Raw genomic sequence first — 72,089 nt, forward strand, 5'->3', positions numbered from 1 at the left:
ATATTCTGGTTCCACGGGTAATACATGCGATGGATCGTGAACGTATCGCTTCAACATGGATACATGGAATACATGGAATACATTATGAACATTTCCGAGCAAAGATAAAAGAGCAAGCATGTAGGCTACTGAGCCAACCCGAGTTAAAATCTCAAACGGGCCAATGAATCTCGGGCTCAACTTACCCTTTCTATAGAACCTATGCAACCCTTTTGTAGGAGAAATCTTGAGAAATATCTTTTCTTCTGCTTGAAACTCAATGTCTTTCCTGCGGGTGTCTGCATAACTCTTTTGACGCGACTGAGCTGCCTTAATCCTTTCTCGAATAACATCGACCTTGTGGTTTAGGCGTCCGCCTACCTCATTCCAATATAAAAGAGTTCTACACTTCCTACCATATAATGCCTTATAGGGAGCCATCCCAATTGTAGCTTGATAACTGTTGCTATAAGCAAACTCCATAAGGGGTATATATTCTTCCCAACTACCACACATTTTCATTGCACATACCCTGAGCATGCCTTCTAATATCTATATGATTCGCTCTGACTAACCATCAGTCTGTGGGTGGAAAGCAGTACTCAAGTTCAATTGTGATCCCAAAGCATACAGGAAACTTTTCCAAAATGTGGAAGTGAACCTCGGGTCCCTATCTGACACAATGCTCACTGGCACTCCATGCAAGCGCACTATGTTATCCATTTAAAGTTGTGCTAACTTGGCCATAGAGAATTTGGTCTTGATGGGAATGAAATGAGCAGTCTTAGTAAGCCGATCAACTATCACCCATATCGCATCCATCCCCTTAGGTGTGCATGGTAGTCCGGTGACAAAGTCCATCGTAATCCTATCCAACTTCTAGTATGGTACTAGGAGTGGTTGAAGAGTACCATAAGGTCGATGCCTCTTAGCTTTTACTTTTTGGCATATAAGACAAGTCGCCACATATGGAGCTATTGTGATTCTCATGCTTGGCCACCAGTGGTTTTGTTTAAGGTCCTTATACATCTTTGTACTTCCTGGGTGGAGTGAGTACTCGGAGCTATGTGCTTCCTGCACTATCTTATCTTGTATCTCCAAATCATCGGGCACACACAACCTACCTCAAAACAATAATACCCCGTCGCTGGCTAAAACGAAATCAGGGTCGTTCATTGTTTGATCTTGAATCTTAATTCTGATCCGTTGCAACTCAAGGTCCAAAGGTTGTTTCATTATCACCTCTTGCCTAATAGACGGATGCACTTGTAGAGCTGCCAGGGATACAGTCAACCATTTAAGATTTTTTAGTTGATGTTCAAGCTCTAAGGTTGCTCCTTCATATAAGAGGGTTTCATCCATTAGCATCGCCTCTTGTACGAGTGGTGGGCTGACTGTTAAGTATGAGAGTGACACAGTCTGTGCCTTTCGACTCAACGCATTTGCCATTACATTAGCCTTGCCATGATGATACTGAATGTCGCAGTCATAATCCTTCATGAGCTCAAGCCATCTCCTCTGCCTCATGTTCAGATCTCTTTGGGTCAAAAAGTACTTAAGGCTTTTGTGATTACTGTATATCTCGCACTTCTCCCCCATACAAATAATATCGCCAAATCTTTAGGGCAAAAATGACTGCGGCTAGTTCCAAGTCATGAGTGGGGTAGTTCTTCTCATATTCCTTGAGTTGTTGGGATGCATACGTTATCACCTTACCGCGTTGCATGAGAACACAACCCAACTCGACCTTTGAAGCATCAGTGTAGACTGTTATTCCACCTGTGCCTTCAGGGATGGTCAACACAGGGGCCGACACCAACCTTTTCTTGAATTCTTGAAAACTCTTCTCACATTCCTCTACCAATTCAAATTTCACACCCTTTTCGGTTAACTTAGTCATTGGTGCTGAGATCCGAGCAAAATTCTCAATGAAACCCCGGTAGTATCCAGCCAAACCCAAGAAACTTCTAATTTTAGTAACATTCTTAGGGTTTTCCCACTCTACTACTGCTTTCACCTTATTAGGATCCACCTCGATTCCTGCCTTAGACATTACGTGTCCCTGGAATCCAACTTGCTCAAGCCAAAATTCACATTTACTGTATTTGGCAAACAATTGTTGTTCTCTCAGCCTCTGTAATACCATCCTCAGGTGTTGAGTGTGCTCCTCTTCTGTCTTAGAGTAGATCAAGATGTCATCAATAAAAATAATTACCCATTTATCAAGGACATCATGAAATACTCGATTCATTAAATCCATGAGTGTTGCCGGTGCATTGGTTAACCCAAAAGATAACACTAGGAACTCATAGTGACCATACTGAGTCCTAAAAACTGTCTTGGGTATGTCGCCGCTCTTTATCTTGAATTGATAATAGCCTGATCTAAGGTCTATCTTTGAAAATACCTTTGCACTTTGTAGTTGGTCAAACAAATCATCAATGCGTGGCAATGGATATCGGTTCTTAATGGTTAGCTTATTCAATTCCCGGTAATCGATGCACATACGTAAGCTGTCATCCTTCTTGACAAACAATATTAGGGCACCCCAAGGTGACAACACTTGGGTGAATAAACCCTTCTCCAATAATTCTTGCAACTGCGTCTGTAACTCCTTCAATTCGGTTGGTGCCATCCTGTATGGAGCTTTAAACACTGGAGCTGCTCCAGGAATCAAGTCTATGGCAAATTCTAACTCTCTATCAGGCGGGAGATGCATCAGATCATCTGGAAAGATGTCGGGAAATTCTTTAACCACCGCTACCTCTTCTAAAGGTGTAACATTTGCATCAACATCAAGTACCGATGCTAAGTAACCCTAACATCCACTTTCCAACAATTTTACCGCTTGAAGAGCAGAGATGAGGACCTTTCTAGCCCGTTTCATTTTATTTGTTTGGTATACCAATTCCTTCCCTTCTTCATTTGTCACCCTAATTAATTTTTCGGCACATCACATTTGCTCGATGGGCTGACAACCAATCCATGCCCAGTATAACGTCAAAATTCTGCGTGTTGAATTTAATGAGTTGTGCATCTAATTTCTTCCCACTGATTTCCACTGGGCACGGCCCATACACCTCCTTCAACTGTGTAACTTTACCGGTAGGCATACTAACAATCATCTCATGATCTAGTGTCCTGGGTGACATACCAAGTTTCTCAGCAAATCTCTTAGATATGCATGAGTGTGTAACTCCTAAATCAAACAAGACATAGGCTGGTATACCCGATATAGGTAGAACACCTAGTGCAACAATGCATATAAGTACAGCAAGTCATCAACATTTAGCATAAGGAAAATCTTAAATTAAAATGTACCTGCTACCACTTTCGTGCTGGCCTCAGCTTCCTCAGCTAATAAGGCATACATTCTTCCTTACGGTTGATTCCCCCGAGTTAAGGGAGGTCTAACTGTTGCTATATAGCAGCCATAAATGCCTGCTGCTGTTGGAGCATTTGTTGCTGGGAGGCTTGGTATGACTGCTGGACTATGGTTGCAACATCACTCGGAGTGATGACCGGTGGAGGATCCGGAAGTGTAGTCACAGGTGGGTCCCTTTGCGCCACACCCTGATCAAAGGTTTCTTGAGGTTGTGGGAGTGGGGTTTGCCCCACAGAGCGGGACCTTCTAGGATTTGGTGGTCGACCGACCGGATGAGGACCACGTGAGGTACCTCGTGTATTGCTACCGGATCTAGTACGTACCATTGTGTCCTTGCACCTAGAACATACCATACACAAAACATTAGTTAAGTACCTTAGAATTTACATAGGCACATAATCATATACTAACACACGGGGTATTGTAGTGTATGATGTCTTGCATCTAGCCACAGCTTAACCCCGAAAGTATTGTGCTAGTGCTTTGACAAGTAGGACGATGGTCCCAGTCGACCCCCTTTTTTTTTTAATATTATCATTATTATACGTCAATATTATATATATATATATATATATAATAATCTCCCCTTTTTTTTTCTCCCAACCCGCGGGTTGCCACCGGCGGGCATCTCAAGTCGGGCCCGCCGGTCCAACCCGAGGCGAAAGTGCCAAGGGGCTTTTAAGCCCCTTTCTCCCATCTCTCCTCTTGGCTCCACTCAAGGCGATTTTTGGAGGTTTCTTGGCGCGCCCACTCGCGATTTCACTCAACGATTCCACGGATTTTGGAAGATCCAAGTGCCTTTCACTCTCAAGTAAGTCTCTTCTCCATTTCTCTTCTTGGAACATGTATTTTGGAGGTTGAATCCATTTATACTCCCCAAAACTTGATCTTTTTCATGTTTCTTTCCATAGAATAATCATTCCATGAGAATATGATGCTTCCTTTGTGACTCATTCATAGTTTTGGGCTTTACTACCTAATCTATGAGAGAAAATCCCAAACCATGCTTTAATTTCTCAAATTTGGGGTTTTTTTCTATCTCTACCCTTTTCTCCCCAACTAACAACTCAAATGAGATTTTTTATCTTTGATTTGCACTTACAATGTTGGAGAGATCATGGAAACTTGTATATGCTTGCAATCTCATCTCTTTCCCATGAAAATCCATCTCTTTTGTGTTGGGTTTCTTGAAAAAAAAAATTTTTGGGGTTTCTATGATTCTCTTCACATCATTCCATACTTGTGAACAACTTTGAATCACTTATCATTAATTGTTGGTGCAATGATGTTTGTCTTACACTTTGGATCCATATCTGTGAACAACTTTGAATCTCTCTCATTCCTTGCACCTCAATGTCATAATAAAAATTTCTTTGCATATTCTTAATTGTATAATGATAGGCATTACTATCATTGACATGTAAGCTTCAAGTTCTACACTATTATGGGATTTTTTTTTTTCGTTCTCTTATATTGAATTTGCACATTGAATTTGGGGTTTTCCATCATTTGACACCAATTACCCCACTTGAGGAAATTCTCATGAGGCTTTCCATCACTTCTCACTTGCCATGCTTTATACTTCTTTGTTACTTTTCTATTTTGCAACATGCTAGTGGATGTCATGATTTGGGGGTTTCCTCCCATCTATTTCTCCATGGCTTAACCACCCCTCTTTTAAATAATGATCCACGTTATGTATTTAGGTGCATTTACATGTACTTGCTCACCCACCTATTTAATTCATTTGTTATGCAACATCCTTACTTATCATTATTTCTTCTCTTTTCTTGCTAGGATGTCTTCTCACAAGGGCAAGGAACCTGCATCATCTTCCAATCGACGTAGGGCCGCAACTTCAAAATGGAAAAGTGTAGGGACTAGTTCCCCAGCCCTCGCACAAGGCAACAAGGACATGCCCCCATAGATCCTCTAGACTATGATGAGGGACTCTTCCGGAGTTTGAGGGCGGAAACTAATTGGCAGACCTTTCTAAAGAGGTCTATGATGGAGAAAATCGTGGTAACTCGTGATTTCAACAAGATTCAACTTTAAGAGAGATTTACTGCACTGGGTTGGCAGTCCATCCTTAACATTGACTGCCTATGCTATGAACACTTGGTTCGAAGATTCTACTGTAATTTGGAGGTCTCTTACCCGTATGGGGAGTACTCAATCACCAGCATGGTGAAAGGGGTGAACATTCGTTTGACTGCAGACACTCTTGCTAGCATTTTAGATATTTCATCAGTTGGGCATCAACTCTATAGCCCCCAAGGAGTAAGCTCGTGGGCCCATCCTTAAGTTCGGAGATGCAGGACCACATTTACGAGACCATTTGTGGCAGTAAGGTGCGTCCAGATTTCGAGATGACATTTCACCCGGAGGCTCGTGTATTTGCTCGCTTGGTTCAGTTTAATTTACTCCTTAGAGGAGGTCATAGGAACCAAGTAGGCTTCATGGCAGCCCACATAGCCTTCTGCATCTACAAGGCCTTGGAGGGAGGTGTCGAGCATTTATGTTTGCCCTACGTTATACTTAAGACTATGGAGCATCATGCCACACATCCTGAGGACGGAGGTTTCCCATATGGTAGGACCCTTACCATGATCTTTGAGTTCTTTGGGGTGGATTTGAGTGGTGAGAAGGGAAAGACTCCCGCGGACAAATTTAACAGGGGAAACCTACGCAGGATGGGTCTCCAAGCTCTTATGGATGTGCCTCAAAGAGCAGGAGCTCAAGGAGGCAGGGACAGGGGAAATATCCACAGGGAGGATGTCCCCATGGAGGAGGAGGAAATTAGTGAGGAGGATGAGGATTATGTTCCTCAATTCGAGGAGGACTTTCTGGACAAGGATATCCTCGAGGAGGAGCCTCTTGATTCGAGAGATGCTGATTCTAACTTTGCTAGGGCTGCAGACCCGCAGCATAGGGCCCCACCACCTGAGAGTGGTGCATTTGACTTTGAGAGTATGATGATTAGTATAAGGGCCTTGCAAGATGGGCAAGATCAGTTTCTGAGAAGACTAGATGAGAGTGCTACTAGAGAGGACAATATCTTAGAAAGGCAGGCTACATTAGAGAATTCCTTCCTAAGATTGAGCGAGGATTTGGACACAACGGTCAACGCTATTTCAGTGGATTGTACCCGACTCTGGAGAGATGTGCAACTAGTGAATTCAAGGTTTGATTACTACGATCGTCGGCTCAATGTTAGATCAAGGCCTAGGAGGGATGGAGTAGTAGAGCTAAACGATGACGAGGGTCTCTGAGGACTTAGCTTGCCTATCTTAATCAGCTTTTTACTTGTCTTTATGTTGTTTATGTGTTTATGGTGGACTATATATATATATATATTTTTTTTTTTTTTTGTACTTTTCTCTATAATTGGACTTGCTAGTATGGTGTTATGATGTTGTTGGTGATTTGTGGTTAGTTTTGTCTGCTTGATAACTTATTGTAATTTGGTTGTAACAATGTTAGTTAGCCTTTATCGATTATACTTATTTGTATATATATTTTGTTGTCTATCAGGTGCTTACGTTCGAAAATTTTGGGAAATCTTGTTTCAGCGTTATGCTGTCGAAATTTCGTTAAATCCGTACTCGATGGGTTATGAAATCAAATAACTAATCTTTTATTTATTACAAGCAAATTTTCTCTCATGCATGCCATGAAATGTAATAAATGAATGCAACCATTTTTTTTTCTTTGGCTTTTAAATTCTTATAAGTGTTTTACATTTACCCACCCCACTTCCTATTATAGATTCTACGGAGTCTAAATGGTATGCTATGAGTGGATAGAGCATCTCACCGCTCTGATACCACCGTTGTCACACCCCGTTCACACAGAATCGGACCGGTGACCGAGTTAACTCCGGTTAGCACAAATCTGCCAGGATCATCTGATACAGTACCCACCACAGAATACCCACATCTAAGATAAACGTTCAAAAGTTAAGCAGAAGACTTAATTTACCTGTAAATATCCCCAACATATTTGATACCTAAATTGTAGTATATAACTAAGTATATGTGGGCCCGTAGGCACGATATTTACACAAAAGAATAACAATTTACTTATCAAGTACACAAAATGGGGATCATCAAAAGAATCAAAAAGTAAAATCATATACGGCGTCATTACTGCGGTCCCGTAGCACAGCCCTCGCATATGCAATCCGTACCGTGCCTATACTCAGGGACCCATCAATCCTCATCGGGAAACTCAACTGTGGGGCCCAATCCCTGATCTTCAGGCGGATGACCTACAAAATCATCTAAAAGAGGTGCGCACGTGGGATGAGCTCACTAGCCAGTAAGTGAAAAGAAGGATCACACAACATTCCACACAACAATTACATCCATATGCACTATATGCTATGCAATTCATTTTAAAACTTATCCACCTAAACAACATTACTAAGTCTTTGGTTTTGTGCTACTACAATAAAAGTGCACTTATGCCCTGGGTACGAGCCGCGAACTCCATCCCACGATACGCCCATAGGGTTGTCGAAGAAGGCCCACCGTGAGTTACTCAGAAAAGTAAAGCATGCCGACCACTGGCTCTCAACATAAAACTAAATGACAGAAAAGTAAAGGTGCTGACTTCAGCAATTTAAAAGCAGTACGATTGGCCCTTTGAATATACCACTGAGATTGTCGACTGTCCTAATTACCAGTCGGGTGTATGTCTAACCGCTACAGTGACCTGACAATTGCGATCACTGCTTCCCCTCAAGTGATAACCCAACACGTCAACCCCTGTGGGGAAGGGTCGTAGCACGGGAAATGATAATCCTAAACCACATGCTCCTATATGACAAAGTACGATTGCATAGTATCACCGTGTCCCATACCACGGGCCACCAATGCACTCGTTTTCATGCCGACTGCGGCGTCTAGTCTAATAATGCATCATGAACAGTAATCCAACCATTCATCACATAAGTACATCAATCATTTAGCACTGAGAATGTAAAACACGACACACATATCATAATCATATGAGGATGACTAAGCTACACATAATTTGTATGATGACATGGCTAGTCTAGATACAATTGAATGATGTCAAACAAGTCTTAAAATAAAGTCAAACGTCCTCTTCCCATTTACCTGTTGTGTATAAAGACTCACGCCCGGTACGGGTGAGATCCGACGCGAGAAACGTAAGTTTCTAGTGAACCTATCATAAGTGAATGGGGTTAGCACTTCACCACCTTGGAGTTAAAACTAATAAGATTTGATGGTTAAATCATGTTAAAACCATAAAAGAAGGTTGTCTGTCCTTTTTGGGTCCATTTCGGACACAAAAATCATGTTGGGGGCCCCACGGGTGGGTCAGACAGCCCACCTGCCTTCGTCCACCTGTCTTCTCAGGTGGGCGGGCTGACCCACAGGTCTTCTCAGGCGGGCGGGTTGGCCCGTCGGTACTCACCCGTCGATGGGAATCGAGGGGCTTGCCCTCTCAGGCGAGTACCCTCAGGCAGGCTAGTCGGCCCATCGGTTCTCACCCACCGGTGGGAACCGAGGGTCTACCCTCTCAAGCGGGTGCTCTCAAGCGGGCTGGTCGGCCCGCCGGCCCTCACCCACCTGAGGGGGTAAAAATTTGCTTTCTTCCTTGAAACTTTCCCCAACCTTGGGATTGAGGCTTTTTCAATCACATTTTTCACACATCTAAGGTCTTATAAGATAATTCTAACCTAGATTTAAGCTAGATTTAAGGATTGAAAAGCCATCTTACCTTCTTTGCTCAAGAACTCTTTCAAAATCCCAAAATCACTTCTTAGCTCAAGAAATCACCAATGCTTCTCAAATCTTGTAAACACTTATTCAAATCTTTCAAAATCAACACATAGACCATCTATTAAACCTTAGATTCATCATCTCAAGTGGGATTTATAAGATCTCAAGGAACTCTACCGAAATCAAGGGTTTCACTTGGGTTTGGTAAAAGTTTAAGAAGCATAGTCTTTGCTCACCTCCAATCGTAGATCTTGTGTTGAGGATCACTCTTCCGGCGTCGGAATGGGAAGATCAAACCTTGGCATTGCTCAAAGTCATTCCTTCCTCCTCTTTCTTCCCCTTTTTTCTTCTTCGTTCTCTTTTCTTCCCTTCTTTTCTCTCTCCTCTTTACTCTTATCACCAACCCTTTAATGTAATAAATGAGAAAAGGAAAAACACAATAAATGTTATTTATACTTTAAAATATCTAGTAACCACATGGGTGGGTTACTCAGGGGGGCGGATGCGCCCGCCTGTGACCGCCCACCTGAGGGTCGAAACTTAGTCAACAAGTGGGATTTTGATGGAATTCGACTCTCGGCACAAGGTATATTATACGTATACACTTTAGGATACGACTACATACCAGCGTTACCCGTACATGGCCTCATGGTACGTGTATGTACACGGCTTGGGTACACCCGTCTCCTCTGACACTGACTTGGACTTATCTGGCCGATCTGTGGTCAAAGTCACCCTTTCCATCATAGTCCATAAGGAACCCGTCTTAACCCTCTCTGGTTCGGGTCCTGCATGGTTAAACCGGGTCAAACGTGTAATTAAACCAGGTTTAAAAAGTAGGGTATAACAATTCAAGTGACAAATAGACAAGTTTGATGGATAAGAGATCACAAGGTCCATCTGAAACTTTTTATTAGTATAGCCAAACCATGGCAGCTCACGAATGAGAAACGGGCTAAGCCTTTATGCTAACCTTATCTGGGGCAGTATTGCAATGGTTTATAAATTCAGATCACTTCAAAACTCAAAATTAGGCATTTGTTATAAAGTCTTTCAATAGGTAGTATTCATACAATACAAAAGTGGATGTGAAACGTTGTAAATTGGAAACCTTATGACAATTCCCCAAGGAAGGATTTACCGAATTTTTTGACGATATTACATTATTTAGTAGCAGAGATGGTGGATCACCCATCTAAAGTGAAATTAGTACAAATGCTATTTGAAAATAACTTAAAGCTATATTACGATGTCATATATGGCCATCACTTGTAAACTTCTGATGCCCTGATAGAAACTGGGAGACGCACTGAAAATAAGATATTAAGAGAAGCACCATATCAAGATTGTCACATCCAATCCTTAAAATACTAGAAATAAGAGAAGCACCATATCAAGATTGTCACATCCAATCCTTAAAATACTAGAAATGTGACTAGGATCCTTACCAAAATCCTACAAGACCTGTCACAATCTCAGAAGCAATACCTTACACTCACAATCCATAACAAAAATCATAGATTAATCAAAGATGGTGGAATAACGATATAATAAATGATTGATAATTGGTTCGGAATTGGCTCGAGGAAAAGGAATCAATAGACTTATTATTTATTGTGACTCTAGCACTATTGTCCTATCTGTAAGAAGTCAATCAATTCCATGGAGTTTTCGGCAAATATGGAGATATCTCAAACAGTATCGCTCCTCAATTACTTGGAATATCAATCATTGCTTTAAGGAGGCAAACACAATAATAGATATGTTGGCAAAAAAGGAGTGCTCACCTTCAAGCTTCCTTTTCTTGGGAGCGTCCATCTTTTGTTAGGGTTGAGATTTTATGGGATGGCTTACATAGACCAAGGTATAGATTTGAATAAAATTTTATATTTATAGATGTAATTGTGCTTTTTTGTCTTTTAGTTTCTGCTGATGGCAATGCTGAAGGTGGAATCGTAAGGCAAAAAGTATTTGTGTTGATTTCCTTTTTGCTGATGGCAATGCCGAAGGTGGAAAGGGAAATCACTTTTGTCCTTTTTCGTCTGGGTGTGCCTAGACGTTAATCTTGTAAATATTATCTTTAATTTTTAATATGTTCTTGCTGACTTATAGTAAAAAAAAAATAGGAAATTATTATTTCTTTTTCCTAACAGGTGGCAATGAAGTTGTTGTTAGGGTTTGGAATAATAATAAAGAGACCCCATTACTGTGTGCAAGAATTCTTTATTCATCGATATAGTTTCGCTTGTCATTGCCAATACATACGGGGATCATAAGTTTTTGATTTTAAATTTGTGATTTGAGTTCTTGGACTTGCAGAGAAAGGAATATGGCTACGTTGATGTGGGAGATGAAGACAGAATTTGGAGTTTCTATGGTGAAGAGGTGGGTTTTGTGATACCCTACTGTCTAAACCCAGTTTATTTACCTGGTTGGTTTGGTTTGGTTTGGTTTGGTTGTACAAGATCTAAACCCGAACGAGTTGAGATAGGTACCCTATGAAACATGATGGCAAGGGTGACTCTAAACTCGGGTTGGCTAGATAAATCTGAACCAATGCCTAATGAAGTCTGCGTGCCCAAGCCGTGCACTTGCACGTATCACAAGGCCTTATACGGATAATAAAGGTACGTAGCCGTATTTTATGATGAGTACGTATTTTTAAATCATATACTGAGAGTGAAATATATGTCGGGAGTCGAGTCCCATCAAAATCCCAATTAATTGACTAAGTTTTGGCCGATTGGTGAGTGGTCATAGGTGGGTCGGACCCACCAGTGTGACTAGGGGTGTCAACTGGTCGGGCCGGTCTGGTTTCGATCGGGCTTAATCGGGCTTGAAGACTTTCAAAGGCTACACCGTGTCCGCCCATTTAACTAATCGGGTTTAGTTATTGAGGGCATGGTACACTTTATATTCGGTCGGTCGGTCTCGGGCTATAATCGGGCTACCTTAATCGGGCTTTAGTCGGGCCTTAACTGGGCTACGGACATGTTTAATGTTAAAGGGGCTTTAACCGGTTTTTAAACGAGCCCTCTTTAAAATGTGCTCTTATATTTCGGCCCACTCATGCAAACCCAAAAAAATAAAAATAAATCAATAAATGATACCAAATATAATCATTATTTAAAATGTGAACATGTCTTTACTTTTTAGTTTTTATTCTTTAATTTGGGGGGTAAAATAGGTATTCTACAATCATTAAAGGGTCGGGCCAAGTTGGTGCACAATAGGCCGGTCTCAGTCGGGCGTTATTCAGTCGGTCTCGGTCGGGCGCCCGACGGTCCAAGTAGCAAAACCGAGACCGACCATTTATAAATGGGCCAGGCTTAAGCCCGACATGTTTAATAAACGGTTCGAGTCGGGTCGGTCTATAAATGGTCGGTCCCGATTGGTTTAGTCGGGTCGGGCCACGGATTGACACCCCTAAGTGTGACCTACCAATCTAGTCATTAGATATTTTGACCCAGGTATAAATAGCAGTTATTACCCATCCTTTCCCTCATTTAATGTTTTACAAGGTGGATGAGAAGAGTAAAGAAGAGAGAGAAAGAAAGGAAGAAAAAAGGGAAGAAGAAGAAGAATTGCTCCCTGTGTGTCGCCAAGGTTAGATCTTTCCATTTCAACACTGGAAATGTGATCCTCATCTTGACATCTACGATTTGAAGTGAGAGTCTTAAACCCTCAAGAAACCCTAAGTGAAACCCTTTGATTTGGGTAGAAATCCTTTAGATCTTGTTAATCCCACTTGAAAAAATGAATCTAAGGTTCAATAGAAGACCTACATGTTGATTTTGAAAGTTTAGGTGAAGAAATTACAAGATTTGAAGAGCATTTGATGATTTCTTGAGCTGAAGAAGAGATTGGGAGTTTTGAAGGTGTTCTTGACAAAGAGGTAAGATCGGTGCTTAAAACTTTGAATCGACCCTTGATCTAGGTTAGAATCAAAATATGGGACCATAGATGTGTGGAAGATACAGTCAAATCGACCCTTTATGGTTTTTTACAAGAGGGGATGAAGAATGGAAGTGAACAACAGAATCCTGGTTCTAATTGGTGGTTGCCCTGGGAAGTGATGGACCCATAAATCCGGAGCCCGCCTGTCCTAGTTAGGTTTCTAGCTCGACTGGCTGGTAAAACCGATGGGTGACTTGGCCCACCGATCCTGGCAGCTCCCCTAGGTCTAGTGGTGGGAAAAGATCGGTGGGCGACCTATCCCGTCGCTCTTGGCCCATCGGTCCTAGCAGAGCCCCTGGCCCAACCGACAGGCAATGATTTACGAGCACTGGCCCGCCAATTGACCTACAAATGAGGCCTATCGGACTTTGATGGGGCCTGAATTTGTCGTGCAACCTTCTTTTGTGATTTTAAACATGTTTTGAATATCATACTTCATTGATTTTTACCCCAAAGTGGCAAAATGCTAAACTTACTTGCTTATGTTAGGTTATACTAGGAACTTACGTCTTCTCGCATCGAATCTCCCTCGTACCAGGCATGAGCTATTGTATATAACAAGTAAGCGGGGAGAGGACGTTAACTTTATTTTTTTGGATTGTTTTTACATCATTCCATTATTGTTGTAGATTAGTCATGTCATCATTATATTATTGTGTGTAGACTAACCATCCACAAATGCCAGTTGCATGCACTGTCTTGTGCATTATAAAACTCGTTTATGATTTGTTATGTTCAAGGATTAAAGTATCGGTATCGATCGCCGTATCGGTCGGCCAAAATTAAGATACGTATCGGAGGGTATCGTATCGTATCGGAGATACACTAAGATACGCTAAAGATACACACATAAATGGATAGGAAACATTTTTTTAAACACTTTTGCATAAAGAATTTGTTAAAAAAAGCTATTGATAACATGTATTATGTATAAACACTAAATTGAGGGTATCGTACTAAGAATTCAAGGTCTGTAGTTGTCCCATAAATGTAAAATCCTTGTTACCAACCTTGATTTTCACTTTAGTTAGAGAGAAATATGACTGACAGCAACTTTGGAACAAAAACCCTTCAAAAAATCGTTTTTTCCTGAAAAATTACCCATATTGGCCATTATATGACCATAGCGCTTATACGTATCGATACTCACCGACACGTACCGATATATATATATCGATACTCACCGATACGTGCTGATATATACCGATACGTACCGATCGATACATACTGATACTCACCGATACGTACCAATACATATCGAAACGTACATTTTACCTCAATTTTATAATTTTCATAGAGTCGTATCGAGGCATGTCGTATCGTATCGATGTGTATTAGTGGTGTATTGATGCATATCGGTATGTATTGTAGGATATATATCGATACGAAATGATTTAAAAAATTCAATGTATCGTATCAGTGTGTATCGTATCGACTGACTAAATTTAAGATACGTATCGGAGAGTATCGTATCGGTATCGGAGATACTTAAAACCATGGTTATGTTGTACTTCAATCATTAAATGCTTAATTCCTGCTATAGATTATGAGATAGATGATTTTAATTATTGAATATGATGTATTGCTAGATTAGATGCCGTAGTTGGCTTAGAAACGAATGCATTGGTGGTCTGTGGAATGGGACTCGGTGGCACTATGCAGTCACACTATCTCATATAGAAGCATGTGGTTAGGAATGACATCTCCCTGTTCTACGACCCTTTCCAGCAAGAGTTTAGGTACTAGGTATATCACTGGGGGGAAGTCTGAGGTTGTGTACCAGCGGTGGCGGTTAGAAGTACGCTCGACTGATCACTAGGACAGTCGACAACTTTGGTGATATAATCAAAGGGTCAATCGTATTATTTACTTTAATGCAGGGCAATACCCAATTTAATTTAATGTAGAACAAGTCCCAATTTACTTTAATGTCACTGAGGAACAGTAAATTACTTTAATGTCACTGAGGAATAGCAATTTATTTTTTCGGTACCCACGGCTGGCCTTCTCCGACAACCCTACGGGGGTATCGCGTACCCAACGCATACACACACTATGGCTGTGTGTAGCATATAACTATTACTTAGAAATGTTGCTTACGTGATTTAGGATAATAAAATGGACTTGCATGTATATAGGTTCATTTGTACTGTGAATGCTTACTTGGTCTTTCTTTTTACTTACTGGGTTAGTGAGCTCATCCCATGTGCACACCATTTTTAGATGATCTTGCAGGTTTTTCAGCTGGGGAGCTAGATCCGAGTCCCATTGTAGAATTTTCACCCGAGGACTGGTGGGCCCCTGAAGATCTTGGGCACGATGATGAGTGCCAGTGCAAGAGCTATGTTGCAGGACAGCAACAGTGATACCCGATCTGGGATTCTTTTTCATTCTTTGTTATGTTACCTTTTTGGTGCTTTGGATATTTAAATTGTATTTTATATATATATATATATATATATCACTCCTACAGGCTCACATGTAAACGTACTATGTAACACAATTTGGGTATCAAGAGTATTGGGGTATTTACAAGTATATACATACAAGACTTCTGTTAAATTATAGATTTTTCTTTCTTTTAGTTGAGTGTATGTTGTGTTATGGTTACTGCATCAGATGATCCTGATAGATTTTGGGTTAATAAGAGTTAACTTGGTCACTAGTCCGATTCTATGAGAACGAAGTATGACAACGGTGGTATCAGAGCACAATGCTTTACCCACTCACAGCATGAAAGATAGATCCCTATAGAATTTTATAATGGGACTCGACGTTGGGTAAATATAAAAGCTTTAAAGAATTAAAACCTATAATAAGATAAAAAATTTTAAATTCTTACATTCCATTACATGCACGAGAGGAGAGCCTAATAAGATTAACATAAGGCCAATTGGCCGATTCCATAAACTATTGATTGCTAATTCTAAAAAAAATTTGACAACGTAACGGCGCTATAATGAGAATACCAAAAATTTTAAAGTTACCGCCTAATAGATCATAAATATAAACATAACAAAAAAAATGTGGTGACCGACATAGTCACTGCCAAATTACAAGAAGTCCACAAAAAAAAAAAAAAAAAAAGAACTATCCAAAGATAACAAATATCATCTTAAGTACACCACCCAGTCCAAACCATAGAAAATGTATCAAAATATACAAACCACCATAGATTCATAACCACCACATAGAATATAAGATTAGAAGGAGCGCCTTGGCCCCCAAGCCTATTCTGCATCGCCAACTCATGAGTTGTACTCTCCTCCATCCTCTCTAGGATCTTTGCCTGATTGTCTTGAAGTGCCCTCTCTCTTGTGGCACTCTCATCTAATCGTCTCAAAATCTGATCTTGCCCATCTTTTAGGGCTTTCATGCTGTCCATCATACTCTAAAAATCAAATGCCCCACCTGAAGATGGTGGAGCTCTGAAATGTGGATCCGCATCCCTTATATCAAGAGGCTCCTCCTCAAGGATCTCCTCATCATCATGATGAGGGATGTAGTCCTCATCCTCCTCACTGTCATCCTTATCTTCTATACCCACATGCTCTTTACCCTCTGCTCCTTGAACTCCTGCCTCCTGAGGTTCACCCATACGACTTTGTAGGCCCATCCTTAATAAGTTCTCCCTGGTGAACCTATCCACGGGATACTTTCCTTCCTCGCCTTGTAGGTCCACCTGGAAGTACTCAAAGACCTTGGTAAGTGACCTGCCATATGGGAATCCTACGTCCTTGGGGTGTGTTGTATGGTACTCCATGGTCTTCAACATGATATATGGGAGGCATAAACGCAAGGCACCATCCACCAATGCCATTATATTGACTGTTGATTTGTTGACGGGGATAGTACTCCCCATTCTAAAAAGACACCTCTAGGTTACAGTAGAGATATCAGACTAGATCCTCATAGCAGGGTTGGTCGGGGTGAAGCATAGATTGCCAACCCAATGCTGTGAACTTGTCCAGCATCTGAAAACCCTCAAAATCTTCTACCATCACTATCTTCGCCATCATAACAGACTTCTTAGAGAATATTGGCCAAGCTACAGCCGCCTCCATACTGTGGAAAAGACCCTCGTCATAGTCTTTAAGGTCTATAGGAGCTTCTCTCCTACGCTGTGTAGGTTGGGAAGAGTAACTCGACCCCACACTTCTTCTTAGAGGTCGTGGCTTTGCGCCTTCTAAAGGATGAAGCGGCTTCCTTACCCTTTCGAGATGACATCCTAGAGATTTTCAAAGGAAACATATAAGTAATGGGACAAGATTTAAGCGAACATAGGTAACCAAAAGAATAAGTTTAGACTACGCAAATAGCACCACAAGTATGGATATGGCAGCGTAGCAATGATCTATCATGAAAATCATGGTGTATATATATCAAGGTGAACACAATATGGAATTTTATAAAAAGGGGGGCGCTTGTAGCATTAAAAGAAGGAAAACCAATGAAAACCCCCAAATAAAGCTTCTACTAACCAAGTTCAAAAAAATAAGGATGACGACAGTTATGTTTGATGCTATGACGAGGAACATGATAGAATCATGGATAAGAGACACATTGTATAATGATTAGTTTTGAAGATGAAATGGATCAATTAAGGCATAAAAATGTGCAATTGAGTGAGGATGTGATATCTTAGTATTATCAAGCCAACCCATGAGAAAGAGATGTGAGAGACCTCTTAGAATGGGTAAAATCAGAATAAAATAAAATATAAATTTATAAAGCAATGATGGAAATTGGAGATAGCAAGTGAAGGAGTATGAAAACCTCAAAAAATTATATAAATAGGGGTAATTGAGGTCAAACTATAAAAAGCCGAGCCCAAAAGGGGGAATCTAGGGAAAAATGAGAGTCAACTCTCCATAGGTCGGTAAAATAATACAAGTGAAGATCACAAATGGAATGCTATATTCACACACATGACTCCTATGGTAAGAAGAATCAACAGAAAAATCAATTTTTGAGCATATAAATACAAAAACAAACCTAAAACCAAGTTTGAGAAGAAAAGTAGAAGAAGAGAGACTTACTTGAGGATTGGAGAAGATGAGGAGAGAGTTAAACACAAAATGGTTAGGTGAACTCGCGAGTGGGATTGTTGGAATGGTCCCTCAAATCGCCTTTGCTCTGAGTCTTGGAGAGGAGATGAGAAAGTGGAAAAATTGAGGTTTTAAAACCCTTTTTAAGTCACCTCGATTGCGACCAGTGGGCCCTAGCCTGGCCTTGCCCGTCGGTTTAGCCCATTGATTTGGGTTTCAAGGCCCAGATCACCCTCTGTTTGGAATTTCTCGTATTCTGTGCCTATTGGGCCCTAATTAGGTGCCAATGGGAGTGTTTTGCTGCATAATATAGGCATTGTTGTGTGACCGATTTATGTCTTGATAATTAAATGTAGGTGCATAAAGGCCTATAGTGTGGTGTGACATTGTGATCTATGACATAAAGTACAATTGAATATGAGTGTATATGTGAATACTGTGGCATTTAATCAGTGCTTACTTTTATATAATTCAGGTACAGAACAACATAGTATGCACCAAATCCGGTAGCAATGCTCGAGGTACCACTCATGGTCCCCATTTCCTTAGTTAACCACCAAATCCCCATGGACCTCAATCTGTGGGGCAATCCTCACACCCACGACCACAAGTGAATCCTAGACCAGACGAAGTTCAAGGTAACCCACCTGTGAAAGAGATTCCGGGTCCCCCACCTGTCATCTCTCTAGGTGATGTTGCAACACTCATTCAACAGTCGCAAGAGGCATTTCAGCAGTAGTTGCTCCAATAGCAACAAACTTTATGACTGCTATGCAACATTATCTGAACCCTACTCGGCCGGGTCAGTAACCTAGAGTGGTTGTCCCATAGGACCCACCCATGGGGTTAGGTGCTGGAGGATAACCAGGAGAAACCACCTGGGGTAACACCACAAGATCAACCAAGTGGAACCCCATCGGTTCCACCATTCGGCACTCCTGCATTCATAATGTCTCCACATTACCCATACTATCTGGCCTATCCACCCTATCACCCACCAACTACCAGTATGACAAAGGTGGTTGAGTCCTTTAAGAAGTACATGCCACCTATGTTTACCAAGGTGGGTAGTGATTTATTGGAGCCGGATCAATGGATCCAAAAGATGAAAAAGATATTTGAGATTGTAGATTGCACAGAGGCACAGAAGCTCATCTATGCGGGATTGTAACTTAAAAATGAAATTGATTCATAGTGGAAAACTTCTAAGCCTTTCTTGATGGTAACTCACCCAGAACCTATATGGGAGCAATTCAAGGAATTGTTCTTGTTAAATTACTATCCTTAAAGCTTCAAAGACGACAAGGAAACGGAATTTGTGGCATTAACCCAAGGAAGCAAGACTATTTTAAATTATCAACAAGAGCTTGTTCTATTTTTCTCCTTGCCATATGAAGACAGCCGAGGAAAAAACCAAGAAGTTTCTGAAGGGATTGAAGATATCCATTGGTACAGTGCTAGAGGCATTGGATCCAGCTGATTATGCTCAGATTGTACAAAAAGCCAAAGCAATAGAGGACAAAAAGAAGGGAGAGCCGTCCCTACACCAGGATTTTGGAAGAGGGTAAACCCATTTTTCGATTCGGGTGGCCTGAGCAAGAACTTCTGTGGGTCATATAGTTATGGTCCCTCTTACAAGCAGCCCTACAGGCCATTTGGTTATCTTTCCAGACCAACTAGTGAGTCGAGCACTTCATCTTCTCGCTTGAACACTAGTATGATGCCTTCAACCCCGAGACCACCTTGTCCTCCTACTGTACCAGGATCAATGCAGAGAGCCCCCGCTCCGGTTCAGGCATCCCCAGAACCGATGTTATAACGGTCACTCGTACGGGCATTTTACCAAGGATTGCCAGTACAAATCAGCTGCACCACTAAATCAGCCCCTTGCCTATAGACCTGCATTGACTCAAGGAAACCAGCCTCAGGGAAGGATGCACGCCTTATGAGCTGAGGAGGCTAAGGCCAGCATAGAAGTAGTAGCAGGTATAATTCTAATTAAGAAACTTTTATGATAATTTTGAGTAGCTTGTTATACTTATATGCAATGCTATGCTAGGTGTTTTTCCTATATCAGGTATACAATCCTATGTCTTGTTTGACTCAGGAGCTTCGCATTCATTTATATCTAAGAGATTTGCTAGAAAGCTTGATATGTCACCCAAGGCTTTATAATACAAATTGATTGTTAGCACAACCACAAGCAAGGTAGCATAATTGAATGAGGTGTATGGGCCATGTCCAGTTGAAATTAGTGGAAGGAAGTTGGATGCTCAGCTTATCAAATTCAACATGAAGAGTTTTGACATCATTCCGAGCATGGATTGGCTGTCAACTCATCGAGCAAATGTGATGTGTGCCGAGAAATAAGTTAAGGTGATTGATGATGAAGGAGAAGAGCTTGTATATCAAGCCGAAAGGGCAAAGCGACCTAGAAATATAATTATCTCACCTTGCAGGTGATGAAATTATTGGAAGACAGATGTCAGAGCTACTGATGAGTAATTTATGTGTGAAATCTAGGGTAGTAAAACATGCATTTTACATATTTAGAATGGAGCTACCTTGGGTTTAACTCTCTTTTTGCAGGTTTTACATTTTCAAGGCTTTAAGGACTATCGGGTGCTATATCTCTAATTTTACACGTAAAGAGGTTCTATTTCTTTTCATGGTTGCGAAGAGGATGAAATTCTGAGCAAGATGGACGTGTTCAATTGCAAGTACACATTCGTTTGGTCAACCGTACAAGTGATTATTCTTTTCGGGTCAGAAAGAGAATAATGGATCAGAACTGAACCGAGATGCAGAACCAGCCCATCTGCAGTTCTTCCAAAGGTATAAGGAATATTTTAAATGCCAACAAGGATCGATGGACTATATCCTTAAGTGATTGAAGATTCATTTTTTGTAACAACAACTACTTAGCATAGTTGGTGAATTGTGGTGTACAAAATCCCTTCCTTATTAGGAGGTCTCAAGTTCGAACCTCTTAACCTCCATTTTATTGAGGTTTATATTTTAGAAGATTCTCTTTCCTACTTATCACTTAAATGAGGTTGGCCAAAGTGTTTCTTACGCAAGAGGAGAGAGAAATAAGGAAATAAAGAGAAAAATAGAAAAAAGGGAAAAAATAAAAAAAAAATAATTAAAAAATCGTCCAAGATGCTGCCCACATTTGAAGAAGAGAGAGAAAATAAAAAAATATAAATAAAAAAAAGGAAAAATGAAGCAAAATCGTTGGAGATTCCCTACTTCCTATAATTCTATCTTCTCTCTCCTCAACCTCATCAATAAGATAAAAAATATATATATATTTTTTTAGAAGCTAAAATCTTTAGCTTCCCTCCCCCATTCTCTATATAATAGAATTAACACAAGGGGAGGAGGCACTTCATTCTTCTTCTTGGATTTTTTTTTAGTTGCTCTATCTCTTTCTCTAGTTTTCTATCTCTTTCTCTAGTTTTCTTTCTCTAGCTCTAGTTCTAGGTTTATGCTTTAAATACTTTTGTAAGTTCTTTTTATTGAATTAATGCAAGCACTTTTATTTTTTATTTAGTCTTTTATTTTTATTGTTTAAGCAATTCAAGTTGTAATTTTCAAGTTCTAGTTATAGCCTTAGTTTTAGGTGACAAGAACAAGCTATGAAGCATGTCTTTCAAGTTCAATTTATTTTTTATTTAGATTTGTTTTCTCTAGTACTAGAAATTTTAAATTTGGTTTATTTTAGATTTGGTTTTTAGTACTGGTAGTATCTCAAATCGATTAAGTTTTCAGTTCAAGGGTTGAAGTTCAAATAAGTAGGCTCCTTCAGTAGTCTTCTCTCACCCCTCCTCTTCTGACTTTCCTTTCTTTCTTAATTTAAGATTTTAATTTCAGTCGTTACATTATTGCTATCCCTTTTCCCTAAGGTTCATGGCTAGTGTATGTGTTGGCTTTGACCCTCTTAGCCATAGAACCATTAATTTATTACTTTTATTTTAATTGTCTCACTTTCCCTTAAGCCAAGTAGAATAACCCTTGTAAGAGTGACTCTCTAGTCAAGTAGGGAAGCTCATATTATGATGCATCCCTCGGGCTAAGTAGAGAAACCTACTTGTGAGTCTCTCTCTAGCTTTATCTCTTTTTCTTTTACTTTATTTTTATTTCAGCATTTTTTCCTTTATTGTTTTTTTTTTAATTGCGTGGATTGTTTATTTTCAGTTATTTATTTATTTCATTTTAATTGTGTGGTTTGAGTCTTTAAATTCTTAGATGACGAATGGTTAGGACGTTATTTTAGATACATATGTTTAGGACGGTAATTAGAATTAGATCATAACCATTAATCGGTTCACTCTCGCATTATTAAAAGAAAAAAAAATAAAGTGGTTGCTCTCCCTGTGTTCAACCCATAGCTACACTGATCCGTACACTTGCGGTTACATTTTAAAATCTCAAACAAGTTTTTGGCGCGGTTGCCGGGGAGACAGTTCTATGTTATTTTTCACTTTCTTTTGGTAAATCAGAGTGCTTTGTTTGCTTTGTTTTGTTTTTCCTTTTCTTTTATTGAATTCCTAAGAACAATTAACAATAATAGTTGTATCGATGGAGGTCGTCATGCCTCACAGTATGATAAAGACAGGTTTCGCCCTGTAGCAGTACCTCAAGAATTTACCTGAGCAACCCCGGATCCCTATCGGTAAGCTCCCAAAAAGCCAAAAAAAAAATTCAAAAAAATCAAAACATTCTTTTGTGCTTGTCTTACTCTAGTTGTGGGTAGTTTTCTGTTGCATGAGTGTTAGGTGGGTACGTAATACAAAGAATCGGTTAGAAAGAAGAGATCCAACAAGTAGTGACCCTATACGTTTGCTTTCTTTAAAACCTTTCAATATGGGAGACCAACATCAAAACCCTTCACCTAAATCTCTAAAAGATAGGTTCTACCCCGCTAGAATAGCCCAACCTTCCTGCATAGTTCTACCATAAGCCCAGAGCAATAATTTTGAACTCAAATCTCAATACATCACTATGTTGCCTCACTTCCATGGGTTGACCTCTGAGGATGCATACCTATTTCTAAGGGAATTTGAAGAAGTATGTGTTCTAATTAAGATCTAACAGCTTTTTGATGATGTTGTTAAGCTTAGGTTTATCACTTTTTCATTAAAAGACCAAACTAAGAAGTGGTTGTATGGGTTACCCACAAATTCCATAACCTCATGGGAACAGTTCACAGTTGTCTTCCTTAAGAAGTTTTTCCCAACTTACAAGACCAATAAGCTTAGAAGTGATATCATTCAGTTTAGGCGAAAGCCTAGTGAGTCCTTTTCCAAACTTATGGACAGATTCAAGGATCTACTCAAAGAATGCCCTCACCATGGCCTAGACTTATGGCATTTATGTTAAATAATTTATGAGGGTATTGATTACCCAACTAAACAAATGATAGAGTCTATATGCCCTGGGGGATTCACATCCTTTACAGATGAAGGAAAGGCATGGGAATTCTTACTTGACTTAGCTGACAAAACTCATGAGTGAGAATCAACCCATGAGAGTGAAAGAACTATAGGAGGAAAAAGAATATTTTGTGGATGGGATAGTATCCAAGGAAGCCCATTTGGATAGCCTAATCAAGAGAATTGAGGCTATTGTTCCTAGAGAGCCATCATCAGTCAATTTGGTTAAGATTCATGTTTGGTGCCAGTCCCCTGGACATGCTCATAGAAGAATGCCCCAACACCTCTGGGGGCACTTCTAATAATAGTGTTAATGCCTTATACCAGAACAATCCATATAGTAACACCTACAATCTAGGATGGAGAAATCACATAAATTTCTCTTAGAATCAGGGCAACCAAGCAGGGCCTTCCAATTTCCATAATCAAGGTCAACCTGGACTCCAAAGGCCTCCCTTTGCACAATAATCTTTTTCTCAAAATACTTTTCCTAGGTCAAATGTAGGACCTCAGGCTAGTTTTCCTAGGGCCCCTCTCCTATCATCTTATCCGCAACCCCCTAGGTTTACCAACACTGGAGAGGCAAGTAGAATAAGTGACTTGGAAAAAAATATGGCCCTCATTGATGCAGATTAATTACCAAAATAGGCTTATTTTATTAGGAATAAGCTTAGGGTTGGGTTCCATACATGTTGGGCCTTTGATCTCATGTGTTTTGAGTGTAATAGACCACTTTTATGGGTCTAAAAGGGGGGGTCTAAGATTGAATATGGGATTACTAGTTAGTTTCCATTTTCATTAGTTTCCTTTTTAGTTGGACTTGATTTGAGTTATATTTGTTTCTTTAGGAGTCAAGTTATTAATTGAGTCAAGTCATTAGTAGTTAGTTTCCTTTTTCAACTAGTTTCTAATTTCAGTTAGTTTCTAATTTTAGTTTTTAGTAACTATTGTATTAGGAGAATATTTGGTTTCCTTTTAAGGAACCTTCTATTTTGTAATTTCCTCCCCCATTAATATTATAAATAAAGAAGAGGAGGCTCCTAAAAGGCTAGAATGATTTTGATAAAAAAAAAATTAATGGCTGCTGCTTTCTTTGCAAGAGAACTTCTGTGTCTGATCGCAGTGATGGGTTGGTGTTCGATCCAACGACTCCTTGCGATGTGAAGTCCAGGAGGTCTGCTACAAGTAATCTTTTCTTTAAGTTCTACTATAATTTCAAGGTTTATTAGAGCTGCAAATACCAGCTACGATTCCTTCTATTTCTGTCCAGAATTTTCTGCAAAATAGAGCTTTCGGCCCTTGCTGGTTTAGTCAGTTCCAACTGTCAGAATGACCCCATTTTTTGGTCGAAGTTCCACCTCTGCCCAGGTTAGGTTTGACCCAAGTTGGAGCCTTATCTGACTCTGAATAGTGAGATATAAAAAATCTCTTTTTTTTCGTCTTTTGGTGACCTGTAGGTTCTGGATTACATTCTGTAGAGTTAATGCCTGCTGTTGGAAGTTTCTGGGCTGAATCTAATTACTGTTAGTCTGAAGTTAACATTCTTAGCTAGTCTCTGTTTTGGTTCTAAGTATTGTTGATGTTCTTATTCCCATTTTGTAATGTTGTTTCTGGTGGTCGAATATATTCTAGACTGTTGTTTGAGGGTGATTTTCTGCTATATATTTGAGACTGGTTTTGGTTGTTCTTTAGTCTAAAAGTTCCTGCAGATTTGGGTCTAGTTGGGTGTCCAATCTAGTCCTACATTAAGTGGTATCAGAGCATGGCTGAGAACACCCCCACCTTAGCTTCTATTATAGAGTTTCTACAAAAATGGAGAACTGAATTGAAAGCCGAACCTCAAGCTTTGCGAACTGAACTGAATACAAGGTTGTTGGCTATAGAGACCCAACCATAACAACCTACCGGTGATTCACATACAACACCTGAAGTGGAAGTCCCATTGAATGTAGCTGCTCAGTTGGCTAACAGGAGAGCAAACCATAATCTGAGAGCACCACAGAGGGTTCCTGTAGTGCAGCCTACTTTTGAAGAATATGTAAGGGGTTATTTTGAGATTGAATGCCCCACATATCAAAGGTACTCTGGCGATTTATAGAAAGTCAAGCTCGATCTGAAGGAGTTTGATGGGAGACATGACCCCCAATTGTTCTATGATTGGGTAGCTGCTCTGGATAATTATTTTGATTATTATGACTTACCTGAGGAACGAAAGATGAAACTAACTCGTGCCAAGCTAGTTGAGGTTGCCCGTGATTGGTGGAGAACCTATGAGTATGAAGTGGAGGACCGTGGTAGAGAACCTACTACATGGGAAGAGATGTAGCAAGAACTATCTGATAAGTACTTGCCACGTAATTTCAAAGCTCGTATACAAGACCAGCTGAACTCTCTTCGTCAAGGAAATATGACTGTGGTGGAGTATATGAATAAGTTTGATGCACTTTATTCTTGCACAGGCATTAGGAAGAATGATAGGCAATTACTTTATCAGTTTCGACTGGGATTACGAGCTGAAATTAATAGGAGAATTGGTGTTGCTAATGTGTATACAATGAGAGATTGCTTTGACAAGGCTCTTCGAGCAGAGGAATTTATGGCACAGCCAAGTAGAAGGTTTGGTTACCAAGCTAGGGAGGTCAAGAAGAATTTTCCAGCCACTAAACCTAACACTTCAATACCCCTAAGAGCCACAACTCATTTATGTGAAGTGAAGATACCTCTATTCAAACCAAAAGAACTTGAAGTCAAGGTTCACATTGAAGAGATGGTTCTTGAAGCTTCAAAGACAGAAGGTCAAGAGATAGAAGATTCAACTAAAGAGTTCTACATTGAAGAGAGCATAGTAGACAAGACTGAAACCATGGAAGAAGACTCCAGTGAAGGATTCTACATTGAAGAGAGCATAATAGACAAGACTAAAGATGTGGAAGATGAAATAGTGATTGAAAGAACTCCACAACAAGTCTTTAAGATTCATAATGAAAAGGAAGCATTTATTCCAATCTTTGATGAGAATGTTACCAACATTGACGACTCTATGCACACGACATTCACAGTTGGTATTGATTCAGAGGTTGAACATATAGAGTTTGTTATGCCATCATGGTTCTTTGAAGAGAAAGCTCCATACCTTGAAGATTACCTTCCAAAAGTCTACAAGCAACAGAATTTTGTTTGGAAATGGTTAAAGCTGCTACGCACATGTTGTTTCCTCCTTATCACTGCAAAATTCGAGGACGAATTTTTTCAAGATGGGGAGAATTGATGCAGACTAATTACCAAAATAGACTTAGAGTTGGGTTCCATACATATTAGGCCTTTGATCCCATGTGTTTTGAGTGTAATAAACCACTTTTATGGGTCTAAAAGGGGGAGTCTAAGATTGAATATAGGATTACTAGTTAGTTTCCTTTTTAATTGGGGTTGATTTGAGTTATATTTGTTTCTTTAGGAGTTAAGTTATTAATTGAGTCAAGTCATTAGTAGTTAGTTTCCTTTTTCAACTAGTTTCTAATTTCAGTTTTTAATAACTATTATATTAGGAGAATATTTGGTTTCCTTTTAAGGAACCTTCTATTTTGTAATTTCCTCCCCCATTAACATTACAAATAAAGAAGAGGAGGCTCCTAAAAGGTTAGAATGATTTTGATAAAAAAAAATTAATGGTTGCTGCTTTCTCTGCAAGAGAACTTTTGTGTCTGATCACAGTGATGGGTTGGTGTTCGATCCAACGACTCCTTGCGACGTGAAGTCCAAGAGGTATGCTACAAGTAATCTTTTCTTTAAGTTCTACTATAATTTCAAGGTTTATTAGAGTTGCAAATACCAGCTACAATTCCTTCTATTTCTGCCCAGAATTTTCTGCAAAACAGAGCTTTCGGCCCTTGCTGGTTTAGTCAGTTCTAGCTGTCAGAATGACCCCACTTTTTGGTCAAAGATCCACCTCTGCCCAGGTTAGGTTCGACCAAGTTGGAGCCCTATCTGACCTCTGAATAGTGAGATATAAAAAATCTCCTTTTTTTCATCTTTTAGTGACCTGCAGGTTTTGGATTACATTCCGTAGAGTTAATGCCCGCTGTTGGAAGTTTCTGGATTGCTGAATCTAATTACTGTTAGTCTAAAGTTGTTAACATTCTTAGATGGTCTCTGTTTTGGTTCTAAGTATTGTTGTTCTTATTCCCATTCTGTAATGTTGTTTCTGGTGGTTGAATATATTCTGGACTGTTGTTTGAGGGTGATTTTCTGCTATATATTCGAGACTGGTTTTGGTTGTTCTTTAGTCTACAAGCTCCTACAGATTTGGGTCTAGTTGGGTGTCCAATTTAGTCCTACATTACTCATGACAAGTCATCAAAATCTTACGAGAGAACTCACCCAAGTTGTCTCAATTATGCATGAGAGTGAGAAATGAACTTTATTTAGTCAACCAGAGCCTAACCCTAGGCATCATCAGTCTGTTAGTTCACAAACACCAACTAATGCACCACTGAATATAGTACAAGGTCAGGCCCAACAAGGGTCCTCTAACCAATGTAATGTTGTTTATGCCCTTAGGAGTGGTAGAGAGTACCAACAGAGCATTCCTAAATCTTCCCCATCTATTACTCCTGTTAACTCTCCTTCAGTTGAGGATACAAGTGTGCCTCTTGTTCCAGGTTCGTTTAATGGAACCTAAAGATTCTTTTGAAACTAAAGATGATTTGGTTGAGGAAACCAAAAATGATTCTTCTGAAAAAGGACAAATCCCTAACAGTCCTTATGTTCATTATATCCCATTTCCTAATCGCTTGGTACACAAAAAGAAGACTGTTTCCATAGATAAAATTTTAGAAGTCTTCAAAAAAGTAGAAGTGAACATCCCTCTTTTAGATGCCATTTCCCAGATCCCCGCCTATGCAAAGATACTAAAAGATTTGTGTACTCATAAACGTATCACTAGTGTGCCCAAAAAGGCGTTCTTGGTAGGTAATATTAGTTCTATAATTACTCAGCCTATAGCAGCCAAATATAAGGATCCAGGGAGCCCTACCATATCTTGTGTCATAGGCAACACCTACATTGAGCATGCCTTACTTGACCTTGGTGCAAGTGTGAATCTTTTACCTTATCATGTGTACAAGCAACTTGGATTGGGAGAATTGAAAGCCATTGGAACTACTCTTCAGTTGGCAAATAGGTCTGTTAAGATTCTTAAAGGGATGGTTGAGGATGTCTTACTAAAGGTGGGGGAATTTATTTTCACTATTGATTTCATTGTATTAGATACCAAGCCTTTCTCAACCAAGGATGAGATCCCAATAATTCTAGGAATACCATTCTTAGCTATCAGTAATGCATTAATCAACTGCCGGAATGGTTTCCTAAGATTATCTTTTAGTAACCAAACTGTTGAGTTTAACATGTTTAAGATAGGCAAGCAACCACATATAAAAGAAGAGATCAATATGCTTGAGGATTTTTCAGATTTTTCTAATGATTTAGTTACCAACTTTCATATTGATTTTGATTCAGAATTCCAAGAGCGTATGGATGAGTTGGATGATGATAGTGAAAATTTCTTTTCTAAAGTCTTGAGTCTTCGCACACCTGTGGAGCCCTTAGGATCCCTTTCTAATTCCATTCCCAAACCTTCCATAGTTGGGCCCCCTAAGCTAGATCTTAAGGAGTTGCCATCTAATTTGAGATATGCTTTCCTAGGGCCTGATCAGACTCTTCCTGTAATAATTTCTTTAAATTTGACTTTTATCCAGGAAGAGTTACTTAAAGTGTTAAAAGATAATAAGGAAGCCCTAAGTTGGACCATGGCTGATATCAAGGGTATAAGCCCTTCTATTGTGCAACATCATATACATCTTATGGAGGATTCCAAACCATCCACAAAACCCCAAAGAAGAGCTAACCTAGTGATGATAGAAGCCATTAAGAAAGAGATCCTAAAGTGCTTGGATCATGAAATAATTTATCCTATTTCTGACAACCAATGGGTAAGCCCAGTTCACATAGTGCCTAAGAAGTCTGATGTGACTGTAGTTCCTAATGCCAATAATGAACTAATTCCAACTCGTGTCCAATCAGGATGGAGAGTGTGCATAGACTACAAGAAATTTAATGTGACAACCTGGAAGGACTACTTCTCATTGTCATTCATTGACCAGATGTTAGAGAGTTAGCTGGACATGAATACTATTGTTTTCTTGATGGATATTCTGACTACAACCATATCCTAATTGCTTTAAAGGACCAATATAAGACCACTTTTACATGCCCATATGAAATATTTACTTACAGGCTAATGCCCTTTGGGCTTTGCAATGCCCCTGCTACATTCCAACTAAGCATTATGAGCATCTTTTCTAACATGGTCAAAAGTTTCTTAGAAGTATTTATGGATGACTTTTCAATTCATGGGAATTCCTATTCTGAATGTCTTCATCATCTTTCTCTAGTTTTTAAAAGGTGCATATCTAAAAATTTGATTTTGAATTGAGAGAAATGTCATTTCATGGTTAAATCTAGTATTGTTTTAGGCCATATAATATCCAAGGAGGGAAGTAAGGTAGATAGAGCCAAAGTGGATTTAATTGATAATTTACCAGCTCCTCAATCTGTTAAGGACGTCCGGTCTTTTCTAGGGCATGCGGACTTCTACAGAAGGTTTATTAAGAACTTTAGTCAGTTAGCCCGACCTCTCACTTCATTACTTGCCAAAGATCAAACTTTTGAGTTTTCTAAAGAGTGCCTAGAATCCTTCAAACAACTTAAGAAAGAGTTGACCAATGTACCCATTGTTCAACCACCTATTTGGACTGAACCTTTTGAACTGATGTGTGATGCTTCAGATTTTACCATAGGAGCGATTTTGGGTCAAAAGATTAATAAGTTGCCCACTGTCATTTACTATGCTAGTAGGACCTTAAATGATGTACAACTCAATTATACAACCACTGAAAAAGAATTTTTAGCGGTTGTGTTTGCATTAGAAAAGTTTCGGTCTTACTTAGTTGGTTCACATGTGGTGGTGTATACTGATCATTCTGCTCTCAGATACTTAGTTTAGAAGAAGGATGCCAAAGCCCGTCTCATTAGGTGGGTTTTACTTTTGCAAGAGTCTGATTTAGAAATTATAGGGATAAAAAATGAGTTGAAAACCTAGTTGCAGACCATTTATCCCGGCTTCCCAAATCCTTGATTCTCCAGTCAACGAGAACTTTCCAGATGAATAATTATTTGCAATGTCCAGTGAACCATGGTTTGCTGACATTATCAACTTCTTAGTTTCAGGTGTGACTCCGGATCACTGGCCCACCCAAGATAAGTATAGATTTCATTCCCAAGTTAAGCACTTTTTCTGGGATGATCCTTATTTGTTTAAGATATGTCCAGATCAGATTATCCGACGATGTGTTCCTGATCATGAACAACATTCTATTCTCTCTTTTCGTCATGATCATGCATGTGGTGGACACTTTAGACTTAAGAAGAGTGCCGTAAAGTTTCTCCAATGCAGATTTTATTGGTCCACTCTTTTTAAAGATGCTTTTGATTTTTGCAAGGTTTGTCCCACCTGTCAGTCTTTTGGCCGTATTAATAAGAAGAACATGATGCCCCTCAACCCTATTTTAGTAGTTGAGATCTTTTATGTATGGGGCATCGATTTTATAGGACCATTCCCTAATTATTTTGGGAATTTGTACATACTTTTAGCCGTTGATTATGTTTCTAAATGAATAGAGGTCATACCTTGTAAAACTAATGACCATAAAGTGGTGGTTCAGTTTCTAAAAGAGAAAATTTGTTCCCGCTTTGGTGCACCACATGCAATAATTAGTGATAGGGGTACTCATTTTTGTAATCGGCCTTTTGAGGCTTTAATGAAAAAGTATGAGATCACCCATAAGTTATCTATCCCTTATCACCCCCAAACTAGTTGCCAAGTGGAGATGTCTAATAGGCAGATCAAACAAATCTTGGAGAAAACTGTTAATCTCAACCGTAAGGATTGGTCCCTTAGACTCATTGATGCCTTGTAGGCCCATTGAACTGCATTCAAGACTGACCTTGGCCAATCTCCCTACCGTTTGGTGTATGGGAAAGCCTGTCACTTACCAGTTGAGTTGGAGCATAAGGCCATTTGGGTTATCAAAAAGCTCAACTTTGATTTGTTTGATGCGGGAATTAATCGTAAGCTCCAACTATCTAAGTTAGAGGAACTTAGGAATGATGCCTATGAAAGTTCTAGGATTTACAAGAAAAAAACCAAAGCTTTCTATGATAAGCACATTCTGCGTAAATCTTTTGCAATTGGTGATAAGGTCTTATTGTACAACTCTCGATTGCATCTTTTCCCTAGTAAGTTTAGATCCCGATGGGATGGCCCGTTTATTGTCCATAATGTATATCCCCATGGGACTATGGAGATTTTGAATCCAGGAACAAAGGTAATTTCGAAGGTTAATGGTCAGTGTTTGAAACCGTTCCTTGAGTTTCCTACTACTGGTAGTGAAGAGGTCATGGATCTCTATGGACCTCTTTACACTGATGATTAACTTTTAATCAAGTATGACCCCCCTTGCATTGTCTTCGCTTTTAATTCTTTCCATGCATTGAGGACATTGCATGATTTAAGTGTGGGAGAGGGAAACTAGTTTCTGATTTTTCCACTTTTTTTTATTCGTTTTTTTTTTTTAGTTTGCTAAAGGATGAAGTCCTACTTTGGCTTTTGGCTAATGGTCATACCATTTGGTTGCTTGATGTATGAAAATAAAAGTTTTGACTAATGTACCCATTTTGAACGTATAAAAACCCTATTGAGAAGAAAGAAACAAGCATGTGTCTTGAGATGGGACTTTCTTTTGAAAAATAAGAGACCCTTGTTTTATGGTGTTGGACCAGATGTAAGTCTATGGGTTCCTTATACTTTTGATTTGGAGTTGAGACATTCTTTTTAATTTGGCATAAGTTGACAAATGCACAATTTTAAATGAAATGTGAATTGTGGTATAAAGAAGAATAAAAGTTGATTCCGTTGGAACTAGACAAGTCATTGTGCCTTAGGAAGCGTGGTGTCTAGATCAAAATTCCTAGGGAGGAAACTTCTGAAAGAACTCTAGCATCATTGTCTTTGTGGGCATATGCAAAAAGCGAAGCTACATAGTAACTTGGGTGTCTGGTATTTGCTCCACCATGTCATTCAGGCCAAAAGTAGCGAGTAGAATAGAGTTTATTAAGCAAAAAAAATGAGAGAAAAAATGTGAATGTCATTAATGCTTGGTAATATGTTTTGGTCAAAAACACTCCAACGCCTTAGTCATTGGTTCCTTATTTCTTCACAAGTAATTTTACCTTAAGATAAAGATGTTTTGAAAGAGACGAGGTGAGTTCCAAATTAAGAAATATGCTAGTGCCTGGAATTGATAAAGGGTAATAAAAGTTCAAGTGTGGGGNAAAGGTTCTCCAATGCGGATTTTATTGGCCCACTCTTTTCAGATATGCTTTTGATTTTTGCAAGGCTTGTCCTGCCTGCTAGTATTTTGGCAGTATCAGTAAGAGGAACATGATGCCCCTCAACCCTATTTTGATAGTTGAGATCTTTGATGTTTGGGGCATCGATTTTATGGGACCATTCCCTAATTCCTTTGGTAATTCGTACATACTTTTGACCATTGATTATGTTTCTAAATGGATAGAGGCCATACCTTGCAAAACTAATGACCACAAAGTGGTGGTCCAATTTCTCAAAGAGAATATTTTTTTCCGCTTTGGTGCACTACGTGCAATAATTAGTGATTGAGTCCGCGAAAAGATTGGGGCTATGGTAACTAAACCGGTGGCTCACTTTTTCTAAGTAATGGGGAAGAGGACCGAAACATTCTTAGACTGCTGTCAAGAATGTAGAGGAGCTAGGATGGGCAGTCAATTTATGCTTGCAGAATGCCTTTCCTAGCGATTTATAAATGTTCACTTAGCCCCATCTCTTGACTCCGTACCTGAGAACAGAATATACGAACAAATTCATGCAAGCCTATTCTCATTGGGCTTCCCCACCCATCGCTCCGGGTTCGAGTAGAGGTCCGACAAGTTGATACGAACCATGTGAAACCTATTTCAGTGAAATGGAATTGGTGTTCAATGTAGGTGTCTAATATGTAGATCAAACAAATCGTGGAGAAAACTGTTAATCCCAACCGTAAGGATTGGTCCCTTAGGCTCATTGATGCCTTGTGGGCCCATCGGACTGCATTCAAGACCGACCTTGGTCAGTCTCCCTACCATTTGGTGTATGGGAAAGCTTGTCACTTACCAGTTGAGTTAGAGCATAAGGCCTTTTGGGCCATCAAGAAGCTCAAATTTGATTTGTCTGATGCGGGAATTCATCGTAGGCTCCAACTATCTGAGTTGGAGGAACTTAGGAATGAAGCCTATGAAAGTTCTAGGATTTACAAGGACAAGACCAAAGCTTTCCATGATAAACATATTCTGCGTAAATCTTTTGCAATTGGTTATAAGGTCTTATTGTACAACTCTCGATTGCATCTTTTTCTTGGTAAGTTTAGATCCCAATGGGATGGCCCATTTATTGTCCATAATATATATCCCCATGGGGTTGTGGAGATTTTGAATCCAGGAACAAGGGTAATTTCGAAGGTTAATGGCCAGCATTTGAAGCCATTCCTCGAGTTTCCTAATACTGGTAGTGAAGAGGTCATGGATCTCCATGAACCTCATTACACTGATGACTAACCTTTAATCAGGTATAAGCCCCTTGCATTGTCTTCGTTTTTAATTCTTTCCATGCATTGAGCATATTGCATGACTTAAGTGTGGGGGAAGGAAACCAGTTTCTGCTTTTTCTACTTTATTTTATTTGTTTTTTTTTTTTTTTTTTTTTTTTTTTTTTTTTTTTGAGCTTGCTAAAGGATGAAGTCCTACTTTGGCTTTTGGCTAATGATCATACCATTCGGTTGCTTGGTGTATGAAAATAAAAGTTTTGACTAAGGTACCCATTTTGAACGTATAAAAACCCTGTTGAGAAGAAAGAACATGCCTGTGTCTTGAGATGGGACTTTCTTTTGAAAAATAAGAGACCCCTGTTTTATGGTGCAGGACCATATGTAAGTCTATGGGTTCCTTGTACTTTTGATTTGGAGTTGAGACCTTCTTTTTAATTTGGCATGGGTTGACAATTGCACAATTTTAAATGGAATGTGAAATGTAGTATAAAGAAGAATAAGAGTTGATTCCCTTGGAACGAGACAGGGCATTGTGCCTCAGGAAGCGTGATGTCTTGATTGAAATTCCTTGGGAGGAAACTTTTGAAGGAACTCTAGCATCACTATCTTTGTAGGCATATGCAAAAAGCGAAGCTACATAGTAACTTGGTTGTCTGGTGTTTGCACCACCATGTCATTCAAGCCAAAAGTAGTAGAGTAGAATAGAGTTTAAGTGAAAAAAAAAAAAGGGAAAAAAATGTGCAAATGTCATTAATGCTTAGTAATATGTTTTAGTCAAAAATACTCTAACACCTTAGTCATTGGTTCCCTATTTCTTCACAAGTGGTTTTGCCTTAAGATAAGGATGTTTTGGAAGAGACGAGGTGAGTTCCAAATTAAGAAATATGCTAGTGCCTGGAATTGATCAAGGGTAATAAAAGTTCAAGTGTGGGGGTCCCTCGTAAAAAAAATTATCTTTGCTCTGGATCAGTATGAGCCTTACCTTTAGCCGAGGTTGGAATTTATTTACTTTGAATTTTGGGTGTATATTCACTGCAAACACCCACGAGACACAACTCATCCACTATGGTAACTTAGGGGTTTAAAGGCTTGTTGCACGTGCTAAATGCAACCGTGATTCCTACGAAAGTGAGTTAGGCTTTTTTTTTCATTTCTTTATTTATTTATCTTGCTCGAGGACGAGTAAAAGTCAAATATGGGAGAATTTGATGAGCATAATAATGTGTGAAATCTTAGGGATATAAGTGTACATTTTACCCCACTTTAGATAGTACTACTTTTATTTTTCTTGTTTTTTTTAGTTTCCAAGTCTACAAGAGAAAGTGTCTAAAGTGAATCAAGAACCAATTCAAAGGTGGGACCCACTCATTGGTACCACATCCTCTCGCCTACAAAATCCTAAAGAATATTTTCTCTCCTTGCCACCTCACAAGATCTTGAAAATGCTATGCAGAGATTCCTTTCTGATTTAATCAAGATTGCAAGATATTAGTAAATATTGTAAAGAAAGAATAGAATTTGTTAATTTTGGAAACAGATTCTCTATTTCCTCACACAATATCTCAAAGAATAAGATTTTTACCAAGATTTAATTTAATTTTATTTTCTTTCTTTTCTTAAAGAAGACTTGTAGAAGGAAGGAGGCAAGAAAAAAACCCTATAAAAGCCCCTTCCTCCCTAATCCTAATTATTATTCTCCTTAGTTTATTTCCTAGTTTATGCTTAGTTTTCTTCTCTCTCTCTCTCCCTCTCTCACTCTTTAGTTTTAGTTCTTCTCTATTTTTGCTTTAATCACTTTTGTAATAGTTTCTTATGTCAATTAATGCAAGCACTCTTTTATTCTTATTCAGCCTTTTATGTTTATGATTTATGCAATTGAGTTGTAATTTTTAAAGTTATAGTTATAGGCTTAAATCTAGGTGACAAGATCACGAGCTGTGGAGCATTTTTTTTTTCAAGTTCAAGCATTGATTCAAGTAAGTAGGCTCTTTCAGTAGTCTTCTCTCCCTCCTCTCATTCCCTCTTCTGGCTACCATTTCTTTCTTAATTTAGGATTTTAATTTCAGTCGTTACATTATTGCTATCCCTTTCCTCCAAGGTTTATGGCTAGTGTATGTGTTGGCTTTGCCCCGCCTAGTCATAGAACCATCAATTTATTGTTTTTATTTTAATTGTCTCCCTTTCCCTAAAGCCAAGTAGAGTAACCCTTGTAAGAGTGACTCTCTGGTCAAGTAGGGAAGCTCATATTATGATGCATCCTTCAGGCTAAGTAGAGAAACCTGCTTGTGAGTCTCTCTCTAGCTTTTTCCTATTTCTTTTACTTTATTTTTATTTCAGAATTTTTTTTCTTTAATTATTATTTTTTTTTTAAATTGCATGGGTTGTTTATTTTCAGTTATTTATTTATTTAATTTTAATTACGTGGTTTGCGTCTTTAAATTCTTAGATGACGAATGGTTAGGACGTTATTTTAGATACATATGTTTAGGACGATAATTAGAATTAGATCACAACCATTAATCGGTTTACTTTTACATTATTAAAAGAAATAAAAAAAATAAAGTAGTTGCTCTCCCTGTGTTTGACCCGTGGTTGCACTGATCCGTACGCTTGCGGTTACATTTTAAATCCCATCAGGTTCTCATCTCATTATTGCACAATTCTTCTATGGGTGTCAAAATGTGGCATCTACAGGCACTTTATGAAGCAACTAAGCGAGCCGTGTAGTTGAGGAACTTTGTATCTGAGGTGAAGGTTGTGGACTCTATTTTTCGACCTATAAGGTTATGTTGTGATACCAACTCTACAGTGTTCTTCTCTAGGAACAATAAGAAGTTTGAAAGTTAGAAGCACATCGATGTCAAGTACCTACTCATCAGAGAGAAGGTTGATAATGAAGAGATCAATGTCCAACATATTACTACAAAAAATATGATGGCTGATCCGCTTGCCAAAGCTTTGCCGATGAGGGCCTTTAAGGTTCATGTCTCTAGTATGGGTATACTAGGATCTTTTGATATATTTGTTTAGTGGGAGTTTTTATATTTTCTTAGTGAGTGGGAGAATGTATTTGTTTGGTTAGTAGATTATGAGTATTTTAATACAATGTCTCTCTTCATTCTTTGTTATTATGATGTTATGTGATTATTGATTGTATATTTTATATCCTTCTTGATTTGACATATCATGGTAAAGAGCGGTATTTAGCCAAATTTTATGATATATGGTGATATTTAGCCTAAATCTAAGGAAGTGATGATTTACCACTGTCGGTTTGCTAAAGTAAGGGTATTAACCTTAGGTTATGATGGTTTGCCTAGGTATTGGTTTATATCAAAGTTTTTACCTATGAGGTAATTCAAGGTAGGTTGATCTTTTAATCAAGGAAAGGACCTACAATATATGTATTTATGTGATCACAAGTGTATAACACAATTCCTTATTTATATCCTAGATGATTCGGATAATGAACATCTTTGTGTTTGTGATAGTATGTAGATGTATGCCGTGTATGGATGCATATATTGAGCTGTTATTCAACATAAGGGGAAAGTTATTTGAATTAAATTTTTTGAATGGCGATTTTAGCTATGGGAATCTATGGCCATAATCCAATGGAAAGATGTTGCATTAGTGTTACCCAAGTTGGATAATGTTGGGTTTTTGGGCTTCACTAATACAAGTTATCCATTGGGCCCATAGTGGTTAGGCCAGCTCAAGGGGGATAAGTCTAGCCCAATCTATTGTGTGAGTAAGTTTGGGTTAGGGGGCTACTATTAAAGTCTCTATAGTCCTTGCAGTTATCACTATATTTTTTTCTCAAAAAAATCATTGTATTAAAAGAAGGGGAAAAAAGAATATACAAAGCAATATCACATTTGGAATCTGGAAAATTCTACTTCACCTTCGGCATTGCCATCAGCAGAGAAGAACTCACAACAGAAACCAAATCACAAAAATTGGAAATAAAAACAGAAAACATTAAAAGAAGCGGTATCTAGGCCGAGATTAACAATCCACTTCCAACTCTATAGCAATCAGCACAGGCCAGGATTGGATAGGAGAAGAAACTTCGAATTTTGCTGCTGTTTTTGCCAAGAAATCAGCCACAGGATTTGCTTCCCGCATACAATGAGTGATTTTCCAGGTAAGAGAGTTCAAATAGGAGGTTAAACTCATCCACTTTTGAAGACAAACCCAAGGGATTCTTCCCTTAGATATAAGCAAAACTACAGCTACTGAGCCACACTCAATCCACAAATGAGTAATACCCATATCTCTAGCAAATTCTAGCCGAGTAATAACAGCTATCATCTCTGCTTCAAAATTTGTGTGGACACCAAGAAAAGTTCTAAAAAACTGTAATATTTCTGAATTTTCATTCCGAAATATTCCACCTGCACCTGCTTTTCCTGGATTTCCCAAAGAGCAGCCATCTGAGTTTAGCTTCACCCATCCCCTTTGGGGAGGACACCAACAAATTTCCATTACCTCTCTTGGTTTGTATCGCACCCTAGAGATCCCCAATCGTTTGGCACACATTGAGGAGCTAAATGAAAGAGGAGACCCTATAGCAGCGGTCATCTGGAGGCTGATTTCACTTTTAATCATGACAAAACAATGTCTAGATGATTTGGAGACCCCCTCAAAAATTCTTGCATTCCTTTCCTGCCATATGACACTAGGAACCAGGGAGAAGCCACTAATCCACACCTTTTTAAAATGGAGACTCTTTGCTGTTTGTTTCCACCAAGCAATAAGAGTAGGCATGTCCATATAAGGTTTCCATTGCACATCGAAGCCTTCACAGAAAGCTCTCCACAAACTGCGAGCAAATTCATAGTTATAAAATAAGTGAGACATTGATTATGCATCTTTACCACACAAACTGCACCCGGAAGCCATTTGCACTCCACGACGAGGCACATTTTCATCTGTTGGTAATCTATTTTGAACTAACCGCCAAGCAAAAACAGCTTGTCTTGGTTGGTTAGATGAGTTCCATATAAGAAAAAACCAACTCACTTTCTGATATTTTTCTCTATTTTCTTTCCAGGCAGATTTAATAAAGAAGATACCTGAAGAGGTCAATCGCCAAAGACATTGGTCGTTCACACCTTGGATGTGAATACGTTTAGCTTTCTCCCAAATTTCAGCAAGTAAAACCGACTCCACATGAGGGAGGTCCCATGCGGCTTGGCATATGAAATCAGAAACTTTTTCTTTTGCATCTAAGAAAAAAGCAGGGTCCAAGTTTGTCTTCTCAGCGATAGATTGATTGTCAATCCATCTATCTAACCAAAAATCAATTTTTTCCCCATTTCCCAGAATCCATTGCTCGTTCTTCGCAACCAAACTCCAAACTCTTTTCAAGCCCGGCCATATAGATGAAGACTTATATCCCCTTCGCAGCGACCCATCCTCCTTGATAAAACGTTCCTTGAAAAATCTGCTCAGGAGAGAATCCTCATGTTTGATTTGCCAAGCCAGTTTACATAAACAAGCAAAATTCACTTCTCTCATCCTTCTAATTCCTAGATCCCCTTCCTTTTTAGGCTTGCACACCCCTTCCCATTTCATAACAATCTTCTTTGCCACTTCCATATCACCTGACCAAATAAAATTCCTCATCCACCGTTCCACCACCTTAATAGTTTCATCCGGCCACCAGTACACAGAGAAGTTGTGTATGGGAATACCAGAAATAACTGACTTAACCAATTCAATTCTCCCAGCCATAGAAAGAATTTTGCCCTTCCACCCTGCCAACCGACCCTTTATCTTATCCAGAAGAGAAAGCAAATGACTATTCTTCACTCTGCCTTTAAAAATCTCCACCCCCAAATATTTTGTAGGGAGATCAGCCGCGGGAATGCCCAGAAAATCACTAATAAAATGACTTCTATGAGGGGCAATCTTCCCAAAAAATATTTTACTTTTTTCCAAATTTATTTTCTGCCCTGAAAAGGACTGATACTTGGATAAAAACTCATGAAGATGCTTCACATGCCTAGCTGAGCCATTCATAAAGATGAAAATATCATCTACGAAAAGTAAATGGGAAAGGGTAATTGCTCCTCTAGGGCCTGGGAGAGCTTTCATCTTCCTTTCCAGAATCAAGTTCTTCAGCCCCCTACAAGAACTTCCTCTGCCAGAATAAAAAGGATTGGGGAAATAGGGTCTCCTTGCCTGAGACCACGCTCCACACCAAAGAAACCCACTGGACCTCCATTTAGCAAAATTGAAATCCTTGTTGAGAGCAACATCTGGTGTATTTTGTTGATCCAATTGGGAGAGAAACCAAATTTCTTCAAGGTTGCAAAGAGGAAGAACACAATTCACTCACAAAGTTGTGCTAAGGATCAAAGTGGAAGATTGCAGAAGACCTAGAGGAGAGAGAATATTGGAGGGACGAGGTTCTTGTTCTAGAAGCTTACTAGTACTCAAGGTCTCTCTCTCATTTATTACCCTATTAATGGTTTCTCCATTAAAAAGACCTTGTTTACGGTTTGTTTCCTATCTATGTGTTTTGAACACCGAAAGGGGAGGATCCTTAGAGTTTTTCTCCAACACCTAGATGAAAAATCTATCAACTGAAGAGTTTTTCTCCAACACCTGGATGAAAAATCTATCAACTTACTACAAGCACTAACTAAATGCCATGCAGCAAATGAAACAAAGCATGTTGGAGTGTTCACGTACTTTTCAAAACTATGGAAAGCGTTCACATATAATGAAGGATTTATTAATTGATCTTTATAAGACCTCAAAGGAAGAGAAATTTATATAATTCTTGATTTATTAAATTACTTTCATAGGCAATTACAAAGTTTCGCTTTCAACAAAATAAATTAATAATGAAAAATACACATTTTCATAGTGTTAAAGACTTATATTAGCTGAAGAAACACAAGATGACTGGTTTCATTCCTCTTCATTTTGTCAACTTCATAGCCGCCTTGGAACAATATAGCCTGCAAAGTTAAGGTGAAAAATTAACCACATGAGGACATTCTTTTCTATTTTAGTTCTTGTCTGAAACTTCCAGGTTATGGATAGCAAGAGGATTTGTTGATGAACCGAAGTGGCTGGAAGGCACTTGAAATTGAGAATGGCCTATATTACTTTTATACTAGATTACGACTCAATATTTAAAAAGACCAGCTGGTTAATTAATCTGAGAGGATGATGATAATTCTACCTTCCAAGCCTGGTAAGAAAATGGTTGCGAGTGTAATATTGATGTTGAATGTGACCACGTTTTCTTTCAATTGAGGTGAGGGAGGAATCCTCTCACCACTACTTCGGTTAATCTCATTGGATTAGTGGGAGTAGAGAGGGGGTGTTTGTGACCCTGTACAATAGGGGATCAAAACTTATGATGATATAAGAGTCCAATCATAAGGTCAAATCACTAGTGGTGAAGGGATTCTTCCTTCTCCATAGGTGAAGGAAAAGTTTGTACTTCCATTAAAGTTAGGGCCAAACAAGAAATTCTAAAAAGCTACAGGGTTGTTCATTATTTGATTTAGGGCAATATGGTGTGTAGTATACTTACTTCCACATTTAAGCCCACGGCGAACAGCGACACCACATAACCTGGCAGCGTTGATGAACTTCTGCATGCTAATATATTGCTCTGCATAAGGTGGAACAGTTCTGCAGAAAGTTGGAAGGTCCAGTGTCCTTATTACATTGCAGCACCCCTGTGATGGTTTTCTTGCCACCCCTCTTTTAACAATAAAGGGGGTGCACTGTTTTGCAAATGCTTCCTCTTCTTGAGCCCATACGCCATTGCTAGAAATCAAGATTAAGACCATCATTAAGATTGCCAAGGACACACAACCAGTCTTAGAGCCTGCCATCTCTCTCTCTCGAATGATTCCTTTCTTTTTCTTCACTGCTTATGCTTGTAGCCATGGCTGATATATATATAGAGGATCATCCTGACATGCAAAGCCGATGCAATATTGGAGTCTATATTGTTGGGTAGATATTTGTGTTGGTGGGTAGTTGTTAGAGACAAAAGAGGGGGCTCTTTTAGCCATCTATGTGATTCAGAACAAGAGAGAAGGTTGAAGTAACCAAATTAAGCTGGCATTTTCATTTTTTGTATAGGATCTGTTCCATTTAGTTTGTTAGTTACAGACTATTGTTCAGTTGTTGACCCAAAAAATCTGGTCGTATAATCTAATGTATTCCATAGGAAATCCATTAAGACTATAATAAAACCCACTCTGTAGCATCTCATTTCATGTAAGGAGTGTGGTTGTCTAAGCAAGTACTTAGCAGTTTATAGATCAACAATCAGCTTGTGAGCCCTGTTGTCTTGTCAGAACTTAAGGCCAAGATCTCTTCTGCACCCATCAAAATGTAGTTCCTAAATGTTCATGTAACCAGATGAACATTTAGGAGAGGGGAAAAAAAAACTCAAAAGTAACGCCCCAAACTAGGGAAAATGGTGTAGTTCTCCAAAATTAAAGCATTAAGATTCTCCATTGTATTAAAATTTCATCATAGCACGTAGAGTTAACTACATCAAAGTATCAGGATCTTCCTATGGTGGCATTATTTACAACCCAACCTATTTAAGAACCACAGGTCCCCTTTAAACAATACAAAACATCCATTAATACAACCTATTTGTTCATTCCTAGTTCTATGGCCTTGATCTTGACCTGGGGAAAAATATTAATACAGGTCTGAAATTTTAGGATAATAACAGGAGCATCCGGATTGTCGGTTCCGCCTGGTTTTGGGTTTAATTTATCCTCCCCCTTCAGGTGCAATTTTAGCCACTTAGAAGCAAAATTGGATAGAAGCTTTGCAAGGAGACCCCAGAGGAGCAATTACTCCTCCAGTGGGTTTCTTTGGTGTGGAGCGTGGTCTTAGGCAAGGAGACCCTATTTCCCCAATCCTTTTTATTCTGGCAGAGGAAGTTCTTTGTAGGGGGCTGAAGAACTTGATTCTGGAAAGGAAGATGAAAGCTCTCCCAGGCCCCAGAGGAGCAATTACTCCTTCTCATTTACTTTTTGCAGATGATATTTTCATCTTTATGAATGGGTCAGCTAGGTACGTGAAGCATCTTCATGAGTTTTTATCCAAGTATCAGTCTTTTTCAGGGCAGAAAATAAACTTGGAAAAAAGTAAAATATTTTTTGGGAAGATTGCCCTCATACAAGTCATTTTATTAGTGATTTTCTGGGCATTGCCGTGGCTGATCTCCCTACAAAATATTTGGGGGTGGAGATTTTTAAAGGCAGAGTGAAGAATAGTCATTTGCTTCCTCTTCTGGATAAGATAAAGGGTCGGTTGGCAGGGTGGAAGGGCAAAATTCTTTCTATGGCTGGGAGAATTGAATTGGTTAAGTCAGTTATTTCTGGTATTCCCATACACAATTTCTCTGTGTACTGGTGGCCGGATGAAACTATTAAGGTGGTGGAACGATGGATGAGAAATTTTATTTGGTCAGGTGATATGGAAGTGGCAAAGAAGATTGTTATGAAATGGGAAGGGGTGTGCAAGCCTAAAAAGGAAGGGGGTCTGGGAATTAGAAGGATGAGAGAAGTGAATTTTGTTTGTTTATGTAAACTGGCTTGGCAAATCAAACATGGGGATTCTCTTCTGAGCAGATTCTTCAGGGAACGTTTTATCAAGGAAGATGGGTCGCTGCGAAGGGGATATAAGTCTTCATCTATATGGCCGGGCTTGAAAAGAGTTTGGAGTTTCGTCACGAAGAACGAGCAATGGATTCTGGGAAATGGAAAAAAAATTGATTTTTGGTTAGATAGATGGATTGACAATCAATCTATCGCTGAGAAGACAAACTTGGACCCTGTTTTTTTCTCAGATTTAAAAGAAAAAGTTTCTGATTTCATATGCCAAGCCGCCTGGGACCTCCCTCATGTGGAGTCGGTTTTACTTGCTGAAATTTGGGAGAAAGCTAAACGTATTCACATCCAAGGTGTGAACGACCTATGTCTTTGGCGATTGACCTCTTCAGGTATCTTCTCTATTAAATCTGCCTGGGAAGAAAATAGAGAAAAATATCAGAAAGTGAGTTGGTTTTCTCTTATATGGAACTCATCTAACCAACCAAGACAAGCTGTTTTTGCTTGGCGGTTAGTTCAAAATAGATTACCAACAGATGAAAATGTGTCCCATCGTGGAGTGCAAATGGCTTCCCGGTGCAGCTTGTGTGGTAAAGATGAAGAATCAATGTCTCACTTATTTTATAACTGTGAATTTGCTCGTAGTTTGTGGAGAGCTTTCTGTGAAGGCTTTGATGTGCAATGGAAACCTTATATGGACATGCTTTCTTTTATTGCATGGTGGAAACAAACAGCAAAGAATCTCCATTTTAAAAAGGTGTGGATTACTGGTTTCTCTCTGGTTCCTAGTGTCATATGGCAGGAAAGGAATGCAAGAATTTTTGAGGGGGTCTCCAAATCATCTAGACACTGTTTTGCTATGATTAAAAGTGAAATCAGCCTCCAGATGACTGCTGCTACAGGGTCCCCTATCTCATTTAGCTCCTTACTGTGTGCCAAACGATTGGGGATCTCTAGGGTGCGATACAAACCAAGAGAGGTAATGGAAATTTTTTGGTGTCCTCCCCAAAGGGGATGGGTGAAGCTAAACTCAGATGGTTGCTCTTTGGGAAATCCAGGAAAATCAGGTGCGGGTGGAATATTTCGGAATGAAAATTCAGAAATATTACAGTCTTTCAGAACTTTTCTTGGTGTCCACACAAATTTTGAAGCCGAGATGATAGCTGTTATTACTGGGCTGGAATTTGCAAGAGATATGGGTATTACTCATTTGTGGATTGAGTGTGACTCAGTAGCTGTAGTTTTACTTATATCTAAGGGAAGAATCCCTTGGTTTTGTCTTCAGAGGTGGATGAGTTTAACCTCCTATTTGAATTCTCTTACCTGGAAAATCACTCACTGTATGCGGGAAGCAAATCCTGTGGCTGATTTCTTGGCAAAAACAGCAGCAAAATTCGAAGTTTCTTCTCCTATCCAATCCTGGCCTGTGCTGATTGCTATAGAGTTGGAAGTGGATGGTCAATCTCGGCCTAGATACCGCTTCTTTTAATGTATTTTGTTTTTTATTTCCAATTTTTGTGATTTGGTTTCTGGTGTGAGTTCTTTCTCTGCTGATGGCAATGCCGAAGGTGGAGTAGAATTTTCCAGAGTCCAAATGTGTTATTGTCTTCGTATATTCTTTTTCCCCTTCTTTTAATACAATGAAATTTTAGCGAAAAAAAAAAAAAGGATAGAAGCTTTCTCTAACCAAATTGAAGAAATAATGCGTCTTGTTTTTAACCGACAAAGAATCAACTCATTTTGAGTTCAAATGATTTATGCTGTCCCGACTGAACAGAGATCAGTCAGCCAAAACAGGTAACCAAACCGAAATGGGTTTTTGTGTTTCAAACTTGGATTTACCAACAAACAGTCAACACACACTCTAAATCACTCTACCTTCGTTGTTCTCTCTCTCTCTCTCTCTCTCTGCACAAACCAAGTAAATGGGGAAGAAAAGTTCATCTACTTGATTTCCCTCTTCTCTTTTTTGCAAAAGAAATAAAGTGTGAAAGGTCTTTTTATCCCTCACAACCATTCACTAAAACCAATAAAATTCTTATATTTTTCTTATACTTGGCTACCACGTACGTGTTATATTTATTATCTTTTACCCCTCCAACTATTGTAATATTGCAATTCACCCCATTTTGGTGAAATGACTAAAAAGTCCTTGCTCACCTCTCTTTTAGCCAATAGGATTTAATGCATATTACTTTCAAGTTACTATTCAAGGTACCCTTAAATAGTGTTTTTCATTTACAATGGCCATTTTACCCGAATTGTACCCTTAAATAGTAGTTTTCATGTACACTGATCATTTTACCCCTTCTGTGTTTATATATTTACAACCGAATTGAATGATCAATGTTTTTCATGTACATTGATCATTTTACCCTTCCCATCATCATGATACTCAAAAAGACGTGAGAGGAGGTGATTGAACTGGTTGGTTTGGGGAGATGGCGGTGGTGGTGGTGGAGGTAGTTGTCACATCCCGCTCCAGCTAGGATACCTACGGTGGCTAGAATGCTCAGCAGTCCTATATCTCTACTAGTATTTCTGACAGCAGTATGTAAACCGTCACATAATTGATCTCTGCCTCTTCCCTACCTCATTATTTGTCACATCCGATCCTTGGTATTCAAATCCCTACCTCATTACTTCCCCTTCAACTTCCTGTTAAGTCAATGATTCGATCCTTGCCTCTTCCCATTCATCAGCACCCCAACCCTCCCTACCTCTCCTACCAGACATAATTAAGGCTCGATTCTGATTCGATGCCAAAAAAATAAGGGCCTAAAATTGGTTTTTGGTAGCTGGGTGATTCGATGCAGAGGCACAATCCCGACAATAGGAGGAATGGGCCATGCCAAAACCATGATGATCTTTATCTCGACGAATCGCCTGCCGCACCTACATGAAAAGAGCTTTTTAAGGGTACCTTGAATAGTAACTTCACAGCAATATGCATTAACTCCTATTAGCAAAAAGAGAGTTGAGTGAGGCTTTTTAGTCATTTCACTCAAATGGGATGAGTTGCAATATTACAATAGTTGGAGGGGTAAAAGATAATAAATATATCATGTAGGGGGTTCCCAAGTTTAAGAAAAATATAATAATTTCATTGGCTTTAGTGAGTGGCTGTGACTGTGAGGGAGTAAAATATACCTTTCACACTTTATTTCTTTGAATAAAAGAGAAGGGGAAACCATGTAGATGAACTTTTCTTCCCCACTTACTTGGTTTGTGCTGTGTGTGTGTGAGAGAGCGAGAAAGAGAGAGAGAAAACAATGAAGGTAGAGTGGTTTAGAGTGTGCGTTGATTGTTGGGAAAATCCAAGCTTGAAACACAAAAACCCATTTCGGTTAGGTTACCTGTTTTGGCTGACTGACCTCTGTTCAGTCCAGACTGCATTAATCGAACATTTGAACTCAAAATGAGTTGATTCTAAGTTGGTTAGAAACTAGGCTCATTATTCTTCAATTTGGTTAGAAATAGCTTCTGTCCAATTTCACTTCCAAGTGGCAAAAATCGTACCTGAAGTGGAAGGATAAGTTATGCCCATGAGCAGAGTAAGATCTCTGGGCAGAACCGACGATCCGGATGCTCCTGTTTTTATCCTCAAATTTCAGACCTGTATTAATATTTTTGGTTCTGCAATTCAGAACGGCAACCGGCAATCTAGATGGGCAATTTTGAAATCCAGTAGGGGATATATGGCAACCTATGTAGTGGTTTGCCTTGGGTTTGTATCAATATTTTATGACAGCTTTGGGAGCACTTATTGTCATTTCTGTTTGGATGCTAGGGGATAAATGGCTTATATCAACTGATCGTTTGCAGTGATATGTCAAGTAAAAGATTCACGGTGCGTGGGGCTGACCTATGTGTCCTCCCCGTTTGTGTGATGGATGTTTACATGTATTGTTTTGCTATATTGAATAAACTGGTATCTCTTGATATAAGTGATCATGTGTTCCTTTAAAACTATTTGCTCATGTATGGTGAATTCCTTGCAGTTGAATTGTGGACTTGTTACCAATTTGAATTGGATGTTGTGAATGAGATTTTTATCATGAGATGTTGAGTTACAACACATTAGGTATATGAAATAAGAGAAGCAATTTTTCGGAAAGTTGTGAGTTATTGTTTTGTGTGCATTGTAAATGCGGGGATTGAAGTGTACCACACTTAGCAGATGAAGAAGAGGTGAGTGTACGGCGTGGTGTACCTAATCTATTGGGGGATGAAGTTGCGACTGTATGGTGCTGAAATAATTGTTGGTAATGTGATTGATTACTTAGGAAACATTGTTTCACGGAAATGATATGCATTGCTTAATATATACATGTAGTATGGTATACAAATACGTATTATTATCTTTATTATTGTGTGCCAGTGTCAGTATCTCTAAGGAGGTTTCTCCCATTGATTTGTCAACCTCACTCCATGATTTCAAATATTTTTCCATGGGTCAAGATCAAGGCCATAGAACCAGGAAGGAACCAACCAAGTAGATGATTTTCAAGTGTAAAACGAATAGTGATATTTTTGTCATTAATGGATATTTTGTATTTCTCAAAGGGGAGATATGGTTTTTAAGGAGGTTGGATTGTAAATAATGCCACCATGGGGAGATCCAGATACTCTAATGTAGTTAAACTCTACGTTCTATGATGAAAATTTTAATATAATAGAGAATCTTAATGGTTTAATTTTTGAGAACTGCTATTATTTCTGATCATTTGATGGCCACCAGCGAGGATGTGACTACATCCTTATCCGAGGTTTGGGGGGGCGTTATAGACTACTTTTTTAATTTTTTTTCCCTCCCCTAAATGTTCATCTTCAGTTGGCGTGGAGTTTGAAAGAGTTAATGAATTACTCATTTAGCTGAAAGTGGGTTACATGGCCTTTTGACACCCCTAGCTGCCATGAAGATTTTCCCTCAAATTAAAGCTTTAAATTCATGCAGTCAATGTAGTAAGATTGCCGAAGCAATCTAGGAATTACATTTAATGGGTGCGGAAGAGATCTTGGCAGCAAGTTCTGACAAGACAATAAGGCTCACCAGCTGATTGTTGTTACATAAACTGCCAAGTACTTGCGTAGACAATCACACTCCTTATATGAAGTGAGATGCTACAGAATGGGGTCTAATTATAGACTTCATGGATTTCCTATTCAATACAGTAAATTATATGACCAGATTTTTTGGGTCAACAAGTGAACAATAGTCTATAACTAACAAACTAAATGGAACAGACCCTATATCCAAAATGAAGATGCCAGCTTAACTCGGTTACTTCTACATTGTATATCTTGTTCTCAATCACATAGATGGCTAAAAGAGTCCCCCATTTTGTCTCTAACAACTACCCACCAACACAAATATCTATCCAACAATATAGACTCCAATTAATATTGCATCGGCTTTGCATATAGGGATGATCCTCTCTCTCTCTCTCTCTCTCTCTCTCTCTCTCTCTATATATATATATATATATATCAGCCGTGGCTACAGGCATAAGCAGTGCAGAAAAAGAAAGTAGACATTCTAGGGAGAGAGAGAGAGAGAGAGTGGTTGTGCATCCTTGGCAGTCTTAATGATGGTCTTAATCTTGGTTTCTCGCAGTGGCGTATGGGCTCAAGAAGAGGAAGCGTTTGCAAAACAATGCGGACCATTTATTGTTAAATGAGGGGTGGCAAGAAAACCATCACCAGGGTGCTGTAATGTAATAAGGACACTGGACCTTCCAACATTCTGCAAAACTATTCCACCTTATGCAGAGCGGTATATTAGTATGCAGAAGTTCGTCAACATTGCCAGGTCATGTGGTGTCACTGTTCACCATGGGTTGAAATGTGGAAGTAAGTATACCACACACCGTATTGTCCTAAATCAAATAATTAACAACCCTGCAGCTTTTAAGAATTTCTTGTTTGGCCCTAACTTAATGGACAAAGATTTCCTTCACCCATGGAGAAAGAGGAATCTCCTCACCACTGGTGATTTGACCTTCTGATTGAACAATTATATGATCATAAGCTTCGAACCCCCTATTGTGCAGGGTAAAAAACATAAGCTTCGACCCCCTATTGTATAGAGTCAAAAAAACCCCTCTCTAATCCCACTAATTTAATTAGACGGACCAAACGTTGTGGTGAGAGGATTCCTCCCTCACCTCAGCTGAAAGAAAATGCGGTCATCGAACTTTAATACTACACTAGCAACCATTTTCCTACAAGCCTTGGAAGATGGAATTATGATCATCCTATCAGATTAATTAAGCAACTGGTCTTTCTCAATCTTGAGTCCCAATCCAGTATGAAACTACTATAGGCCATTCTCGATTTCAAGTGCCTTCTAGACACTCCACTTCATCAACAAATCCTCTTGCCATCCATAACCTGAAAGTTTCAGTCAAGAACTAAAATAGAAATGAATGTCCTCACCAGAATAATTTTTCACCTTCTAATTTCTTTGCAGGCTACACTATTCCAAGGCGGCTATGAAGTTGAGAAAATGGAGAGGGATGAACCTAGCCATCTTGCGTTACTTCAGCTAATGTCCTTAACACTCTATGAAAATGTGTATTTTTCATATTATTTTTATTTTGGTGTAAGTGAAACTTTGATCATTAAATAATTAAAATTATAAAGTACAACACAATAATAGATGTCCAGGATACCTGACTAAGGCATGCTTCATCAGTAGGCTCAAGAAACATCTTGGCTAATCTTTGAGAATCCGTCCAAATCATCATAATATATCATCCCATTTATGAGGCCTTCCTTACCTCCTGCATCAAACCTTTGGCCAACACTTCCACTTCCTAACTCGGCATTGCATTCTACCGAAACAAAATATCCTTGAAGCAGAATGCTATAAGCCCAACGAGATTTTGTCTTTCTATAGTTAGAAAATCCTGTGCAAATTAAGATAGGATAAGGGAAAGTGGGAATTGGTGGATAAAATTTCTTATTTAGATCAATCTCATCAGGAAGATGGATATTAACAATATTAGTAGTAGTATCACAAATAGAATACTAAGTAATATTTCAATCAATGTCCATTGGTTGACATATTTTAAAATAATTAAGGGGTTTACCTTCCCATATTACCGTTTAGCAACCACATGATTCCTATAAGACCAAATAAAACAAAGAGCAATAGAAAACACAGAAAACATATTGTCAATCAGCTTTTGATAACAAATCAGACAAGAATAAGTGCAACACAAAAGAATGGATTGATGAACCCGGAAGGTAATTTTGTCTAAGCAAATCAAACTCTCTTAGATAATTCATGCTCAAAGAAAAGATGCCAAATGGATTCAAAGTAAGATGCACAGAAAGAACAATTGTCCTCAACAAACAGTCATTTGTAAATAAAACTCTTAACAGGTAATACCATTGTGAAGAATCCTCGAAAGGAACATCTTGAATTTAGAGTGGATATGTAGTTTTCAAAGAAAATTCCACCATTTAGGAGGAAGTCTGGTTGAAAAACACCCCTTCTTTTATAGGGAGCACCTCCACTGATGCTCTTCAACTAAGAGCAGAAATCTAACAATCTCATTAACAAGATGTTGGGGTAAGAAGTCATTCCATATATTAACAATCCAATCATTACTGAAGACAAAATCCTTCACCCAATAGAAAGATTTGCAATCAATATCAAGGGGAAGACAAGAATTAGGTATAGATAAAGTTAAGGATCAACACAGCGCAAGAGTTTAGTTACATTCCCAATCTGAACATAAACCATTTTGCGCAAGATAGGAAGAATGTTAACACAATACTATTCCAAAACCAGGATCCCTTTTTTTGTCAAAACATTTTGATCAAAAATTGATTGATGAGGAAAATATTTAGCTTTTAAAACTTGTACCCAAAGAACTTTTAAAATATCTAGTTTTAACAACAAAGTTTTATTCTGAGTAAAAGTATCCCATAATCTTCATTGGTGGAAAACCCTTATCCTAAGCGATGAGATAAAGCTTTTTAGAAATACCCAAATCTCCATTCCAAAAAGGTAAGCAAATAGGGTGAGTTTATTCTTAATTAGCTACGTTTGGTGCACATATTGTAAAATAATTGTAATCATTTAACTCTTGGAGTTGCTTCTTTAGGCAGAATTTTGTACATAGAAAAATCCAAATTGTTATCGACAGCTATTTTTTTTTTTTCATATGCAATGTTCATGGCTTTACATGTCATCAAAATGATTTTAGATTTGATGTGGATGAATTTTATCTTGTTCAAATTTGCATCCACCTATTAGAGGTTAAGGATCTTTGAACTCTGGTGATTTAGATTGGAATACTTTCAACCCTGTATTGGGTAGATTTGCAATAATGATCATGAAGGTCCTGACTCCATTATTCAAATTCGAACTTGTGGGGACTGTTGTATGGACCCTGACCTCCTTAGGCTTTGCATCTTGACATGGAGAAAGGTGATCGATCTAGGTTTTAAAACCTTGAGTAGACACGGAATTGGGCTCCATATATTTTGTTTCAAATCGGACCGGAACCAACCATAATCGGCCGAAACCTTAGAAAATAAAAACAATATGCAAGGATTATAATAGACAATCGATTTTTTGAAGTTTTAATTGGAAAGTTTTGTAGATCTAACTACAAGAGGTAAGAAGTGAGTTTCATTAATTTTCTATCGTTCTACTAGAATTGAGAAAGAAATACTTCCAGATATCCCATTCCTATCCCTTTTTCCCATCAATCAGCTCACCTATCCTCCCTCATATGATCCATGATCTTTTCCTCATTTGTTGATATCAAAATTTCGCATCTGATGAGTCATTGATCAAATACACCCCTTAGGAATCATTAAGTATGAGACTAGATGATATTATGAAAAATCTAAAAACTTACTCTAATGAAGGATTTATTAACTATCTTTATCAGACCTCAAAGGAACACAAATTTATATGTTTCTTGATTTATTAAATTTCTTATCACGGGCAATTGCATAGTTTCACTTAACACCAAAATAAAAATAATAATGAAAAATACACATTTTCATAGAGTGTTAAGGACTATGTTAGCTGAAGTGACACAAGATGACTGGTTGCATCCCTCTCAATTCTCTCAACTTCATAGCCGCCTTGGAATAGTGTAGCCTGCAAAGAAATTAAAAGGTGAAAAATTATTCCCGTGAGGACATTCTTTTAGTTCTTGTTTGAAACTACCAGGTTATGAATAGAAAAAGGATTTGTTGATGAAGCGGAGCGTCTAGAGGAAGGCACTTGAATTCGAGAATGGCCTATACTAGTTTCATACTGGATTAGGATTCTGACCAGCTAGTTAATTAGTCTGATAGGATGATTATAATTCCATCTTCCAAGGCTGGTAAGAAAATGCTTGCCAGTGTAGTATTAAAGTTAGATGACTCTGTTTTCTTTCAGCCGAGGTGGAGGAATCCTCTCACCACTACCTTTGGTCCGTCTAATTGTATTAGTGGGATTAGAGAGGGGGTGTTTTTGACCTTATACAATATGGGGTCGAAGCTTACGTTTTTGACCCTGCACAATAGGGGGTCAAAGCTTATGATGATATAATATTCCAATCATAAGGTCAAATCATCAGTGGTGAGGAGATTCCTCTTTCTCCATGGGTGAAGGAAATCTTTGTCCATTAAACTTAGGGCCAGACAAGATGTTCAAAAAAGCTATAGGGCTGTTAATTATTTGATTTAGGGCAATAAAGTATGTAATATTCTTGCTTCCTCATTTTAGCCCACACGAACAGCAACACCACATGACTTGGCAGCGTTGATGAACTTCTGCATACTAAGATATCGCTCTACATAAGGTGGAACATTTCTACAGAATGTTGGAAGGTCCAGAGTCTTAATTACATTGCAGCAATCCAGTGTGTAGAAACGCAACCCTAAAATGATGCAGAAGATAATGGAAAAAAAAAACATGTAATGCACACAGATTTACGAGGTTCGGCAAGATTGCCTACGTCCCCGGTGAGATGAGATCATGTTTCACTATTAATAGAGAATAGGGTTACAGTGCTCGTCCCTCACACCTCTCAGTATTACTTGCATTACAGAGAAAGAAACCCTCGCTACAAATATGTATAGCGAAAAACCCTAATTTGAAAAGTACACAATTGCCCTCAAATAAAAAATTCGAGCAGGGGGCTGCGCCCCCTACACCCCTTGCTATGCGGAGGGGCCTCCTGCCCCCCTTGCAACCCCCACAGCCCGCTAACTGGCTAGCGGGACTGCTGTCCTACCTGGCGAGGTGCTGCACCAGTACTTCCTGGATTAAACTCTGACGGAATACAAGACATCGTATACCAACACAGTGATGGTTTTCTTGCCACCCCTCTTTTAACAATAAATGGCCCGCATAGTTTTGCAAACGCTTCCTTTCTTGAGTCCATACACCATTGCTAGAAATCAAGATAAAGACCATCATTAAGACTGCCAAGGACACACAATTAGTCTTAGAGCCTGCCATCTCTCTCTCTCTCTCTCTCTCTCTCTCTCTCTATAGAATGTATCTTTTCTTTTTCTCCACTGCTTATGCCTGTAGCCATGGCTGATATATATAGAGGGTCATCCCTACATGCAAAGCTGATGGAATATTGGAGTCTATATTGTTGGATAGACATTAATTTTTGTTGGTGAGTATTTGTTAGAAACAAAAGAGGGGGCTCTTTTACCCAACTATATGATTGAGAACAAGAGAAACAGCGTAGAAGTAACCGAGTTAAGCTGGCAGCTTCATTTTTGGTATACGGTGGGTTCCATTTATTTTGGTAGTTATAGACTATTGTTCAGTTGTTGACCCAAAAAATCTGGTTGTATAATTTACTGTATTGAATAGGAAATCCATTAAGACTATAATTAAACCCCATTCTGTGGCATCTCACTTCATATAAGGAGTGTGGTTGTCTAAGCAAGTACTTCGCAGTTTATAGAGCATTAATAAGCTGGTGAGGCTTGTTGTCTTGTCAGAACTTGCTGTCAAGATCTCTTCTGCACCCACTGAAATGTAGTTTCTATTCAATAACCCATTAAAACTTCACCCCGACTCGAGATCAACATTTAGGAGAGGGAAAAAAAAAACTCAAAAAGTAGTGTGTAACGCCCCCAAACCCGGGATAAGAGTATAGTCACATCCTCGCGGGGTGGTGACCAAACGATCAGAAAAAAAAAAAAAAAAGATTAGTTCTCCGAAATTGAACCATTAAGATTATCCACTAATATTAATTATTTCATCTAGTACACAGATTTTAATTACATCAGAGTATCAGGATCTCTCCCTTGTGGCATTAATTTACAACCCAACCTCCTTAAATATTTTGTTCATCTTTGAGCAATACAAAACATGCATTAATGACAAAAAGATACAATTCATCTGCCACTTGAAAAATCATCTAATTGACCTGTGTAAAAAAATATTTGAAATCGTGGAGTGAGCTCGACAGATTAGTGGGAGAAACCTCCCTGGGGATGCTCATATCGATACACAATAATTAATGTAATAATACCTATTTATACGCCATCCTACTATATATATCAAGCAACACATATCATTTCCATGAAAAAAAAAGTAGTTCTACAATAATCAATCATATAATGCCAACAATTATACCATACAGTCACCGCTTCATCCCCCAATAGGTCAGGTACACGCCGTGCACTCACCCATTCTTCCCTTATTAGCTGAGGTACACCACAATCCCCACATTTACAATGCACACAAAACAATAACTCACAATTTCACATCAATACTTTTTTATATTTTATTTTTATTTTTGTTGTTTTTTGCTTAAGGTCAGCAAAGAATTTATTTAAAAATGAATGAAGGGAATACATAGATGCCCAAATAGGCAAAACAAAACAAACCCAATCTCCAACGCTGCCTTCAACATAGCCATTAGCAGAAACGAAATCAAGACAAAAAAATGGAAATCAAAATTCAAGAGAACTAGAACCTTGGTTTCCCAATAGCATCCCACTCTTTATCATTTAAGGAAATCTAGGAGGAGTAACCTAGTTGGTAGAGGTATAGGTTGCAGCTGCATGTTTGGCAAGTCCACCAGTCATAGTATTAACCTCCCGGAAGCAATGACGGATACTCCATCGTATACTGTCTAAAACCCCTAAAAGAAGGCTTGATGCGTGTACTTCCATGGGATCGGTTTTTTCATATAACAATAGACCACAACTTTAAAAGTGCGTTCTACGCCAATCCATGTCAAGTTAAGTAGCTTTGCGACATGAAGAGCTTCAAAGAAAGTAGCAAACTCACTTGCACCCGCATAGCCCGAGTTTCCTGGGGAGCATCCCTCAATATTTATTTTGCAACAGCCATGTGGGGGGATCACCAATTGCAATATATTTCTTCAATGATCTTTTGTCACACCCCACCTTCACTGCCTAAAAGGCGGTGACTTGGACATGATCCCATATCCAACAATCCAACCAGGATCTTCGATGCAGTACTTTAAGATCACAAATTCATGAAATGAACTAAAATCCACAAGTATTTAATAAACATTAAGATAATTACAACTGGTGAATTTCTACTGATACTTAATATATTTACAAAGAAATATTTAAACATGCTTGTTTAGGTTTATATCAAGTATATACCCAAAAGAATCAAAAGGTAGAATGAGCCCTATCATCCTCAAGGTGCCCTGTAGGCTCAGTCATCACAAGCACAACCTTGCTCATGCTCTGCCAACTCCTCTGCTCACAACTTATCTCCAAGCAATGTTGAAGTCTCCACCATGGCATCGTAGGGGATGCCTATCTCAACATCTGAAAAAATATAACAAATGGGCTGAGCTTTCACGAAGCCAACTGAGGAGTGGGATATGCAAACAAGCACAATCAAGTATGATGCAACAATATGTATCAACAAGATCAAATGTAATGCAAAAATGTGATCGGCCACTTAGCAATACAAGCAATTTACAAGTCAGAAGCATACCAGCCCCTACATGTGCACTTCGGTTGCCGATCAACCCCTATTGATAACCCCTAGTAACCACGACGTTGGAATTACCATCGGCCACTAAGGATTAGTATAGACACCAAAATACCATTGGCCACATTGGACGGGTGGGGTTAGCCAATACCTTTCCCCCTACTGGCAAGAGGTTGTAGCACCATGGTTTATCATTCTAACTCAATGCAATCTAGTAGATAAAACCACCCTAATTTTGGAAACCAATGAACAACAAATAACTAGAAGGATGTATTTTGCTAAATAAATGTTCAAGTTGATAAGAGTACCTTTCCCCCTATTGGCAAGGGGTTGTAGCATAATGATATGTCATTCTAACCCAATGCAATCTAGTAGATAAAACCAACCTAAGTTTGGACACCAATGAACAAAAAATAACTAGAAGGATATATTTTGCTAAATAAATCTTCAAGTTGATTAGAGTGAGAAATCCGCATAATAATGAAAAAAAAAATGGCCATCGATCTCTATATGCTTATTTTGTTAATGAAAATGATCATTATGAGTGATTTTTGCAGCATACTTTTTATTACAATATATAACTCACACTGTAGGTGTCCAAGCGGGTTTCGGGTATGACAATAAGAGTCGATGTTGAGAAAATGACTCTCATATTCTAAAGAAGCAAACGAAGCCAAATAAATTCAGAAGTTACATCAGGAAGAACATGATACTCATCTTCAGTACTAGACCGAACAATCAACAATTTATTTCTTAAATTCCAAGAAAAATCATCGAGAAAGAAAAAGTAACATGTTGCAAAATGTTGGTCAATAGCATCGCCTGCCTAGTTAACATCAAAATAGGACCTCAGCTCAAGAGAGGATCTGAAAGAGTACAGTACTGCATGGACATTGCCTTTAACATGACGAATAATTCGAAGAACAACAGCTAAATAAGTGGATAGAAGGGAGTCATAAATTGACTGAGGAGATAAAAAGCAAAAGCAATGTCAGGATGAGTAAATATCAAGTACATGTGGTATCGACAAGCCAACAATAAAGGGTAGCATCAGCCAGAGGTTTTCTAATAGTTTCTCAAAGCTTGGTTTTTAATCAAGGGGAATGTCAACTTTTTTTTTATTATGATCCTTGCATGTGATAATAAATTATAATCATACTTGGTTTCTGACAAAAAACAAAAAAAAATCTATTAATGGCGAAGAAAATTTGGTGGTGGACCAAGATACTTCATCTCAACACGTTGAATGAAAAGGAGTTGTAGCGACTATATTTCTATACTTTTATTCCTTCTAAGGGTGAAACAAGTCCGGGTTTCTTAAAACCCCAATCCTACCCTAGGTCCCAAAAAATCAACTCAGACTCAACTCAATCTTGTCGAGCTCATACCAACCCAATCTAGCCTTAATTGACCTTGATTTTTCTAGGGTCGGGTTGACTCTGATTATATATTAAAAAAAAAAATGATCGATACGCAATTAAATTATGCAATGCAACATAATATAGATGTTCAAGACACCTAACCAAGGCCATGTTTCATCAGTAGGCTTAGGAAACATCTTGGCTAATCTTTGAGAATCCATCAAAGTCATCCTAATATGCCGTCCCATTTTCGAGGCCTTCCTTAGTCCTTGTATCAATCCTGTGATCAACACTTCCACTTCCTGACCTGCCAACATAAAGTTGCACTCTATCAAGGCAGAATGCCATAAGCCCATCCAGATCTTGTCCTACTGTAAGAAAATTCTGCACAACTTAAGATAGGACAAAGTAAAGTGAGAATTGATGGATTAAATTGATGATTTAGATCAATCTCATCAGAAATAAGGTGATTAACAATATTAGCAGTATTGACCCAACAAGAATTAGTAATATATAAATGAATGCCCATTGGTTGATATATTTTAAAATAATTAAAGGGTTTCCCATACCAGATTTAGCGACCACATGATTCCGGCCTATTAGACCAAATAAAATAGAGAGTAATAGAAGATTGTCTACCAGCTTTTGATTACAAGCTAGATAAGAACATATGCAACACAATAGAATAGATTGATGAACCTGGAAGGTAATTTTGTCTAAACCCTAATGAACAAGCAGTCCAAACTCTCTTAGATAATTGTTGGGCTCAAATGTAAGCTACACTAATTATTTTAACCGCAAGCGCAAAGTGTCAGCTGTAGCTACGGGTCGAACTCAAGGAGGCAATGCTTAATTAACATACTTCCAAATTAGGCAAAGTGCAAATATCAAGAGAGTTGTCTATACTAATTTAAATAAATGTGCAAGATAATTCTAAGAATTAAAATATCAAATTAAATTAAAAGAATTACATCTAATTGATCAATGGAGAATAATTGAATAAAATTAATTGGGAAGGATCATTCAGGATTGGGATTCACCATGGGAATAAGTTGAATTTATAATAGGCATGGGGACATATTACACATAGTATAATCTGGGTCTACAAGAGATGCAGCAATGGCATACCTCATGAGTAGCATCATTCAATATGCAATTTTAAGCTAAACATCATAAATCCTAATTAGTGTCACTATGGCTACGGCGGCTATCAGCATATGGTCCTATTGGATTTTTTTTCGCTAAAAAGTCATGTATATTAAATAAGAAAAAAGAAATATAGTACATCAGATGAGGGAGGGAGAAATACCCAACACTCACAATAAGAAGAGAGAGAGAAGCAGAAATTCCACCTTCGGCATTGCCATCAGCAGAATTACGCAACTACCCAACTCCACCAAAAAACAAAAAATCTGGAAAAAGAAGAAATTCCTAGGTGAATCTGAACCTAGGCCGACCCGATGCATCCATGTCTAATTCCATCTGGACCAGAGTTGGCCAAATTGAAATCGGCTCTGACACTTCAAAACGAGCAGCTGACTTTGACAAAAAATCCGCCACTGAATTTGCTTCCCTATAGCAATGAGTTATTTTCCATTCCACATCCTCCAAATAAGAAATACAATTTATCCATCTTTGCCGAGCTATCCATGGACTTTGCCTCTTCTAAAAATTAGTCACAACTGCAACTGAATCACATTCTATCCAGAGCCGTTTCACATTGTGCTGCTTAGCTAATTCAATCCCTATCATAAGCGCTAGAAATTCAGCCTCAAAATTTGTGCGAGTTCCTAGAAATTTTCTGAAGTTTGCCACTACCTCTGCCTTTTCATTGCGAAGGATTCCCCCTGCTCCAGACTTCCCTGGATTACCAATAGAGCAACCATCCGAATTGATTTTTATCCAACCTGGATTAGGAGGGCACTAGAAAATATTGAAGATTTCCCGAGGCCTTCTCCGCACCCCTGAAATACCCAAGCTTCTTGCCGTGACAAGATCCGAAATTGAGATGGCCGCCCCTGAATGAACCAGTTGTCGGCAGCTAATTTCGCTCTTCACTTGGCCAAAACAATGCTCTTTTGATTTTGAGGTTCCTTCAAATTTTCTTCCATTCCTCTCCAACCAAGTAAAGTAAGGGATTAAAACAAAACCCTTCATCCACACCCCTTTAAAGATGGTCTTCTTGGCCTGATCTTTCCACCAAGCTATCAATCTTTCAACTCCTTCAAATCCAGGCCACCTAAACCCAAAACAACAACAAAATTTCTGCCACATGAAAGCTGCAAAAGAGCATTCATACATGGTATGATTTATAGACTCTTCCGCTATGCCACAGAGAGTGCACTGAGATGGCAATGGAACCCCTCTCTTTTTCACATTATCATCAGTAGCTAGCTTGTTTTTCAACATTCTCCATCCAAAAACCGATTGGCGAGGCTGAAGCTGAGAATTCCAAATCAATGAATACCACCCCACCTTTGGCGATTCCCGTCTTACTTTTTCCCAAGCCGATTTTATTGTAAAAACTCCAGATGAATTTAATTCCCAATGACAAATATCATCCAGATCTGAAATTATGATATCCTTGGCCTGATCAAAGATATTTTGAAAAAATTCAGAACTCACCTGGGGAAAATTCCACTCATCTTGGCAAATGAAATCGGAAACCTTTGCCTGCATCGAATCAAAGATATCTAACTGCAGGCCATACAACTCCTCAATAGGCTTCCCAGCCAGCTATCTTTCCAAAAATTTATCCTCTGACCATTCCCAACAGTCCATTGCTCATGAGACTGTACCCACCGCCACACCTTTTTAAGACCAGGCCATATCGAAGAGGAAAGGTAGGTAGTTTTCAGCGAACCATCAATCTTCAGAAAACGGGATATGGTCCTATTGGATGACCTAAACAATGCAATGGTCAAACGTAGTGAATCGAACTAGGTTAATGTCTGTTGAAATAAAGTGTGCTCATTTTTTATTCATACTAACCACCCATGGCTTCACCCAAATCACAAAAGAATGGATTTAGCTAGCAATAGGGGTGGTGGTGATCATGCTATTTAAATTAAAGATAAAAGGGATAGAAATTAAAAATAAAAGAACCTGAATTGAATAACAACTGCAGAATTTTATTGAAGAAGAGAATAAATTCCAAGCTTCCGCCGATCCCAACTTCGAAGATGCTTCTAAATCTTCAATTACAACTTTAATAGTTCCAATGAAATTTTGCAAAAAAAAAAAATTATAACTTGTAAACATAAATTCTCCATAGCTAAACTAATGAAGAGAAAGAAGAAAGATAGGGGAGAGGGAGATTGGTTCTCTCAGAGAGATGAGAGCTTCTCTATTTATAGAGTTGAGCTACCTAAAGAATGAGAAGAAAAAATATAGAAAGCGATAAAAATCAAAACCTATAATAGATACTACCAAAATTTGATAACCCAATTCCCTTTACAATATTTCCCTTTATCCCAAAATAGAAGATATGATATGATTCTTCTAGAATATTGTCCAATATAGAAGATCATGAATATGAAACTACTAAAAATTCATCCTAACATGTGGTTAAAAACCAAAATAGAAGGTTGACTCAACCTAAATCTTCCTTGTAGAGATCGTCCACCACATAGGAAATCTTTGGAATTTATTTAACAGATTTTGCCAAGAAGGAATCTTCTAGCATTTGGCCAAACCGGCTAGAATTTGGTTCTTTGGGCCGAATTTGACACTTGTCCTCCACTTGATCCACGTTTGGCCTAAATTCTGAAAACAAGAGAAAATACATAAAGTAAACCTGTTCTGGGAATTAAATGATGTAAATAATTGGACTAATTTGCATATAAAAAATGCTCAACAATAATTCACGCATAAAGAAAAGATGATAAATGAATTCATAGTGAGATGCACAGAAAACACAATTGTCCTAGATAGAGATTCATTTGTAAAGAATACTCTCAATAGGGATACCATTGTGAAGAATCTGCCAAAGGAACATTTTGAATTTAGGGTGATATGTAGTTTTTAGGAAAACTCTACCATTTAGGAGGAAGTCTGTTGCGAACCGTTCCCCCGTACCATAAAAGAGTGAATCATAAGGGAATTTAGTAGCTAATTTGGTTGAAAAACACACCCTCCTTCAATAGGGAGCACCTCCACTAATCCTCTTCAGAGCAGCAATTTAACAATCTCATTAACAACATGTTGGGGTAAGAAGGCATTCAATATATTAACATTCCAATCGTTACTAACAATAAAATCCTTCATCCAACAGAAATATTTGCATCCAGTATTAAGGGGAAGACAAGAATTAGCTATATATAAAGTTAAAGGATCAACCCAATCTAAACATATACCATTTTGTGCATGATCAGAAGGATGCTAACAATACTATTACAAGACCACGGTCTCTATTTTAGTAAAACATTTTGATAAAAAAATTGATTGATGAGGAAAATATTTACTAGGCACACGGTCCCAGGTTCGATTCCCCATTTATGCATCTACGTTTTAAGTGGAGACAGTGGTTGTGGGTTGCTGCGCTAGTCTCCCTAAGGATTAGTCGAGGTGCTCGTAAGCTGGCCCGGACACCTTCATTACCAAAAAAAAAGAGAAAAATATTTAGTGTTTAAAACTGGTATCCAAATAGCATTATTATTTAATAACACCCTCCAATCCAGTTTTAACAGCAAAGCTTTATTGATAGAAGCATCTTGTAATCCTAACCACCCCCAACCTTCATTGGTGAAAAAATATTATCCCAAACGATGAGATGAAGCTTTTTAGAAATACCCAAATCTCCATTCCGAAAAAAGTAAAAAAAAAAATAGGGTCACTTTATTCTTAATTAGCTTTGTTTGGTGCACATAATGTAAAATAGTTGAAATATTTTGACTCTTGGAGTTGCTTGTTTTAGGCAGGAATTTGGACATAAGAAATAGAAAATCCAAATTTTTATCAACAAGAAATTTTTTTTTTCGTTTACAGTGGTCATGGCTTTACATACCATCCAGATGATTTCGATCTAATGTGGATGGATTTATCAGTTCAAATCCACATCCACCCTTAGAGGTAAAGGATCTATAAGTTTGAACATGGGTGATTTAGATTGGACTACTTTCAACCCTATTGGGTAGATTTGCACTAATGATCATGAAGATCTTGACTCCATTATTCAAATTCAACCTTGTTGGGACTGTGGTGTGGACCCTGACCTCCTTAGGCTTTGCATCTTGACATGAAGAAGAGTGACCAAGGTTTTATAACGTGGAGCTAGACAAGGAATTGGGCTATATATATTTCATTTCAAATCAGATCGGAACCAACCACAATCGACCGAAACAGAAACAACATGCAAAGATTATCATAGATATTCGATTCTTTGAAGTTTTTAATTGAAAGTTTTGTAGGTGTGGCTACAAGAGGTAAGAGGTAAGTTTTCATTAATTTTCCTATAATGGATTGTGGCAGCCCCTTTGTATTATCATCCCTATGCAAATTTGGAATGAAAGAAATAGAAGGAATTTTGATAATATACATAGGCCTCCCTTTTGTGTGGTTCAAGAAGTTTTAAAGGATCTTCAGGATTATTCAACCCTTACTCCTATCCAGATCTCCTCTGTGGCTGATTTAATTCTGTCCAAAAAAATCCAGATTACTAATTCAAGAGCGCCCTCTCCAAAAGTTCTGGAATTATTTTGGACTTTTCCTTCTCCTCTCTATTGCAAGCTTAATATTGATGGTTGTTCCCTTGGAAACTCGGGATGCTCAGGTGCAGGAGGAATGTTGTGAGATGATAAAGGTTACCCTCTCCTTTGCTTCTCATACTATGAAGACAATGGGACTAATTTCATAGCTGAGTTCGTTGCCTTCTTTCATGACCTGCATCATGCGAAGCACATGGGCATTGAAACTTTAGATTGAGTGTGACTCCAATGCAGTCATCACTTGCATTAGGAATCAAAAAATCCCATCGTGTTTTGAGCAAAGATGGTTATTTTACAAGAATTTTCTGAATGGAATAAATTGAAAATTTTCACTGTTACAGGGAAGTTAACGTCGTTGCAGATAAGCTGGCAAAGCATGGAGCAAAATCAAAAAGTCCTGCCTCATGGTTAACAGTTCCTTCATTTGTTTTATCTGATGTAAGCTGGCCTTTTCAGAGAAGACCCAGATTTCGGTTTACATAGTCATTGTGATTGGGCTAAAAATCTGTTGATGGCCATGCCGAAGGAGGCTTTTTAGTTCAATGGTTTTTGTTTCTATTGTATCTCCATTCTTTGATTATTAATGATATTCTTTGCTGATCTTTAGCAAAAAAAAGAGAAACTAATACTTCCAGTATCCCTGTCCTAGCCCTTTTTCCCTTCTATCAGCCCACCTATCCTCCCTCATATGATCAATGATCTTATCCCCGTTTGTTGATTATCAAATTTCTCATCTGTATGAGCCTAGATGATATTATGAAAATTTTGTCAACTTACTCTAAGCACTAACTAAACGCCGCACAGAAATGAAACTCTGCATGTTAGAATGTACTACTACTTTTCAAAACTATGGAAAGCGTTCACATATTGTGAAGGATTTATTAACTGATCTTTATCAGACCTCAAAACAAACACAAATTTGTATAATTATTCATTGCATGACATAAGAGCCACATATATGTAAAATAATTTTTTTTACTCTTACATTCTTTAGACACAAGCCAAAATGCTTATCAAGGGCAGTTACAAAGTTTTTCTTTTACGAAATAAAAAAATAAAAAATACACATTTTCATAGAGTGTTAAAGACTCATATTAGCTGAAGTAACACAAGATGACTGGTTTCATCACTCGGCATTCTCTCAACTTCATATCCCCCTTGGAACAGTGTAGCCTGCAAAGAAAATAGAAGGTGGAAAGTTATTCCCGTGAGGACATTCTTTTCTATTTTAGTTCTTGTTTGAAACTTCTAGGTTATGAATGGCAAGATGATTTGGTGATGAACCGGAGTGGCTGGAAGGCAATTGAAATCGAGAATGGCCTATACTAGTTTCATACTAGATAAGGACTCGATATTGAGAAAGACCAGCTGGTTAATTAATCTGATAGGATGATGATAATTCCATCCTCCAAGGATGATAAGAAAATGGTTGCAAGTGTAGTGTTAAAGTTGGATGACCATGTTCTGTTTCAGCTGAGGTGACGGAAGAATCCTCTCACCACTACCTTCGGTCCATCTAACTGGATTAGTAGTATTAGAGAGGGGGTGTTTTTTTACCCTGTACAATAGGGGGTCGAAGATTATGATGATATAATGGTCCAATCAGAAGGTCAAAACACCAGTGGTAAGGAGATTTTTCCTTCTCTATGGGTGAAGGAAAATTTTGTCCATTAAAGTTAGGGCCAGACAAGAAGTTCTAAAAATCTGCAGGATTGTTAATTATTTGATTTAGGGTAATAAGGTGTGTAGTATTCTTACTTCCACATTTCAGCCCACGGCGAACAGCGACACCACATGACCTGGCAGCGTTGATGAACTTCTGCATACTAATATATTGCTCTGCAAAAGGTGGAACAGTTTTGCAGAAAGTTGGAAGGTCCAATGTCCTTATTACTTTGCAGCACCCCAATGATGGTTTTCTTGCCACCCCTCTTTTAACAATAAAAGGCGTGCACTGTTTTGCAAATGCTGCCTCTTCTTGAGCCCATACGCCATTGCTAGAAATCAAGATTAAGACCATCATTAAGACAGCCAAGGACACACAACCTGTCTTAGAGCCTGCCATCTCTCTCTCTCTCTGTCTCTCTCTCTCTCTCTATAGAATGTATCCTTTCTATTTCTCCACTGCTTATGCCTTTAGCCATGGCTAATATATATATAGAGGATCATCGCTACATGCAAAGCCGGTGGAATATTGGAGTCTATATTGTTAGATAGATATTTGTGTTGGTGGGTAGTTGTTAAGAGACAAAAGAGGGGGCTCTTTTAGCCATCTATTGATTGAGAACAAGAAAAACAATGTAGAAGTAACCGAATTAAGCTGGCATCTTCATTTTTGGTATAGGGTCTGTTCCATTTAGTTTGGTAGTTATAGACTATTGTTCAGTTGTTGACCCAAAAAATCTGGTCGTATAATCTACTGTAATAGGAAATCCATTAAGACTATAATTAAACCCCACTCTGTAGCATCTCACTTCATATAAGGAGTGTGGTCCTGTAAGCAAGTACTTGGCAGTTTATAGAGCAACAACCAGCTGGTGAGCCTGGTTGTTTTGTCAGAGATTGCTGTCAAGATCTTCCCTGCAATCGTTAAAATGTAGTTCCTAGACTGCTTCTGCAAACTTACTACATTAACTACATGAATTTAAAGCTCTAGTTTGAGGGGAAGTCTTCATGGCATATGAGGGTGTCAAAAGGTCGTGTAACCCATTTTCAATTTCTCATTTCAAGTAAGAATATTGCAGTAGATTCTATAAGGAGTAATCCAATACCTCATTCAAACTCCACGCCAACTGAAGATCCACATTTAGGAGAGGGAAAAAAAGTAGTCCTTATCCCATCATCATGAAACTCGACAAGAGGTGGTGGAGGCAGAGATGGAAGTGGGGGAGGTCACGGATGGGGATTGGGTAGTGGTGGTGGTCGAAGAGGAGGTCGAAGTGTTTGAGGTGGTGGTGGTGGTGGTGTAGGATAAGGATGGTGGGGGTGGTGGAGGCAAAGGAGGAGAGGTAGAGGTAGCGGAGATGAAAAGCAAAAGCAATGTCAGGATAAGTAACTATCAAGTACACAAGGCTACCAACAAGCCAAAGATAAAGGGTAGCATCGGCCAGATGTTCTCCATTAGTTTCTCGTAGCTTGGTTTTTAAATCAAGGGTAGTGTCAACAGTTTTGTTATCAATGATCTCTACATGAGATAATAAGTTAGAATCATACTTCGCATCTGACAAAAACAAAAAAATATCTATTAATGGCAAAGGAAATTTCGAGACTAAGAAAATATTATGGTGGCCCAAGATACCTTATCTCAACATATTAATTGAGAGAATTTTAAGTATAGTACTCCTACACCATTATTCCTTGTAATAAGCATATCATCCATAGATGGCTGGAGGAGAGATCCATATAGGAGATGGTAGGAGTAGTCTCTCATGTTTTCCTAAGGGAGTGGTATGTTGAAGATTTATTTTAACTTCTCTTAGGATTTGCCGCAGGTGCAGACAGGGGTATTGAAAGAAATTTTTGCAAAATTTGAGGATATAAATATCCCGGTTCATCATATAGAAGATTGTTAAGTTTGTCTCGAATTCTTGACCCGTTTTGAAGATTGACCCGCTCCGACATATTTTGGTGGTGACCCGAATGGAAGTTTTTTGAGATCTGTGATAGAAGCAGAGGGGTTGGGCCGATAGGCCCAAGGCCGGAGCCCACCACTGATCTCATATGGAGGTGCGAGCAGTATGGTTCAACTGGGTCGACCAGCGACTTGGAGTATATATAATGTACTGTTGTCTTGTTGAGAAAGCCATTGTATTTTGAGGGTTTATCGAGCTAAGGTTTCAGGGCGAGTTTTCTCTCTACTGCTTGGATGTAATCTCTCTTCTACATAGTGAAACATCTTCTTCTTTGCCCAAGGTGGTGTGTGAACCTCGTTAAATCTTTGTGTCGTGCAGATCTTTTGTCTATTTATTTTCGTATTTCATGGTGTTTGATCTAACAAAGATAAATGTTATTGGAGTCCCTCTATTTCAAGGTGTTTCATGATCAATTCAGCTTGGGAGAAAATTAGACAAAGGAATCCCAAGGTCCTTTGGTTCTGTATCATTTGGAAGAGTGGTTTATTACCTCGTGAAGCTATTTTTGGGTGGAAGATGTTACATGGAAAAATTGTCTACAGATGAGAATGTTAGTGCAAGAGGTATCCATTACGTATCTCGATGAGATCTATGTTGTTGCTCCTTTGAATCTCTCTCTCACTTGTTTCTCGAATGCAATTTCCCAGAAGCAGTTTGGAGATATTTTGTCTCTTTTTTTTTAAGGTGGATTAGGTGTAGTAGAATTCGGTCCACAGTCTTTTGCAGTGGTGGAAAGCTCAAGCAATGCTGACTCCTCTAAAATCGGTATGGCTAGCTGGACTTTCCTTAATTACATATTTTTTGTGGATGCAAAAGAATGCAAGAAGGTCTAAGGGGAAAGCAGTCAGATAAATTTTTTGTTTCAGCAGGTTTTATACTCCATAAGAGAGTGTTCCCTTGTCAGCATGTGTAGGTCAATATCAGTGACTAATCTGATTTGCTCGAGGGTGTTAGGCATCACTTTAAAGGTGGCCTAAGTATCTATGTTACACCCCACCTTCACTTACCTGAAGGCTGGTGACCTGGACACATACTTGTGTCCAGCAATCCATTCAGGATCCCCAATGCAGTACTTTAAGATTACAACATTATGAAATAACTCTAAAATCCACAATGAGTATATATAAATTAGTAAGATAATCACAACTGGTGAAGTTCTAGTGATAATACCATATTTACACAAAAGAAAGTTTAACTTGCCTGATCATAGTTACAAGTAATCACCAATATATATACGAAACAAAACAAAAAGAGAAACTGATAACATCATCTTCAGGGTGCCCTGAAGGCACAGTCATTCCACATGCAACCATCCTCATGTGCAACCAACTCTTCGACCAAAATATCGTCTCCATGATGAGTCAAATTCTCGGTAGCAGTCTCAGGATGGTTCCTTGGATCAACATCTAATAACATTGCAATAAATGGGTGAGCTTCCACGAAGCCCAGTGAGGGGTGGACATACAAGTAACCACATCTATATATAAAATGCAACAATACAGAAGATGTTCAACAACACCAGATGAATGCGTATTAAATGAATGCAATGTCATGATCCGATTTATTATCATACAAACCTAGTCAACAAATTCTAAGTCCATAGTGGGGTTTAGTGCTCTACAACAGAGGTGGTATACCCCATTATGGATGTACGTTATTAGTCCCCAAGGATATAAGCTAGACGTGAGTCAGGAGCATACCAGTCTCTACATGGCTTCTTTGATACCCGATAAGCCCCTATTAATAATCCCCCATACATACCACAACATTGGAATCCAACCTTCAGTGATAGGTATACCACAACACCGGAATCCAACCTTCAGTGATGGGTTTAGTCACGATGTCTGCATCCACCCACCTCAGTTACTGGAAATTCTCCCAACGTCGGTCCATCGGATGGTAGGATTAGCTAATACGTAACCCCTATTGGCAAGGTTGTAACACCAGGATTATTCTCCTAGCTTGATGCAATCTAATATGAAAGACACATCGTAACACAACTATACTCACATACATTGTGGGCATACAATGTCAGAACCTAACCTTCGGCTACTTGTACCCCATACTCACACACACTATGGGCATCCAATGCCAGAGTCCAACCTTCGGCTACCTTGCATCCCATTCATCACACACACACACACACACACACCCCCAATACCAACTCCAATACACACACATACCACCACTAACATCAACATCAATATATATAATTCAACACTCAAATAATAACAAGTTTATAATGCAACTATCATGAGCATACGCATGGATAACATATTATAAACACTCCATAAAATAGTTCACAACACCCACTCACCTCGTCTTCCTACTTGTTGAGTATTTCCGATGCTCTAGTGCCGAGGTGCCTCACCGCTTGACAACTATATTCATAGGAAATATAAAAGGTTTTTAGGTCAAGATATATATATATATATATATGTTCCTAATTCTTTTCTTATGGTTTTAATCACACCCCCATCTCATGGTTTGCCCATTTTAGGTAGGAGATACATGTTAGGGTTAGTGTTATAGGGTTAGAATTCATGCATACAATATATGCACACACTAATTAGCATAGGAATGATCTGATTAGTCACCTATAAGGTTTAGATTCTAGGGGTTTGTCCAATTTCCCCAATTTAGGGTTTAGGTTGCTAAATTTTAGGAAATCAAATTGGGGTTTTCATGCATCAGGTCCCTAAACCCAAATGTGGTCACCCCAATCCCTTAGTCTTGGTCTCCTTCACCAATTCTCCAACTATAGTTGAGTTAGGGTGATAGATTATAGAGGATTTGATTAGTTTCCCAAATTTGGGGGTTTAGGTTACCCATTTTTATGGGAAATTCGATCGGGGCTTCATGCATTGGTCTCCAATTTTATTTATGATCACTCCAAATCCCTATTTTAGGTGTACAACATCTTTCCCCCAACAGAGGGTTCGGTTATGATGGGTGATTATAGGGGATATGGCCAATTGACCAATTTCTAGGGTTTAAGGTTGCCCAATTTGGGGCTTTCATGTGGGAGGTCTCCCCACTCAAATGTAAGTGGTTCAAATAGTTAGATTGATCTCCTAATAGTTAGATTGATCTCCTACACAAAATCCCCAACTTAATTTGTAAATCAATTAGGTGGGTAAAGGGGATTTCCGTTATGATTCCTAATTTAGCTTAAGTTTAGAATGGAGGTAAGAGAGAGAGAGAGAGAGAGAGAGAGAGAGAGGCAAGTACATAGGAGGTAGAGGAGAGTGGAACTCACCTTTAATGGGTAGGTGACCTCCCTAGCTCCCTTGCTTTTGCTCTTCTTCTTCTTCTTCTTCTTCTTCTTCTTCTTCTTCTTCTTCTCTTGCTCTTATTTTGATAGGAATGAAATGAATGAGCAAGAAGCTTATTTATAGTAACTTAAGTCACTTAACGGTTGTTTGGGGAAATAATGGGTATTTCTAATAACTCATTATTTGGTAACTTAAGCTTACTGAGGCCTATCTGGGAAATAAATGGGTTTTCTCCCATTACAAGGTTAATTCCCCAATCGGCACTAGCGGGCCCGCTTTATTGTGATCTAACATATTAATTCATTCATTGGTAGGTTTTACCTACTATTGGAGGTGGTCTGAAGTACACGGATGTGCGGGCCCGGGCCCCACAGCCAAATAACCTATTTTATCACAATACTCCTACCTATGTAGGTCAATTGTGCCTAATTAAGTTGGGACAACTTCACCATATTCTACAGAGGGCTTCTAGGGTATGTGCAAGTATGTGGGTCATATCTTGGTGCATTTCACTACTGGGTTTCGGGTAATTCCCTTCAACGGCAGGGGACTTACACTGACTTGTTCTTTAGTGGTTTGTAACCCTTCCAGTATTTAACACATGAGTAGAATGTTCATGTGGGGTCCCTCTTCGGTAGAAGACTGCTGCTACCCAGTAACCATTGATATTGGCACTCTCCTGTGGTTCACCTGCAGTCAGCCACACAAGAAATTTAGGGCACGGTATAACAATCTAGGCCTTTGGAAGTGAAGTGGTGTGCACCACCTAGAGGGTCCTTCAAACTAAATGTTGATGGTTGTTCCCTGGGCAATCTTAGAAAAGCAGGTGCTGGTGGTGCAGTTCGTGATCATAGCTCCAGAATAGTCTCATCTTTTGGGTCTTTTCTTGGAGTCAAAACAAATTATGAAGCAGAAATCTTGCGTTTTCCTTCATGGTTTAAAGCTGGCACAGCAGTTAGGTATTGATCATTTGTGGATTGGGACAGATTTTGTAGCAGTCACAATAGTTGTCTATAAAGGGTCTTTGCAGTGATATATCCTACACGAGAGGCTAGTTTTGCATCCTTACCTTGCAGTAATCCAATGGAAGCTTACACATTGTTTTAGAAGAGCCAATTCTATTGCAGATTATCTAGAAAAAAGGGCAGCTTGAAGTGGTATATCAGTCACTAACTCGTCTTTGCCTAGATAAGTTCAAGATGATCTTAGGTTGGAAGTGGAAGGCAAAGTAAGATTTAGATTTTAGTG

At 38.7% G+C, this 72,089-nt stretch overlaps 1 protein-coding gene, 1 long non-coding RNA gene and 1 other non-coding gene across 3 annotated transcripts; 1 reads left to right on the forward strand and 2 right to left on the reverse strand.

Annotated features, from left to right (window-relative positions):
- Positions 1–11,525: 11,525 nt before the first annotated feature.
- On the forward strand, positions 11,526–15,636 carry LOC122090679. Its single transcript, XR_006143723.1, has 2 exons — positions 11,526–11,744; positions 15,298–15,636. It is a non-coding gene; the product is annotated as an uncharacterized LOC122090679 (long non-coding RNA).
- A 7,742-nt stretch (positions 15,637–23,378) lies between these two features.
- Positions 23,379–23,485, reverse strand: LOC122092507. The gene has a single exon (XR_006144169.1). It is a non-coding gene; the product is annotated as a small nucleolar RNA R71 (small nucleolar RNA).
- A 14,816-nt stretch (positions 23,486–38,301) lies between these two features.
- Positions 38,302–39,156, reverse strand: LOC122092394. The gene has a single exon (XM_042662707.1). It carries the CDS (start codon positions 39,154–39,156, stop codon positions 38,302–38,304), a length of 855 nt encoding a protein of 284 aa, XP_042518641.1.
- Between the last annotated feature and the right edge of the window lie 32,933 nt (positions 39,157–72,089).

The sequence above is a fragment of the Macadamia integrifolia genome, chromosome 10, assembly GCF_013358625.1.
Source record: "Macadamia integrifolia cultivar HAES 741 chromosome 10, SCU_Mint_v3, whole genome shotgun sequence".
Lineage (NCBI taxonomy): Eukaryota > Viridiplantae > Streptophyta > Magnoliopsida > Proteales > Proteaceae > Macadamia > Macadamia integrifolia.

Bases quoted from the DNA above. Each gene is read 5' to 3' on its own strand.
- LOC122092394 (XM_042662707.1), bottom strand. From the start codon at position 39,156: ATGTCTCACTTATTTTATAACTATGAATTTGCTCGCAGTTTGTGGAGA.